Source organism: Balaenoptera ricei, chromosome 15 (assembly GCF_028023285.1).
Source record: "Balaenoptera ricei isolate mBalRic1 chromosome 15, mBalRic1.hap2, whole genome shotgun sequence".
NCBI lineage: Eukaryota > Metazoa > Chordata > Mammalia > Artiodactyla > Balaenopteridae > Balaenoptera > Balaenoptera ricei.
The window spans coordinates 69,477,069-69,549,157 of NC_082653.1; the positions used below are offsets into that span (position 1 = coordinate 69,477,069).

At 37.7% G+C, this 72,089-nt stretch overlaps 1 protein-coding gene across 3 annotated transcripts; it reads left to right on the top strand.

The window, feature by feature from the left end:
* Positions 1-1,497: 1,497 nt before the first annotated feature.
* On the top strand, positions 1,498-33,785 carry RBBP6 (RB binding protein 6, ubiquitin ligase). Of its 3 annotated transcripts, XM_059899042.1 has the most exons (19): positions 1,498-1,784; positions 2,588-2,768; positions 7,344-7,443; positions 9,757-9,793; positions 14,234-14,278; positions 16,382-16,470; positions 16,588-16,684; positions 17,040-17,179; positions 20,206-20,378; positions 21,851-21,954; positions 22,073-22,410; positions 24,370-24,466; positions 24,573-24,651; positions 24,762-24,816; positions 26,145-26,213; positions 28,206-28,568; positions 28,851-28,952; positions 29,790-31,547; positions 31,836-33,785. In XM_059899042.1, exons 2-19 carry the CDS (start codon positions 2,603-2,605, stop codon positions 33,415-33,417), a joined length of 5,394 nt encoding a protein of 1,797 aa, XP_059755025.1. In that variant the 5' UTR covers positions 1,498-1,784; positions 2,588-2,602; the 3' UTR covers positions 33,418-33,785. The 3 variants fall into 3 exon arrangements, with proteins under 3 accessions (XP_059755025.1, XP_059755024.1, XP_059755026.1); XM_059899041.1 differs by having other exon boundaries at positions 1,498-2,768; XM_059899043.1 differs by lacking the exon at positions 28,851-28,952 and having other exon boundaries at positions 1,498-2,768.
* Positions 33,786-72,089: the final 38,304 nt, after the last annotated feature.

Genomic DNA, 72,089 nt, shown 5'->3' on the forward strand with positions numbered 1-72,089 from the left:
AAATTTTAGTGAGTTACCAAAGATAAAGGAGAAATTTGTTACATGTGAAAAGCACTGATGATGATGTGGTTGAATTAAATTGTATTTGTGTCTCTGGGACTGCCCTTGATTTGCCAAAATCTTATCGCCATGGTATTTCTATAGGTCACATAAAAATGTATTTAGTTATTCAACAGATATTTCTTGAGTGCCTACTATGTCCAAGCAGTGTTCTAAGAGCTGGGTATACAGTATAAGCAAAAGAGACAAAAGTCCCTTTTCTCAGCTGAAGGGGAGACAGATGATTTAAAAGTAAACATACACCCTGTAAGTAATGATGAGTGAGTGCTTGGAAGAAAATTAAGAGTAAAGGAATGGAGAATGATGACGGTGCTATTTAGATAAGGTGGCCTCAGGAGACTTTTACAATAAGATAATTGATTTAAACCGAGTTCAGTAAGAATTTGGAGTGTGTATTTAGGAAGTCCCTGGCAAACTTTGCCACGTCTTGGCTGTGTGACCTTGCTCCCAGTGACTAACTTCTCTGAGCCCAGCCTGTAAAATTCAGAGAGGATGCAGAAAATGCATTTGTAAATAATAGTGATTATTGCAGTTTATGAACACAATTTTATTACATTATGAATTTTATGGATGTAATAATAACTTCCCCATGCACCAAGGAAAAAATATTCCAATCCACTGAGGGGGTTCTTGGTACAGTTCCCGGCGTGTATAATTAGCGATGGAATTTCGGACCCCGCCACTGAGCAGACATTCCCCTGATTCTGCGAATTCAGAAAGTGCATGATCGCTCGCTAGCTTCAGTTCCCTCATCTATAAATTGGAGATAACGGTAGTGCTGACCACCTCGGGTTTTTTGTTGATGTTGTTAAACTAACATTTATTGAACCACACTGAACCATGTGCCAGGGACGGTCCTAAACAATGGAAATGTATTCATTAATTTAATCTCTAACAACCCAGTAAGCCAAATACGATTTTTTTTAACGACATTTTATAATATAACCGAGGAAACTGAGGCACAGAGGAGTAAAATCTAGAGTCCCCACAGCTAGGATTCCAACCCAGACAACTAGGCTCCCGAGCGTGGAAATACTGTAAAGCGCTTACCCCCATGCTTAGCCCAATAGTAAGAGCTCAATATATCTTTACAGTAGTGGTTGTTATCAGTTCGAGCCCGGGGCTGCTCCAGAATTTCTCCTTAGGAAGAGCTTTAGGTAACCAGTTTGTTGTAAGAGGAAGCTAGGGGGTGCTTGCATAGCAACCATAGTTTACTGCATTTCAACCATAATGTTTTTTTAAATTGGGGAGAGGAATCGGTGGTTCCCCCCCACCCTTTGACGCAGATGGTTTCTTCCGTTCTCCCGGATGGCTTAGGTTCCGCGCTCAGGAATCACAAAGCGCGGGGTCACGTGGGCGGGCCGGTGCGCTTTGTGACGCCGCAGGCCCCGCCCTTCGGCCCGCCTATGCGCGCACGCCAGGCACGCCCCGCGCGCGCCGCCCGTGCAATCCCTGCTTAAGAGACCCCGGAGTGGGGCGCTCGCCCGAAGCCAGGCCGCGTCCGCCATAGTGCCTGGCTTGAGGTGTCGCCGGCGCCTGGCGAGGGCCTGAGAGCGGCAGGGGGGCGAAACAAAAAGGGAGACGGCGGAGCCCTCACCGTTGCCCGGCGGTTTCCGGGCCTAATCTTGCGGTACTGGGCCGAAAGGCGACGGGAGCGAAAGGCGAGAGAAGCGCGGAGCACTCGGCGAGAGGAAGCGTCAGGGAGCCTCGGCGGCGTCGCCAGGGTCAGCCGAAGCCCCCCGGCCGCTGGCTGGGGCCCGGGGTGGTGAGGAGGCGCTGCGAGGCCTAGCCGAGGCCTAGTACCGGCTTTGTGTCTGAGGCGGCGTTGGCGGCGGCGGCGGCGGCGGGGGGGAGGTGGAGCTGGGGGCGGCCTGCGGGAAGGCCTCTCCTCCGCCGACCGCGCGTTTCGGCCTAGGCCGCGGGGCCGCCCGTGGCCTCCGGGGAGCAGGCGAAAGGGGTCTGTGTGTGGTGGGGGCCTGGGCCTGGGGCAGTCGACGCCGGTCGTCCGGAAGCCAGGAGGAGGCGAGAGGCCGCTCGTGGACTCCGGGCCTAGGCCCTCTCCCCTCAACCTTCTCCCGGGGCCTGGGTCACCCCCGTCCACGGAGAGAGAGACCAACCGGGAGGTGCGGCCGCGCTATGGACCCCTGACCCCGCGGGGTCGTTCGGACTTTAACGTGTGGACTGACCGCTACTGACTGCACCGCCTGCCCCCGTCTCCTGCCGGCCCTTAGCATGAGCGAGGGGGACCCAGCGGGGTGACATTGTGCCCGTTGGCGGATTCTCGCTTGCCCCCTGCCCCGTCCTCGTCCGCCTCCTCCCACATGAAGCGATTCTGAATATCCGGGGGGGGGGGGTGTTTCTGGATTATTGTTTTTACGAACCCCCGCTTGTGGTTGGGGGGGTTATTTAATCTGAGGCCTTAGGGTCCTTCGGTGTCTCTGAGTGTTCTGTGTGTGTACATATTTTGCTCTTAAGTTTATAAATATACATATATTGAGCGTGTCCACGTCTCCTCGCTGAACCTTAGGAATCCTTTGGCACCATGTCCTGTGTGCATTATAAATTTTCCTCTAAACTCAACTATGATACCGTCACCTTTGATGGGCTCCACATCTCCCTCTGCGACTTAAAGAAGCAGATTATGGGGAGAGAGAAGCTGAAAGCTGCCGACTGCGACCTGCAGATCACCAACGCGCAGACGAAAGAAGGTAAGAGCCACAGGGGCTCCAGATCCTCGCTGGTGGAAGAGAGATGCTGGTGGCGAGGTGCCTGGCAGGAGACTAACCGCCATGATGTCTCTTGTGGGACTGTTCGTTCAAACGCTTTGGGGACGACTTTCATTGATAGCCAAGGGTTGCAGCAATCGGCCCTGGAGTTTGACTTATTTGATTTCTGCGTACTTGGATCATCTGGAACAGGCTGATCCCCAGTCGTGCGAGTCTGATGATTCCTCCCGAATGGTTTTTTAAAACGAGGATTTCCGTGGCACAGGATGGGGGTGTCGTCCAGGTTCTCTGAGTGCTTGCCCTGGGGCGTTTTCTAACCTGTTTTTCATCGGAAGGAGGGGAGGAGCGCATAAGCCAGGCTGCTTATTTGTTAAAGCAGCACTAGAGATACTTTTCTAACTTTCTAACCTAACCACATTTGGGGGTTTAATGGCAAATTCTGTGTTCTCTTCTCCCTCCCCTGATTTATTTAGTTAGTTTTAATTTTTGGAGTTGCCTGCGTTGTGGCGAAAGATCCTCACTTTAATGTTTTAGAGGATTTAATCCAGCCGGTCTTTAATGTTGGAATTGCTTTTGGAACTTGGTATATTCCGGTGTGACCACTTTTGTCTTGTGTGTAAATTCCAGAATTAGTAATGCAGTAATTAGGTAGTTGAACTCTTAGTTCATCACATTACTCTTAAACTTTAGCAATTTTGTAAAGATCAAAAGTACAGGTTTTTCTTTTTTTTAAAATAGTAATTGCTAGACTTTACATGATTATGTTGATACTAGGTAGGATACTGAAAAATAGTCGGCTGCTACCATATGAATAGCTTATTTGTAGAAGCCACTCTTTGGAATCTTTAAGTTCTTTCTCCTTTTTAAAAGCATTTTATATAATATTGAGAATGTAGCATAGGTATGAGAATGAGACAAAATGGCCTTTCAGACTGTGGCTTTGAACTTGTTTTGGTTTCTTTTTCGCATTACTGTAATGCTGATGTGTAGTTTTTAGTAGGTCAGTCTTTTGAGTTTTACTGATGGGATGAGAAGTAAAGTGAAGTGCTAGTTAGAGTATTTCATTGATCACTAAATTTGGCTTAAGGTGGAACATGGGTTCTTTTCGTTGAAATTTGGGGGGGCCCCCACGTCTGGCATATAGTTTGGTAGGTAGAGTAACTCTTGTCATGTACAAGAGCTGTTTTCCATTTATCAGTACATCCAGACATAACTATAATTGTGTTATGTTAAGAAACAGTACTACTGGCATATCACAACTCAAAAATACTCAATAAGGAAGAACTTTATATACTCACTTGATAACATGTGAAAGAATCGTCTCCACTTCCCCCCCTTTTTTCAGTGTATCAGACCTAAGGGACACTTCATGTGAGGCTTTGGTAATTGTAGTTACGTGGGAAAATTATTGGTGATCATGAACAGTTGAGAAACAGCTTTTAAAAATATTATTCAAGAAAATACCTTAAAGAAGATATTCTTTAAGGCCACAAAAGCATCCCTTAAGCATTATAGTCACGCTTAACAGAACAGATGGATTTATACGAATTTTAGGCCATCTTGATATGTGACATTTAATGAATGAGAGGAAAGAAAATATAAATGAAATTAGAGAATATTAAGGCAATTTTAATCACATACTATGCAATTTCATATTTTATTGGGGTATAACAGGATTTAATCATTTAAGGCTAGACTTTGTCCATCTTTTCCACCTAGTAATTGATAACAACTTTGTTAAACTGGAGTAAATTATTGTTGATGGAATTCCTGTCCATGAATCTAAGAGTTTTGTCATGTGTTGGTTTTTTTTTCCTAAGCCAGGAAATTATATGATACATTATTTTTACAAACGCTGAAAGCAGGGAAGTGCTTTGCCCAGCAGCATATTTTTTATGTATTTGTGAACTGTCATTATTGGAGAAAGCTTTGCTATTAGATTGGTTAAGAGAAGAGAAAATTTGTATCTTATGCAGTCCTCAAATTAGGAGAGAAAAAGATATCTAGGCACTTAATGAGTTTTATGAGAAATAGCATCCAGTGTCACAAGGCAGCTGAGTAAGAATGCCACTTGGTTTTAGCACCGTCCAGTGAATTAAAGAGGACGGAATAAATATTTATAGCTTCATAGTTAGGAGATTCCCTAGGAAAGAATGCTGAACTGGATCACTTTCGTTTGTTTGAATTAATATTTCTGTCATGTTTCTATAAAACATTATTTACAGTTTTGGAAATCTGTCCATGTTTAGGACTCTTACATCTTAATTAGACTAAAATGCTTGGATCAGAATTTCATGTTTTAGATTTAAGAATTCTTCTTTACTTCTAGACTGTATTTCAAAATGAATCTCAGATTATCTTTTTTAATGTTTTTCCTGAATAAACTTGTTTTCCTAATTTTCTGCTTATTTGCAATCCCCCTCCAAAAAAAAAAACCACACACACACACAACAAAACAACCTTTATCCTGAACTTAGTGTGAAAGATTTGGAAGCTGAGGATGAAGTATTTTCAAGACTGTTTCTCCATTTCTTAAATTCATCTTGTTTTTCATTTCATCCATAGTCTTCATGTTTTTGGATCCGAAATGACAGTGTTGCATAGAAAGGGTCTTTTGAAGCTAACAGGCTACTTATTAAGGAGGTATTTAAAGGGTAAGAAATCATCAGTGTAATTCAGGTACTTTAAAAGTTCAATTAGAAAGCATGTGGCATCAGGGCACCAGACTTTAAGCTTGACAGAGCACTGTGTTGATCAAATGAATAAGTTTTCTTGGAGAGCTCATGAACATATTTGCTATTTGTTCCCACAGTGAACTCTTTTGAGGGTTGTTACATAGGCAGAAGCTTAACTGTCCTGTGTTTGACACCAGGTTTTGGTTCCAGAATTTTTAAAAGATACCCCATCTCCCCTGCTCCCAGTTTTTCTTACTCAGAGCTTGCTTGGAATTTGGGACTATCCTGAACTATCCAAAAGATAATGATGGTAGTCTTACATTGGTATGCGAAATCTAGGAAATTGCATCACTCTAATTGGATACTTGTGAAGATACAGCTTACTACCTGAAATATATTGAAAAGAGCCCTTTCCTGAACAATTTAGTTTATAACAGGAAATAGTAATAGTGTGATTAAAAATAATAGAGCTGATACATATATAAAAACTTAAAATGCTTACATATGTGATAAACTTAAAATAATTAGAACAGTGGTAGTCAGCCCCTAGGTGCTGAGTAACGTTAGTGAATCAGGTAAACTCAGTGATCTTAAAAGAGTGAACCCTGATACCTGATTGTGTGATTAAGGGAGATGGGTACATTTTTACATCTGTCTCCCTGTAGTGGATTATTTTTCTTTTTGGTAATTTTACAAATTCTTTTCACAGCAAATCTTTTTTTTTAACCATAGTTGAATTCATTGGTCCAGCTTCTTTTTTAATTTCATTCTTAGAAAAGTATTGCAAGCAATAGTCCAAAGAGTAGAAAAATTCTTCCTCCCTGTTTGTCTGCTGAGAAAGTGACATCCTTGTTCATCCAGCTGCTTAAGCCAGGAACCCAGGAATTCATGCCTGATTCCTCTTTCACCTTCATCTCTGCCCCCACATCCATCCGAAAGCCTTCATTCTACCTCAAAACACTGACTCTTGGTTTCTCTGTCACACTCCAGAACAGATCATTATTCTCTCTTACCTAAACTACGCAGCAATCTCCTTATTAGTCACCCTGTTTCTATTCTTGTTCCCATGCAGGTTCATTCTCCACTTAGATACCAGAGTTATCTTTGTTTTTAATATTGTTTTTAAAATTGTCATCATTTTTATTTAAAATCCTTCAGTGACTTCCTGTTGTACTTAGAAACAAAATATGAATCAGTATATATAATCTGTACCTTTCTACCTGTATTTCAAGTCATTCTTTCATTTTCATCAGCTCTTCTGGCCTTTTTGTGTCATTTTTTCACATGCTTTTCCCTCTGTCTGAAACATTCTTTGTCCAGTGTTTTTGCACATCTTGCTGCCTTCTTAGTCTCACATGTCATTTCCTCAGAGGGGCCTTCCTTGAATCAACATACTATCCAAAGTTGCATCCACTTTTAATTCTTTATTACAAAGCCCTTTATTCTGTATTTGAAATGTGTCATATTTTAATTTTTACTGTGTCTTCCCCAGTAATCCTGTATTTAGGGCCTAGGAGAGAGAGAATGTTTGCATTCTAAATAACAGCTTTTTCTCATATAGTTCAGATGTTCTGCATTACTGGCTAAATAGAGAATGACTTAGTCTTACTGAGATTTGGGGTTCCACAAAACTAGAGGTGCCAGAGCCAAGAACCTGCTGACACTATTGGGTGTCCTTTTAAGAGAAACCCCTTATGGCTTTGGATATTTGTTCTGACAGTTTCAGTAATCTGGATGCAAGGAGCATGTAGTTATTAATGCTCCTTTATATTTAAGATTATTTCCCGTAACATTTATGTCTGGTTGAAGTTTTCTAATTCTTGAGGACTATGACTTATCCAAATCCCAAATAGAAATTCAAATCTTTATCTTTTATTTACAGAATATACTGATGATAATGCTCTAATTCCTAAGAATTCATCTGTAATTGTTAGAAGAATTCCTATTGGAGGTGTTAAATCTACAAGCAAGACATATGTTATGTAAGTATTTATTAAATCCCATGTTTAAGTTCTCAAAATAGACGTTTTTTGTGAGAAAGAACAAGTATATTTTAGAACTGAACTCATTACTTTACCCTAATGAGTATGTCTTCTTAATCCTTAAAATTATGAGGATGAGTTTGTTTTTTCCTGATTTCTTCCCCCAGCTAACTTAACTTCTAGTTAGGAGTAAGAGCTATTAGAAAGATTTTTTGCTCTGTATAGGTAATATTTACAAAGACAAGAAAACGATGTTCAAATTAGTGAATAAATATTACTGAACCCTTCTTTGGTTTTTATTTGCCTGTACACTTTTTCCTCCTACCATTTTTTTTTTCCCCCCTACCATTTTTTCACTACAGAAATGTACGTTAAGTGTCTTAAGAGATCTGTCCTAACTATTTTGTCAGCATCAAGAGTATTCAGTAATGCTAACATTTGTTCCTAATCAGTACGGGGCTTTTGTTGGGAAGCTGTAGCGCTTAGGATTTACGACCACAGACACTGGAATCAGGCTTAGGTTTGACTCCATTTACTCCGTTTACTGTATTTGGGTAAGTTACCTAAAGTCTGTGACTCAGATTCCTCAAAATAAAATAGGGATATGAGTATTTAACTCCAGGGAGTTGTAGGAATTAAATAGTGCCTGGCACATGGTAAATGCCCTTTATTGGAGTAAGAATGCGGTACTATCTTAGGAGTGGTCTAGAGCTTAAGAAATTCACTAAAGGGGCAGGATTAAAACTTTATATCTAATTTTATCTGCTTTCTTGAAATTTCAATGGTGATAACAATTATAATATGTGAAAAGGGTAGCAACTTGAGCTATTTAAAGTGTAGAGATTTTTACTTAAAGGTGAGGTAGCCTTACTTGAAATTCTGGCAATTTCTGCTTTTGGTCAATGAAACATTCTGGAATTTGCCAGTCCTAGGAAATGGAATGTGTTCTTGGAATTGAGGGAAAATAGTCATTTCCTGGAGCTTTACTTCATGTGGACAAGTTTTCTAAGAATATTCTCATTAGTTTAGTGTAAAGTTATATTCCATATGTTAACGTTTGGAGGTTCTTTTGTGTAATATCTTCTGTATAGCAACAACTTAAAAAGCTGAATACTTTTTTTTTTTCCTGTAAATACCAAGTGAACTATGTGCCTTTAACTTTACATAATTTTGAGACATTGTAAGAGAAGAATTAATTCCTAGAATCTAGTGTGAAGTTATTCCTTAATTTACCAAGTGCTTTTTAAAAATAGCAAACGTTTGATTTCAGTAGATTGTTTTGATATTCAGAGACTTTGGGGAGAGAATAGTTCAAAGTATCAATACTAGGGAAAATAGTTACCCCTTAAAGAATTAAATGTGAATTCACTATGTATATGATTTCCTTTGTAATATACTTGCCTCGTGAAGTGCCTTTGAATTTGTTGAGCAAATACTAGTAAATGAAAACTTCATTTTTATCTCAGGACTTCCAAATCATGCACAAATTTAGAAACTCCATTCATACGCTGTCTGACATTTCTTTGTAGTCAGGATAGCATAAACTTAAAACTAAGCCTTTAAAGGCTGTATTTTAGCAACTTGACCCTTGTCCCCTTTTCTGTGTGGACTTTTAAAGGAGTTTCTCCTTGAGCTTATTTGTGTATGTATTTTAAAAATCAATTTGTTCAGTTCTCCATAACCAACTTATTTAACTTATTCTTTTAACCAAAATACTCTGTCAGACTGTTGATTTTTTTGGAACTTAGAATTCTTATTTAGTCTTTGGTCATTGTCTTGAGACTTTTTTAAAAAATTAAACTGCCAACCTGTCTTTCTGGATTTGAAATTTAGTTTTTGGAGCACAGCAATTTCTCAGGGATCCAAATTAAAAAATGTTAACAGCAGTGGTCTTGCTTTAAGGAAATCCGATGTATGAAAATTCATGTCTGTACCTATTAAGAAACTGAGGAATAATATTATTGTTCAATCTATTAAGAAATAACGACAAAGTTTCTTAAATAACAAAATCCTCATACTACCTTTCAGAAAACATTTATTGTATAAGTGGCAAGATAACACACCTATTCTAGAATTCCCCAGTATGGATTTTTTTTTTTTTTAAACCAGAAATGCATCTTAAACTATTCAAAGGTAGTAAAGATTAATCAAGGTAGTGTGTTTATTACTTCTGAAATTGGCTGATTTTAAATCTTTATGCCAAGGAAAAATTGTGTTCCTAAAAATGTGTGATTAGAGAGATGTTTTTATCACAAAAATTCATTAATAGCTATTCACAGAGAGCTAATGCTGTTTTTCTTTTTGTCGTTTTAGAAGTCGAACTGAACCAGTGATGGGAACTTCAAAAGCAGTATGTAAAAACACAATCTCACACTTTTTCTACACATTGCTTTTACCTTTATAATGGTAGCAGTGAAGTAAATCATTTTAGAACTTAATATCCAACTGATCATAGTACATATTGTAAATAAAATGTATTTGATGACAGCTCAGTTGAATATGGATATATGTGGCATAATTTGCACACTTTATTTTGTAGAAATGGGTAGTTTGTGCCCAAAAAAACACTGTTTCATATTAAATATGATAGCATTCTTCCTGTATGACGTTGTGTTGTACAGTTAATGTATGATCTTTTTTTAGATCATGTAGGTTTTACACTAATGAACATGGTAACATGTTCTACATCTGTCTGTCTATAGTTAGTATTTTGTATGTATGTACAGGCTGTTGTGTGCTTTTTGTTTCTTGCAATAAAAAATGTTTGGAGTGTATATTTTGCCATTTTCACGTTGTATCACTTAGTTTTTTTTTTTTTTTTTTTTGGTTTTTGTTTTTTTTTGGTTTTTGTTTTTTTTTCTGCCTGATTGATGGCTTTGAAAAATGCATTAGCAACATCCAAAGCATATATTTAAGGTTTGATGCTTTCTCCAATTTCAGACACGTCATAGAAAAGAGCTTTCCAGAGACCATTGATGCAGCTTTTATTATTTAGTTTTGCTTTATTTGGCAATTTTGAGCTCCTATTCTTTGTTTATATCTGTACTGTAAAGTGAAACCTGGAATTGGGCCCCCTACAAGTATATCAGTGTCTCGTCGATGATTTTGATGATTTTATACAATTGAGTACATCGTTCTCAAGTTTTAACAGAGGTCTTCTACTTCTCTAGTCTGCTCAGTTGTCCAAATTAAAATATTTCCTCTTTCTCATAAGATATTAAAATGCTGCATTAATTGTAAGCCAGCTGAAAGCTGTAGCTTATCAAAGGTAACTCCCCTTAACCAGGGTAACATCTTAATAACCTTAAGTATGACACCATTTTGACTTTGAGCTTTTAAGTAAAAGGTAGCAGCATTCCTAAGTTGTGGGGTGAAACATCCATTTCAGAACAGAGATCTGTAGTAATTGGGTTCTGTAAAACTTGATGGTTCTCTAAACATTTGACTGCTCAGGCTTGATTTGTACACAATACAAGATGTCTGAAATCTTCACGTAGAATTTAAGGGTATTGCTTGCTGTTTCAACTTTATCCTTTTAAAATGCTACTGATCTTTTAATTGTGTATCAGGCATTTCACTAACCTTGGATCATTGGATCTTAAACATGATAACGTAGAATATCTGAACTTTGGACTTGTTCTCTAAAGTATATGGCCTTTAGTTCTCATGGAACTAAATATAGTGATTCAAAAATCACAACTCTTAGTGTTTTGGTTTTTTTTTTTTTCCCCTCTTTGGGGTATTTGGGGTTTTTTGGGGGGGTGGTTTTGTTTTTTTTTTTTAAAGCGTAATGCTGTAAAGACTGTCCACAGTTTCTGTTTTGCTGGTGATTGGTTTAAAACTGATTTTTATGTATCCAAATGCTAGCACAAATCAGATTGACTATACTGGTGACTGTAGTAGTTAATGTAACACATTTTGTATAAAGTACAGTTTATATAGTATTTTAAACTAATTCAGATGAAGTTTTATTTCTTGAAAGCAATTATTTCCTTTTTGTTTATTAGCATGTGTATAAACACAGATCACATGTTCATAAATAAAGTTAACGTTCTTTTAGCCTTGTGTGTTCCCTGGCATGTCTGTATTACACTTACAAGAAGCAGTTTATTTTATGCTTATTTAGGTTTCTCTTTTCTTTCTTCTTTTTTTAAAAAATAACTTTAAAAGTGGCTTTGATTTTTAGGTAGAATAATTTTAAGTGGAGATATTAGGTAACTTAATATCCCCATCATTTATTTGCTTGGGGTACATTTGCTGACATTTAAGATTTGAGAGAATATATTCATAAAGTGTAATTAGTGCCCATCTTAGGAGACTTACGTGTATTGTGCAAATTCACAAAAGCCAATTAAGACAGAATCACTAAACCAGATTTCTAAATTCTAATTAGTAAAAGTAAATGTATGTACACTTTTGATAATTTAAGCCAGCTCTAATCAAGGATGACTGTTTCTATCTATATTCCACAACTTTTGTTTGTAGTCATCCTTCTATGTTGGTACTCCAAAGCTGCGGGTTCTTCCTGCTTACATTTTGTAAGATCCTTTAATTTCAAGCAAATATAGTTGGCATAAAAGATTTCAGATTCTTGCTTTCAGATGCAAGACCACAAATTAGATGTGAGAATGTGGGTTAATTTTGATGTCTACGGTGTGCATTAATCAGTGTTTTTGGAGACTACTTTTTTTAAGTAGCGTTTTTTTTTAAATCTGAAAGTTATTGTATTTATTGATGCTTAGTACGTATAAATTCCTAGTTTCTAAAGCATTTCTTGTCAGCATTTTACACTTATTTCTTAGTACCTTGCTATATGTAGAAAACAATTGGATGCCTTTCTAAATTTGTGGTAAATTTGACTTGTGTATTATAAGGTATTAAAGTGTTATAGGGATTATTTGGTGGAAAAAAGTGATTTAGATGCTGTTGAATATCTGAAACCACTTTTAACCAGATAAATATACACTACTAATAACAAGTTGGCAGAAATCTAAAAGGAAGGATAGGAAAGCCCAGCATAGTAACAAAAAGACAGCTATATCTTAGGAGTGGGAAGAACAAAAAAATGTTAGTTTTTTAGTTCCAGGAATAAAAAAGGGTGATATAACTGATTGCTTTCTTTCTAAGGAAATGATCAGTGTGCATATTCTAGACAGTAATAGGCTATTTTTAAAGACTATTAATTTCATTGATTGACAGCAGTTTGTTCAGTCCTTGTTTCTTAAAATTCAGGTCATTCCTGGTTGATATATCAATAAAATATTACCCTCTTCAAAATAAATTGAATAGGTCAGAATTTGTTCTGGATAAAAATAGTCTATTTATGTGTTCTTTCAATTTTTCTTTTTTAAATTTACCTCCTGAGATACTCGTTCTTTAAGGAAAGAACACTTCAAAGCTGCACAAGAGTGAGAACCCACTGGTGGGTTATATGGCTAGGATTGTATGTGGGATTAGTGCATTATGGACTCTGTAGTCCCTCAATGTGGAGCTAAGAACCTTTGTTTAAATAAACATCCCAGTAATAATATCCATCAAACTAACTTTTAAAACTCTTAAGATATTTATAAGATGTATTTTAAATTTAGCCAACATCAGTTTTGTTTCCATTTATTGAATTACTGCTGTGGTGGGCATTGGGCTAAGAACTTCATATCGAAACTGATTACATTTCTGTTTGGGGCTCTAAGTCATGCTGCTTTTATTTTAATACTCTTAGTTCTCTGGAATACTTGAAAAATACATGATGAAGACTCACTTTTTTTTCTTTGGTGCAGACATCTTGTTACATTCTCTCCATTTTAAAGAAGAGTTCTGACCAATAATGCATGAGAAATTTGTAACATGTTGAATAAGCAGCCCACTTACTCCATAGGAAGCTAATAATGTTTTCATTTTGGTACACTTGTAGGGAAATCATATCTTTAGACTTACATGCCGAAGGTGTGTGCGTACACACATACATAAACATTTTTTTAAAACTGATATTAACATATTCAGGGGAACAATAATGAAGAAGTTTTAAATGTCACATTTGAATTTTTTTTTTTAAAGCCCTTTTATATCCATGTTTAATACTTGCTCTGTTTGATTAAATTAACTTTCTTTTCTCTGCATATTAAAGTCCATTCTATAACTGCTCTGTTTGCCCTGCCCTGGGGTACCTTTTGTTTCCCTTTATTTGGCTTAACATCTTTGCCCTGATAAAGCTGTGGTTTCTTTGGCGAGATTAGCTATTGTTACTCTTTGTATGGGAGAATAAATGAACTTATTCAGACTGAGCAGTACATACTCAAAGAAGAAAAAAGTAGCAATTATCTGGGACCTGTTTTATTAAAGCAATTATCTGAGCCTTTAAAGAGCTGCTTGTTTTTACAGTGTTATATAATGGCATTACAGGAAAGTTCGAAAGATTTCTTATTCTCTCTTCTAGTATACATTGTCTTGAGCATTATCAAATTTAGAGACCATTGATAGACATGGGACTCTTACTTAGTATTAAACCACCACTCTGAACAGATTTCCTATGTGATATAGTTTTCTTTACCCTGTTTTCTCATTGTAATTGAGTCCCTATCAACGGTTAGCCTTTATTTACTGTATGTGGGATGTGTGGAGAAGGATAAGTGGGGTGAGTTACATTTCAGCTTTAAAACAAGATAACATTCTTTAGAAAACGTCTAAGAAAAATGCCCAGTATTTGAACATTAAGTGGCAGTAGGGACTAAATGATCACTTTCAGATGTTTTCAGTGTGGAACTTGAATGTGTGTTTAATTTTTTGTGAACAGATTGATGACTCTTCTGCGTCTATTTCTCTGGCCCAGCTTACGAAGGTATATATATATATATATATTCTTGAAAATATAAATCTTTTTCTAACATCGTATTTTTTTTTTTTGTTTAATGTGGAACAATGTTTTAAGAGGGGTTGGGGGAGGAGATATTTTGCAGACACATTGTACATACTATTACTATCCTGTAAAGAGTAGTTGCTGTTTTGAGAAGATAGGGGGAGTATTTTGAAATCAGCTTCACCATAATGTTGGAGTATTGTTCATCTTCAAGACAGAAGAAACATATGAAGCTACACTTACTCGCTTTTTTCCCTCATACATTTTGTTTAATTATACATTGGAAACTAACAAATTTCTGGAGGAATTCCCTGGTTTTGGCTGTAAATTATGTGGACTTTACGCAGCCAAAATAGAAGCTTTTCCTTTACATGGACGATTGCGTGGTTATTTCTTGAATATTTGAATTGATCCCTTGAAGGTCAACATTTTAAATGTGATACAATTGTTTCTTTATGCTATAGACTTGTAGTCTGTCTGCATTAGAAAAAGTTTTATTTAAACAACCTAATTTGTTTGAACACAGACTACATGAATTGTGTAAATGTATAAAGTTGTTTGCAGGAATATACCAATGTGTATGTTTGGCAGAGGGGAAAATTGTTACCTCCTGAAATCATTGTATATGCCATGTTTTGCGATAAGATTGCTTGCAATTTTCTGCTCAACAATGTGTACCTTTTGTTTGGGAAAGCACTAGTGATGGATTAATTTTTAAAACAATAGACTTAGTTTGCAAATTGTGCCTTTAGGGGAAAAAAGGCAAATATTACAGATCAGGCAGATTTTTGAGGGCCAAGAAGGAAGTTCTCCAGTTTTCCGAAAATCATTTTTTCCCTGCTATCAGAAATGTAAAACCAAATTGAGCAACCAAGGTTAATGAGTTAGATGAGTTTTCCATTAGTGCTGTCCCTATCTTGTCTTTGGCTTTGTTATAGGTTTTGTCCTTATCCCCTAGAATGTATCCCCCAAAATGTCCTAGTAACAAATACAGCTTTTTAAGCTCCTGTTGTGGGAAAAGTAAACATTAAAGTTGATGATTCTAGAACATGAAGTGGCCTAAAACCAATCTCTATAATTTTTTTAATGCAAAGTGGTTTAGCATAGAGTTAACATCTTTAGCAACTTATAGTTCACTGTTTTAATTCATGTGTACTGTAAGGACCATATTTGAGTTTTGGTCTATTCCTACCATTGTTTCTTTGTGGGAAGCAGTTGCGGAGTTTTGGAGGTTTGGGGGATTTTTTTTTTTTTTTAAACTATTTGTAAGTTACTGTTTGGGTTCAAACAAATTAGTTGTTCAACATCTGTAATCCAGTTTTCTGTAAATGTTGCTGTTGTTCTAAGCTCTGTTAATGTTAAGCATTCTTTGTATATAAAATTACAATAAAGTGTTAAAACTGGTTGCTTGTTTTGTGGATGAATGTAAAGCTAAAACCTAATGAATGGCTGATGTGAGTGCTAGATGCTTGAAGATTCAAGTTATTAGGACTCACTCCCTTAGACCCTGCTTATATCTAGACTATTGTATGTAATACCTTAAAGATAAAGTTCATAAATCTTTGGAGAGTTGGATTTAAAATTTGAATGCTCAGTGCATGTGCTTTGCACTTAGTTTGAAATTTGACACCACTACCTAAAGAGCCTTCTGACTTCTAGTATCTGCTGCATAATATGTTCAATTGTTCTACCCCCAACCCTACCTCCAAGTTATATGCTTGACATTTGATGCTTAATGCTGTGACACTTGAACTATTTTTAAGACTTAGAAACATCAAGTGTTTCTCTCCTAGCTTAATCTCAGTTTTTAACTCTTAGAAGAGTAGTATGCAAATCTTAAATGTAAGGTACAAACAGGGTCTAAGGTTTGAGTGCCCCCAGAAAGACTTTCCTCAGCACCGTAGACACCCAAACATCATGTAATGACCTAACGAACTCCCAGTGCCTCTTCTAGGTTATATTTGTAAATAACTGTTTTTATGCAAGATTAGATACTGCTCTTTACAGGATGAGTGGTGTTGTCTTTGGCTGTGTGGTCTTAAATGTGTTTCTAATGTGTGTGTCAAATAATTACCTGTTAAACAGACTGCCAATCTGGCTGAAGCCAATGCTTCTGAAGAAGATAAAATTAAAGCAATGATGTCGCAATCTGGCCATGAATACGACCCAGTCAAGTAAGTTCATAAATACTTTATACTAATAAGGTACTTTGGGGTGGGGTCTCCTCCCCCCATATCAAAAGCATTTTTTTCAAGTCTTTGTATACATGTAATTTTTTTTTCCCCTTTCAGTTACATGAAGAAACCTCTAGGTCCACCACCTCCATCTTATACTTGTTTCCGTTGCGGTAAACCTGGCCATTATATTAAGAATTGCCCAACAAATGGGGTAAGTTCAAAGTAGAAGCTATGATACACCTTATCTTTCTTAAAATTTTTTCTTAGCCATATTATTTTTCTTGGTAAATACTGCCTTCTCTATTACAATGGCAAATGAGCTTAGCTTTTAGAGCCAAACTGCCAGGCTTCAAATCTTGACACTGCCACTGAATGAGCAAGTTACGTGATTTCTCCAAGCCTGTTATTTCTTCTCTGTGAAATGGAGGTAATAATAGTACTTACCTCACATGGCTGTTGTGAGGATTAAATGAGATCATATATGATGTTAGCACTGCGTGTTAGCTAATATTAAATAAAGGTAACTGCTTTTTCTCTTCCTCCTCTCTCCTTTCCCATACATATAGGATAAGAACTTTGAATCTGGTCCTAGGATTAAAAAGAGCACTGGAATTCCCAGAAGTTTTATGATGGAGGTGAAAGATCCTAACATGAAAGGTGCAATGCTTACCAACACTGGAAAATATGCAATACCAACTATAGATGCGTAAGTATTCAAATTAGGTATGATCTATGGAGACTACAGTCAGTCCAGGTGATAGTGTTTTATTTAATCTTGGGCTTGTAAGTTGGCTACTTGGATTCCTTATGAACGTTGTATACCAAGACTTAGTCTCAACATGTTGCATTTCTGTGTTAAGAATGAGAGGCTGCAGTCTGCTCCATTTAAAGCAAATTTAAAATGGATTTGGGGTTTTTTGCTGCCAGTGAGTGCCACTTCCCTTGTGGTCTTCTAATTTTTCTTTTTCTGTCATTCCCTGCTTTCTTCCTCATTCACATACATACTCCCACATAGTCTTATATGCTGTTTGCATCCTTTAAAAGAACAAGACAAGTATCTTAAACTTTCTGAGAAACAGGAGGCTTAAGAATAAAAGTTCTGCAAGATATCAAGGCAAATTTAAGTGCCAAGATTAAAGGAAATGCTGAGGTATCTTGAATAAGTTTGGATATACTGTGTGAGTCTTAAGATTCTGAAGTGTGGTTTATTTTATAAACCATTAGTTCAGATCAGCTATAGCTCTATAAGCTATACCTTAATGCTTATTTTTAATGTGTTTTCAGATTTTATTTTATGAGCCAATTTTTAATGAAATGAATAGACAGTAAACCTAGAGGCATAGTTCAACTAGATAACTTCCCATTTTATCTGCTTTTATTCATACATTTAATTACCTTTTTGATTACCGTCAACAGTTGTAAACTCTCACAATATAAAACACAATATTAAGTGTTCTTTGGAATATGGTTGGCTAACTTAATCGTGCATAAGAATCTCTTACAAAACTGTGTTAAACAACCTGGGTGCCCTGCCCCGCCCCCAGGGGTTATATGATGAGACTCTGAGTCTGCCTTTTTTAACAAGTCCTCGAGGAGATTATGAGTTTAGGGGATCCTTAGGGCATACCTTGAGAAACATCAATTTAGAGAATAGATGTCCATGGTCTTAGTGACAAAATGTATATTAAGAACAGTTTTCCTCAGCTTTATGCTATATTGTCAGATGTGGTGAGCAGGTAAGGACAATGAAAATGGCTATGCTTACAAAATGATACTGAAAAAAGATTGTGTTTTTGAGTAGGTAAATACATTGTTTTTGAGTAAATACATTGTTTAGTTCACAGATAAGAATTAATGTTTTCCTAAACTCCCAACCCTGCTCACTTTCTCAACTTCACTCCCATCTATTTTTTATCAGTCTACCATCCTGTGTTTTTGTGGTTCATCTTAGAGCAGTTTGTTGTTACGCTGTTTCTAATTCAGACATTTCATACATGCTTCCAAACAGCTTTAGGTTGAAATTGATGACTTTTACAGACACAGTTTAAGAGCAGACGGCTAAGATATGGGAATGTGTGTATATCTGTAGCTGATTCACTTTGTTATAAAGCAGAAACTAACACACCATTGTGAAGCAATTATACTTCAATAAAGATGTTTAAAAAAAAAAAAAAGAGACGGCTACATATTAATATAATATGTAGATATAAAAGTATTTAAATAGAAATTTGTGTTGGAAAAATTAACATCACCTGTGAACCCCTACTAATAATTAACTTCATTGCTTTTGAATACTGAAATACAAAAGCCCATTTGTGCCAAACACAGAGCAAATACTGGGGAAAATGGGAACCCAAATATTTTAAGTGAAACTTTCACCCTCTCCACTAACACCACTGATAAGCAACTTAGACTCTTCTTCTGTTTCTTTTTCTATCCTCTCTTCTCTTCTTTTTTTTTTTTTTTTCTTTTCTTTTCTCTCTTTTGGGCAGTGGGAGACTCCTCTTTCACAAATTGGGAACAATGGGGCATAAGCAAATTGATACATATTTCTGGAATCGTGGTGATGTCTATGGAGCAACTGCAACACAAATAACACACCTAAGGTACCCTGCTCTGTCCAGATGAGATTCTTTCATTTTCAGCATTGAGATGAACACACCCTGTTCCAGAATGAAACAGAAAGGATTTCTCTAGGAATTCCTGTGTTTTACAAATGTGCATGATTACAGAGAAGATGAGGGTGTTGGAAGCAGTGGTGATAAGTCTGAGAATAGAATATTTTGGTTTTTTATTTTTAATATATTTAATACCCAACATTTCTGCAAAGTACATTTCTACGAAAAATGGACCTCCAAATATCTGAGGTGTTCCTTTAAATTTTTTACACATATTCTAAATATTTAAGTCATGAATATTTCTTAATTGACTATAAATAGATTAATCTCTCTTAAAATGTTAAGTATAAGTAGACCACTGTTTTTTTTTTTTTTTTTTTTTTTTAAATATTTATTTATTTATTTGTTTGTTTTGGCTGCACCAGGTCTTAGTTGCGGCAGGCGGGATCTTTCATTGCAGCGTGTGGGATCCAGTTCCCTGACCAGGGATCGAACCTGGGCCCCCTGCATTGGGAGCACGGAGTCTTAACCACTGGCCCACTAGGGAAGTCCCTAGACCACTGTTTTGAAGTCTAATTCTGGCTATTAATTACTGGTGTGATTAGTGTCAGTACCAATTTTAGTTTCCCATATTGTGGTATTCACATTAGTACCTTCACAGGTTTTGGGGACTGTTAGACTATGGAGGAAGAAGAAACAATTTTTTTCCCCCAAGAAACATGGTAGTAGAGAAAATAATGATTAGGGTGTTGTCATAGCTTAAGCTCAAATCCCGTCTCTGCCACCCATATAAATATAACTTTGTGGCACTGATTGTGTCGCTTTACTTCTCTGGCTCTCAGTTCTTAGAGTTACAGATTCGAAGATCCTTCTAGCCACTTTGATAGCATTTTTTTTCTTTTTTGTTATACTTGTTTAGGATTTTGTTTTATATCTTTTTGTTTAGGGGAGGATGTTCGTAACTGCTCGCTTACTTTGGGAGGTACACACTTGTGTAAACTGATTTGACATTGTACTGAATTATAAGTACCCACTGTGGTATAGTAGAATATATAAATTTTTTTGGAAATACTTTGCCTTAACAATGTTAAAACACTAAAACTTCCTTTTACAGAGAAGCATATGCAATTGGGAAAAAAGAAAAACCACCTTTTTTACCAGAGGAACCATCATCATCTTCAGAAGAAGATGATCCTATCCCAGATGAATTGTTGTGTCTCATCTGCAAAGATATTATGACTGATGCTGTTGTCATTCCGTGCTGTGGAAACAGTTATTGTGATGAATGTAAGAAATGTTGAATCTTTGACAGTACATAATTTAGAGTATGTGTATTTCCTTGGAAAGGCTGTTAGCAATATTGTATATTTTAATAATAAAATATGAATTATTGATAAATTAATCAATGAGCATTTAATAACTTTTTGTTGCTACTTTTTTTTAAAAAAAACAACCTCCTTGTCCTTTTAAATATTAGAATTGACCACCTTCTTTACCTTCATCAGGGTGACTTTACTGAGGTTTTATAAAATGTAGGATTTTTATTTCCTCTGTTTTAAATGGTATACAGAAATTTAAAAGCCTTTTGGGCTTTAGATATTCCAGAAGTACTTTTAAATGATATCTAAGTCCCTCTCTAGGAATGTGAAAAATAGCTTATTCTAAAATTCTTAAGTGTGATTGAGAACTACTCTGTAAAGATACTACGCAACATTTGCCAAGGGGTTACTTGTGACTTTTGTCTCGAGTCATTTATATTCTATTAGCACTTGATTTTTTTCTGCTACTTATCTTAAGTTTGTCCCTTCTTACCCAGGTGAAAATGATGTCATCTGAAAATTTCATTGCTCAGTCCTGCTCTGGTCTTTATCATTTCTAAAGATAGTTTGCGGGGACTTCCCTGGCAGTCCAGTGGTTAAGACTCCACACTTCTACTGCAGGGGACACAGGTTTGATCCCTGGTCGCACGGCCACAAAAAAAAGGTAGTTTTGGAATACAAATCTTTCTTATGGGGCCTCTTCAGTGAAGACCAAAGTCAAGAAGAGGTCACTTAAGACTTGTTTCAGAGTGTGTCTTGAATTTAACAGACCGCTTATGATTGGATTTTTTGCAACACTGAAGCATAGTCAGTGCATCTATAATTTAGTATTGGTTCTTACCTGCTGTGCTATAGATGTCTCTGATTTCCTTGACTGAATAATGCTTCTGTTATTTATAATGCCCTTTTCTAGTGATGCTTTTTTTCTTAGCACCACACACCTTGTGGGATCTTAGTTCCCCTACCAGGGATTGAACCCGGGCCCTCGGCAGTGAAAGTGCGGAGTCCTAACCACTGGACCACCAGGGAATTCCCAAGGGATGCTTTTTTAAAAGCCCTATATTAGCCATATAATGTTTTTGTCTCTTTCTAGAGTATCTCTTTATTTCTTTTTTTTTTTTTTCCCGTGTAATATTCCGATTACTAGCTAAACAAAGAGAATGGTATTTGGGAAAGAGCATCTTTTCTCTCAGTTTAAATGTTTGTTTAGCTTATATCCGTTACTTCTGTTTTTAAGGTAGAGAGAGGTTAGAGCAGAGGAGTACTATCAGGCGAGAAATTTTACTTTTAAATTTCTTAATCTAAGAATAGAAATGGTTAGTGATGCGTGCTTGGAAAACAGTAATGTAACTGAACACATGTAAACTGTCTTTTTAATTCATTCACTAAAAACTGGGTTCCTAACTATGCTTCTGTTAATATTTAAAATCTTATACATAGGTATAAGGACTGCTCTCTTGGAATCAGATGAACATACATGTCCAACATGTCATCAGAATGATGTCTCTCCTGATGCTTTAATTGCCAATAAGTTCTTACGACAGGTAGCTATATTTGTATCCCTTGTTATGAAAAATTTTTAAAAATCTTTTAATTGATTTAACTGTACTTGAGTAAATACTGCATTACATTTTTCTGCATTTTTATGTTTGGTGTCTGTAGGCTGTTAATAACTTCAAAAATGAAACTGGTTATACGAAAAGACTAAGAAAACAGTTACCTCCACCCCCACCCCCAATACCACCTCCAAGACCACTCATTCAGCGGAACCTACAACCTCTGATGAGATCTCCAATATCAAGACAACAAGATCCTCTGATGATTCCAGTGACATCTTCATCAGCTCACCCGGCTCCATCTATATCTTCATTAACCTCTAATCAGTCTTCCTTGGCCCCTCCTGTGCCTGGAAATCCATCTTCTACCCCATCCCCTGTACCTGATATAACTGCAACAGTCTCCATATCAGTCCACTCAGAAAAATCAGATGGGCCTTTTCGGTAAGTCTATGTATATTTCTCACTGTTAGGAAACAAGTGAGATCAGTGATGTAGTTTTTTTTATTGTATATTGCTTTAACAGTTGTTTTAGTGACCTTCAGTCTGTTGCATCCCACTGTGCTCAGTAAGGTGGATGACTTGTAAGAAATGACCTAGTCTTTGGGAATTCCCTGGCTGTGGTTAGGACTTGGCGCTTGCACAGCTGGGACCCAGGTTCGATCCCTGGTCGGGGAGCTAAGATCCCACAAGCCACACGATGCAGCCAAATTAAAAAAAAAAAAGAAAGAAATGGCTAAGTTTTACTGGAGGAACAGACAAATGAAGGAGATTCATTTGCAAATTATTAAGCATCCCAAGGTCAAAAACTATACACATTGCCAGCAACTCATATTAAATGTTGAATAATATCCCATAACAGCTCTGCAGTTCACAAGACGGAGAGGTCACTTATGGTCACCTCTTATGGTGGTATTAGAAAACAGTAGATTTGAGCAGAACTAAGAACAATTTGGATAAATAGAGAAAGAGGGGATGAAATACTGGTAGAAGTAGAGAGGTCAGAAATAATTGTTTTGGAGCATAATTATGTAGGAGAGTAGTGAAAACTCACTTAAATCCTACCACTCCTGAAATGAAAGGGACCTTTATAATCCAGTGGTTCATAAAGTCTTAAAAAATCAACCAGCTTTTAAAAAATAGATGCCAGGGGTTTGTTCCCAGAAACAAAATCTTTAGGAGTAGGACCTTTACAAGTATATTTAAGAAATCCCTGTAAAGTATTATATATAGGATGGATAAACAAGGTCCTGCTGTATAGCACAGGGGACTATATATTCAATATCGTGTAATAAACCATAATGGAAATGAATGTGAAAAAGAATGTATATATATATGTATAACTGAATCATTTTGCTGTACAGCAGAAATTAACAGAACATTATAAATCAACTATACTTGAATAAAATAAAATTTTTTTTAAAATCCCACTTACCTAGTTCAGCCTTTTATTTGATTAATAGTGGGAATAAGGCCCAGAGAGTTCATTGACTTATCTAAGGTTACCCTTTTGATTTAGTGGTAGAGGTTTGGAAGTAGAATTTACTCTTAATCCTTTATTTATTTATTTTGTCTCTCAAGTTTTTTTTTTTTAGGTTTACTAGTCTTAAAACTGAACCAGTTTCTATCATATCTATCATAGATTGTACTTTTTAATGAGGCTCCTTCATTTTACATTTCACTTACATATGAAGAACTCTTCAAAAGTCCAGTTCTCTCTTACTTTCCCCAGAAGTTTTCATCATCTTTGATGTAACTCATCTTAATGCAAGTGTGATGGATAAACAGTTAGTAACAAGATGTGATTTTTACTCTTTTTTTTTCCTTTGATAATTTTTACTCATTACATGTAAAAGTAAACTTTATAATCCTATTATCACAGATTATGTATTCCCGAAATAAGAATATTTGTGTAATGCAGACATTTCCTTCAGGTCTATTATTTTTCAAACTTTGTGAGTATTATATATAGAGGCCTCTTAAATATGACGCAAATCTTTGTAACATGGAATTTATTCTTCAAAAATATGGAAAATATTGCCTTTTTTTTTCCAGTTTTATTGAGAAATAATTGACATACATCACTATAAGTTTAAGGCATACAGTACAGTGATTTGACTTACATATATTTTGAAATAATTACCACAGTAGGTTCAGCTAACATCCATCTTCTCATGTAAATACAATAAAAAGGAAAAAAAATTTTTTTCCCTTGTGATGAGAACTCAGGATCTGTGCTCTCTTAACAGCTTTCCTATATACCATACAGCTGTGTTAGCTATAGTCATCATGTTGTACATTACGTCCCAAGTACTTATTTATCTTATATAAGTGGAAGTTTGTAGCTTTAATCCTCCATTTCTGGTAACTTGTTAATGTATTGTAAATTATATTATTATCTAGGGATTCTGATAATAAAATACTGCCAGCTGCAGCGCTTGCATCTGAACATTCAAAGGGAGCCTCTTCAATTGCAATTACTGCACTTATGGAAGAGAAGGTAAGTTTCACTGGCTTTTAAATTTGGAGATTTTTTTTATTATTATTACAGTAGAGTTTTTTGTTTCGTTTTTTAAACTATACCTTTTTGTGTTTTTTTCCTAAAGGGTTACCAGGTGCCTGTACTTGGAACCCCATCTTTGCTTGGACAGTCATTATTGCATGGACAATTGATCCCCACAACTGGTGAGTAAAATCATTTTGGTTTGAACTTTTTTCCTTAAAAAATAATTTTAACTTTATTTAACCTGTAATTTTATATTTACTTATTGTTTTTGTTTATTTTTGTTTCCAAGGTCCAGTAAGAATAAACACTGCTCGTCCAGGTGGTGGTCGACCAGGTTGGGAACAGTAAGTATATGTCTCAAATAATCTTCAGATGATTGCTTTCAAACCGGATAATGGAAATTACAGTCTAAGCAGTGTGTGCTGAGTGTCTTTTATTGTAAACTCTTTTATATGCCATGTTAACACAGTTTTTATGTAAAATGTCACAAATTCAAGACTATATGAAGAATTTTTCTAAAAAAATGAGTAATTCTTTTCTGTAATAATAAGATGTAAACTCATGTAAATTCTTTTTACTTTTATGACTTAACAAATGGTGATCTTGGCAGAATCTCAGTTAATGAACAGATAAGAATTACTTGAAAGAATATTTTAAATACTGAATCAGTTATTATGCTAGTAGATTAAACTTTTTCCTCTTTAATTTGGATGTTTTTGATTTGAGTAAATAAACACATACTAAGATTAAAGTCTTTCAAACACAGAATTTCTCATTTTGACTAGCTATGTTAATGAAATTTTATTGCATATTAAAATCTGTAGGGTGTGGGACACACTGCTTTTTGAATGATCCCTGGTGTTCTCCTTACTTGCTGCAAGTAATAAATCCTTCCATCTCCCAGAAGAAAAAACAAAAAATTATTTAGGGTATGATTTTCTACCCTGAAGTACTAAGAACTTTGATCTTCTATAGGATGTTCTATGGCATTAAAAATCAGATTTATTTATTGTTTTTATATAATTATTTCTGTTTATGTAACCCATATAAATGGGCTCATATATTTATGTAAACTGGCTTATATTCTAAAACTTTAATCTTTTTGTTTGAAAGATAAATCAAACTTCTTATAGAAAAAGTATGTTAGAAAAAGTATGTTAGTTGAGAGACTAGCAGAATATATCAGTAGAAAGAACGCAGGATTTGGAGACAGACCTGGGTTTGAGTCCCAGCTCCTGCATTTGCTAGCTATATGACATTGACAATGGGTGTGTGATTCTACTTCTCAGCCTCCATTGCCTCATCTGTAGAATTGTAATGGTGCTACTTACCTCACATGTCAAATGCCTCTGCATAGTGCCCAGCAGATAAAAGGGCTCTTTTCCTTTTCTATAACAATAAGTTCATAGAGTAACTTATAGAATGCTAATTATAATACAGTATTACATAAAATATATATTGAAGCTTAATTGTTTATAATATGTTAATCAGAAAGAATATTTAATTTTAAGTAAATATACCACTTGCTCATATCTCTATCTGAAACAAGTTTAAGAATCAGGATCAGAGAGTAAGGAAAAGTTTTCAGAATAGTTAAAATAGGTATATTAAAGTCTACATACGAAAAGGTGTGTATAATACTCAAGCCTATTTTATCCTTCTTTCCACACAGTTCCAACAAGCTTGGATATCTGGTTTCTCCACCACAGCAAATTAGAAGAGGGGAGAGAAGCTGCTACAGGTAGGCTTGCTAAAAATCTTCAAAAACAGTAATCTGATGACACACTGAAAAATATAACACAAATTAAAGCACAGTAGTGGTAGGGGGAGTGGGTTCATTTGGTTTATACTTTCCTCGCTTAAATCTTAAGAAGTTGCCCTTAAGAGGCCTATAAAAGAATAGGTTCCATTTAGTATTTTCTTAATATATATAAATTTATTTATTTTTGTCTGCGTTGGGTCTTCATTGCTGCATGCAGGCTTTTTCTAGCTGCGGCGAGCAGGGGCTACTCTTCGTTGCCATGCGCGGGCTTCTCATTGCTGTGGCTTCTCTTGTTGCGGAGCACAGGCTCTAGGCACACGGGCTCAGTAGTTGTGGCACATGGGCTCTAGAGCGCAGGCTCAGTAGTTGTGGCGCACGGGCTTAGTTGCTCCGCAGCATGTGGGATCTTCCCGGACCAGAGCTTGAATCCATGTCCCCTGCATTGGCAGGCGGATTCTTAACCAGTGTGCCACCAGGGAAGTCCCTACATTTAGTGTTTTAAATGTTGGTTTTTTAAGGCTGCATCTTTACTACTCCTTCCCAAGGACTACTTTCTCCCTGTCAACACACAGCAGAATACTGGCTTACATTTACCCTGTTGAGTGTAGAGGGCGGTCAGTAAGGCCCAGACAAACTAAGGTGTCGATTTAATTTAAGATGGATGTTAACCAGCTCAGCTCCCAAGTGCGAAGAAGACTTGCATTTATTTCTCCCCTAGACTCAGTTATCCCCATCTTCTACCATCTTCTCTTCCAAAAGGAGAGGCAGATTGTTAGGGGCCCTTGCCCAAAAGATGCACAAGCAGTGTTAATCTAAGAAGTAAGCCATATAGTTCTTACTATCTGGGTCATACTTAAAGGGTATCTTCTAGTGCTTCAAAGAGAATTGCTAAGCTTATGAAAGATAACTACTGTTTTGTTGCTAGATCACATATTTAATAAGAAGATAATATTTACTAAATCAGACTCTCTGAAAAGAGGCCTGAAATCTAAATCCCAGCTGCTGCTATTGTATACCAGTTACCTATAATTTAAAGATCCTTTTAGCTTAACAGAAATAAGCTCACTTTTTTAAAGAAGCCACTGTTTCTTTGATGAGGCAGAATTTAGAAACTTTGGCCAGCACTGTTAATTTTAACCTAACCCTTTGAGAGAAAAAGTGAGATTTTCAGTTGTTAATTACAAATGTTAAAACTAGTATTTATTCTACTTTGTTTTTAAATAAGTTTATTTGTTAGTTTTTGGCTGTGTTGGGTCTTTGTTGCTGCACGCGGGCTTTCTCTAGTTGAGGTGAGCAGGGGCTACTCTTCGTTGTGGTGCGCAGGCTTCTTATTGCGGTGACTTCTCTTGTTGCGGAACCCGGGCTCTAGGCGCGCGGGCTTCAGTAGTTGTGGCATGCAGGCTCAGTAGTTGTGGCGCACGGGCTTAGTCGCTCCACGGCATGTGGGGTCTTCCCAGGCCAGCGATCAAACCCGTGTCCCCTGCACTGGCAGATGGATTCTTAACCACCATGCCGCCAGGGAAGTCCCATGTTTATTCTACTTTGAAGGGTCTTATTTCCTCAAAAAGATTATAGGAAGTGGGTTTTCTTCATTTAAACTTTTGGTCTTGGAAGGCATTTTGGGGAGAAATAGGTCACAGAGACATTAACCTGTCAGTTCCTTTAATTGACAGTTTAAGAAGTAATGAGATCATTGTGGAGTGATAATTTGGACTTCAGGAAAGAGAACTTTTTAGTATGGCATCTCCATATAAAGAAGGCCTTGTAAACTTATCTCAGTCCCTAACTGGCCTTAAAAGTTGTTTTTAACATATAAATTATGTTACTTTTACATATAAACAATATCAGTGTCCCTGTGCTTATTTGAATAGTTGATTCTTTTCCATTGTTTGTGGATTGAAAAGATTATGAGTAGAAAAGATAAGCTCACTTGTCACAGATGCTTTAATATCTTGGAATTTATTTTTCCAGAAGTATAAACCGTGGACGACACCACAGCGAAAGATCACAGAGAACTCAAGGCCCATCACTACCAGCAACTCCAGTTTTTGTACCTGTCCCACCCCCTCCCTTGTATCCTCCTCCTCCCCATACGCTTCCTCTCCCTCCAGGTGTTCCTCCTCCACAGTTTTCTCCTCAATTTCCTCCTGGCCAGCCACCACCTGCTGGGTATAGTGTTCCCCCTCCAGGGTTTCCTCCAGCTCCGGCCAATTTATCAGCACCTTGGGTATCATCAGGAGTACAGACAGCTCATTCAAATACCATCCCAACAACACAAGCACCACCTTTGTCCAGGGAAGAATTCTATAGAGAGCAACGACGACTAAAAGAAGAGTAAGTGTTTGAATTTGAAATTACTCTACACTTTCATTTTCTGATGTAACGTTAAATAGGTATCTTTGGAAGCATTTTCCAGTGTTTCCAGTTAGTGTAAGAAAAATCACCTAAAAACTAAACAAAGCCATACAAACAACTTCCTCAGGGATTCCTAGTTACTTATAAAGTGGAAAACTAATGGCAATTTCATTCATTTCATTCATGATCTAATTACATTTGTCTTGTTAGTTTTCTTAAATGGTTTTTGTTAACTTTCGCTCTTTAACTTTATTTTACTAGGGAAAAGAAAAAGTCCAAGCTAGATGAGTTTACAAATGATTTTGCTAAGGAATTGATGGAATACAAAAAGATTCAAAAGGAGCGTAGGCGCTCATTTTCCAGGTTAGTGTTTTGCAAGCCTTCACAACAGAATTACAAATGGGACTTTGAATATCCAGGGATTAGCTATGGATATAAATAACATTGCAGTGATGGAATTTTTCTGATTCGGTCTAGGTTTATAAAAATGGAAATGTAGCTTATTTCCCAATATCTGTTTATTGAAATATCTCACTGTAAATGCTATTGTGTAGAACTAGCAGTTATGGGGATTAAATTGCCCTTGTCCCTTGAAGTTATTTATAGTGTGAAATAATTGGGAAATGTTTGTGGAAGGAAAGAAATAGGGGACTAGCCAAAGATTACATTTCTGAGGACCCTTTTACCTAAGGCTACAGCTTTCTGCTGGAACATTAACCTGTGTGATTATGAACTAACAGTAGAATACAAGTTGCTTTATTGATAGAAAAACTGAATTATAAATATTCCCAGGAAGTTTGTTTAAAAGACTTATTTTTTATGCTTGAGATATTCCTTTTAAAGCCAGACTGTTGGCCACCGTAGGACAAAAAAAGTTACTCCTACTTAATAATCAGATAGGAAGTAATGTTTACATTTAATTGGCATTTTATTTAATGTTAGGTCATATAACTCACAGTACATTAATGCACTTCACTCTAATTGTTAAGATTTCACTTTTGTTTTATAACAAGTGATTGCTCTGATCTTTGTGTACTTTATTCCATTCCAATAGAGGTCACTGTGCCTCTTTAATCATCTAAGATGAAACGATATAAAGAAATAATGAACTGTGAGGAGAACATACTGAAATCTGAGAGTCTGTATTTTATTTTGTATATATTTCTCAACTATCAACTATTGTTTTATTTTTGCTTTTAGGTCCAAATCTCCCTATAGTGGTTCATCCTATTCAAGAAGTTCATATACTTATTCTAAATCAAGATCTGGTTCAACACGATCACGTTCTTATTCTCGATCGTTTAGCCGCTCACATTCTCGTTCCTATTCACGATCACCTCCATACCCCAGAAGAGGCAGAGGAAAGAGTCGAAATTACCGTTCACGGTCTAGATCTCACGGGTATCATCGATCTAGGTCAAGGTCACCCCCATATAGACGGTATCATTCACGATCAAGATCTCCTCAAGCATTTAGGGGACAATCTCCTAATAAACGTAATGTACCTCAAGGAGAAACAGAACGTGAATATTTTAACAGGTACAGAGAAGTTCCACCACCTTATGACATGAAAGCTTATTACGGGAGGAGTGTTGACTTCAGAGACCCATTTGAAAAAGAACGTTATCGAGAATGGGAGAGAAAATATAGAGAGTGGTATGAAAAATATTACAAAGGCTATGCTGCTGGAGCACAGCCTAGACCATCAGCAAATAGAGAGAACTTTTCTCCAGAGAGATTTTTACCACTTAATATCAGGAATTCTCCCTTCACAAGAGGCCGCAGAGAGGAGTACTCTGGTGGACAGAGTCATAGAAGTCGAAACATAGGTGGCAACTATCCAGAAAAGCTTTCCTCAAGAGACAGTCACAATCAGAAGGATAATACAAAGTCAAAAGAGAAGGAGAGTGAAAATGCTCCAGGAGATGGTAAAGGAAATAAACATAAGAAACACAGAAAAAGAAGAAAGGGGGAAGAAAGTGAAGGCTTTCTAAACCCAGAGTTATTAGAAACTTCTAGGAAATCAAGAGAGCCAACAAGTGGTGAAGAAAATAAAACAGACTCATTGTTTGTTCTCCCAAGTAGAGATGATGCTACACCTGTTAGAGATGAACCAATGGATGCTGAATCCATTACTTTTAAATCAGTGTCTGAAAAAGACAAGAGAGAAAAAGATAAACCTAAAGCAAAAGGTGACAAGACCAAACGGAAAAATGACGGATCTGCTGTGTCCAAAAAAGAAACTGTTGCAAAACCTGCTAAAGGACCTCAAGAAAAACTAGATGGAGAGCGTGAAAAATCTCCTCGATCTGAACCTCCACTTAAAAAAGCCAAAGAGGAGACTCCAAAGACTGACAGTGTGAAATCATCATCTTCCTCTCAAAAAGATGAAAAGATCATTGGTACCCCCAGAAAAGCTCACTCTAAGTCAGTGAAGGAACACCAGGAGACAAAACCAGTCAAAGAGGAAAAAGTGAAGAAGGACTACTCCAAAGACATCAAGTCAGAGAAGCTAACTAGTAAGGAAGAAAAGGCCAAGAAGCCCAATGAGAAAAGTAAACCACTTGATAGCAAGGGAGAAAAAAGAAAAAGAAAAACTGAAGAGAAAGGTGGAGATAAAGATTTTGAGTCATCTTCAATGAAAATCTCTAAATTAGAAGTAACTGAAATAGTGAAACCATCACCAAAGCGCAAAATGGAACTTGATATTGAAAAGCTGGATAGGACGCCTGAAAAAGACAAAATTTCATCATCAACTGCTCCAGCCAAAAAAATCAAGCTTAACAGAGAAACTGGTAAAAAAATTGGAAGTACAGAAAATATATCTAATACAAAAGAACCCTCTGAAAAATTGGAGTCAACATCTGGCAAAGTTAAACAAGAAAAAATCAAAGGAAAGGTCAGGCGAAAAGTGACTGGAACTGAAGGATCCAGCTCAACACTTGTGGATTATACCAGGTATTTGATAATGGGCGGGTGGAAAAAGTGGAATATGTTAATTAAGAATGTATTGATGTTGGGGGTTAGCTGGTTACTCTGAATTGTTAAAAGATAAGTAGATTTTGGGGGTGAGCCACATTTGTTTTTATATAATCATACACTTAAATCTTTATATCTCAGAGCAAAATAAGTGGCTTTTGAAAGTTAAAAGGACATTTATCATGTTTAAGTTGGTCTTTTTATACTTATCAATGTTTAATAACTGTAAGTTCTTCATTAATTAAAAAATATTTTAATTCTTTTTAGTACCAGTTCCACTGGAGGCAGTCCTGTGCGGAAATCTGAAGAAAAAACAGATACAAAGCGAACTGTCATTAAAACAATGGAAGAATATAATAATGATAACACAGCTCCTGCTGAAGATGTTATTATTATGATTCAGGTTCCTCAATCCAAATGGGATAAAGATGACTTTGAATCTGAAGAAGAAGATGTTAAATCCACCACACAGCCTATATCAAGTGTAGGAAAACCTGCCAGTGTTATAAAAAATGTTAGCACTAAACCATCAAATGCAGTCAAATATACTGAAAAAGAAAGTGAGTCATCAGAGAAAATTCAGAAACTCACCAAGGAAGTGAGCCATGAAATTACACAGCATGAGGTCAAAAGTTCAAAAAACTCTGCATCTAGTGAAAAGGGGAAAACCAAAGATCGAGATCATTCAGTGTTGGAAAAGGAAAACCCAGAAAAGAGGAAGAACAGCACTCAGCCAGAGAAAGATAGTAATCTGGACCGTCTGAATGAGCAAGGAAATTTTAAAAGTCTGTCTCAATCTTCCAAAGAGACTAGAACTTCTGGCAAAGAAGATAAGCATGATTCCATTCGAGGTTCCTCAAATAAAGACTTCACTCCCAACAGAGACAAAAAAACTGATTATGACAACAGAGAGTATTCAAGTTCCAAACGTAGAGATGAAAGGAATGAATTAACAAGAAGAAAAGACTCTCCTTCTCGCAGTAAAGACTCTGCAGCTGGACAAAAAACTAAGCCAAGGGAGGAGAGAGATTTGCCTAAAAAAGGAACAGGAGATTCCAAAAAAAGTAACTCTAGTCCCTCAAGAGACAAAAAACCTCATGATCACAAAGCCACTTATGATTCTAAACGTTCAAGTGAAGAGACAAAATCTGTAGATAAAAATCCCTGTAAAGATCGTGAGAAACATGTGTTAGAGGCAAAGAACAATAAAGAGTCAAGTGGCAATAAATCACTTTATATACTTAACCCACCGGACCCACAGATTGAGAAAGAGCAAGTTACTGGGCAAATTGATAAGAACACCATCAAGCCTAAACCCCAGTTAAGTCATTCCTCTCGACTGTCCTCTGACTTAACTAGAGAAACTGATGAAGCTGCTTTTGAACCAGATTATAATGAAAGTGACAGTGAAAGCAATGTATCTGTAAAAGAGGAAGAAACTTCAGGAAAAATTTCTAAGGAACTGAAAGATAAAGTAATGGAGAAAGCAAAAGAGAGCCTGGACATAGCAGCAGTCAGCCAGGTAGGTGTAACCAGGAGCCAGAGTCAAAGCAGCCCTAGTGTCAGTCCAAGTAGAAGTCATAGCCCTTCTGGAAGCCAAACCCGAAGCCACAGTAGCAGTGCTAGCTCTGCAGAAAGTCAGGACAGCAAGAAGAAGAAGAAAAAGAAGGAAAAGAAAAAGCACAAGAAACATAAAAAACATAAGAAGCATAAGAAGCATGCAGGCACTGAAGTAGAATTGGAAAAAAGCCAAAAACACAAACATAAGAAAAAGAAGTCAAAGAAGAGCAAAGATAAAGAAAAGGAGAAGGAGAAGGATGACCAAAAAGTGAAATCTGTCACTGTGTAAAAGGGCAGATTTTAAAAATTGACTTAATTACTAAGTCATCTGTATTAAATTTTGTTATAATGTAAAGAGATTCAAGCCTTGTAAATAATGATATGGAAGACCCTGTGCTGCACTTAAAATATTGCTGCTTGATTATTTGATTTTTACATCAGAGCTTTATAACACGAACTTTTGTACAGAATTGTGAGTTGTGACCATGTAACATGAGAGGTTTTGCTAGGGCCTATTATTTTTAACCACCATTAATTAGTTGGGGTGGAGTTTACTGTGAAATTTTCACATTTGAATTTTTTTAATTGCCTGGCAAAAGCTGATATCAGTTCTAAAATATCAGCAGAATGATTTGCTGAATTCATTACAACTCCGTTATGTCACTTTTTGATTACAATAAAAGTTTTCAGTAAACTTTTCAAATGTTGAATATTTGCCTTATTTGAAGGAAAGTGTGTCATGTCTCTTCCCCCTTCCATTTCCATATTTAAAATATCCTTTGAGACTTTAGTATAAGCTGAATAGTATAAGCTGAACTGTATATATAAAATCCTGAAGTAAACATGGAAAATGTACTTCATTAGTGGGCTGGTAATAGGTGGCCAGAAATAAGAAATCATGGTTAATCGGAGATCTGGTTGAATAAATCTGGAAGGGTCTTAAAATGTAGTAATTAGAAGTTTGGACTTGAATTTTAGAGATGAGGAATTTTGTTTATGGTTATGTATTTTTCTTGAAACCCTGATAAATGAGTATTAAATTCCTTGATAAAGTACTAAATAACACAACAGTCTGTGGCCTACCCAATCTGTCCAGTTGACAGAAGCAAGCAGCAATAGGTCCAGAAGCACTAGGTAAGGCTACAATGGATTTCCTTAATGGCTCTGGTTTAGGAAGTTTATTGTAAGCAATAAAAGCTATTGAAAGTATGTCGGGAGCTAGGATAAGAATGGTACTTTAGAAACATAGCTGTATAAATGGAGATTAAGAAGACAATGGCTGAAAGCAGGAGAAGACCAGTTCTAGTGTGAGGTAGTGGTCCTAAAGTACTTTGGCAGGAGGCATTGGACTGTGGTAGTAGAAGAGGAAAGGGTTTACATTAGCAGCAACTTTTATTAATTTTCTGTCTTCTTGCCTTGATTCATTATTTCCAGAGTGTACCATATTTACAGTACTGTATACCATTGTTGGTACTCGGTTTTAGATGGTATTCAAACATACTTAAATGTGTGTAATGCAGCATTTAATATTTAAGGAAAAACGAATGATTTAAAGAAAAATTGTAAGGGTGATAATAAGAATGCTATTAACCTCATGAAAGCCGTTCAGGACTGAGTTAAGTTTGGGAAACACTGCGTTTAAATGAAACAGACTTGACTTTAAAGGGCTCTGCTTTTGTTGTGATTCTGAAGTCACATTTTTTTATTCCTAGACATCTCCATCACCGGGGATGGGATGCCTGTTCTGCCCACTGCCAGCCTCACCCCACCCTACCCACAACACATACTTGTATTTTCAGATACTCCAGCGAGACTACACTCTTTTTTTTTTCTTTAATTATTTGTTTATTTTTTGGCTGAGATGGGTCTTCATTGCTGCACGCGGGCTTTCTCTAGTTACGGCACGTGGGGGCCACTCTTCGTTGTGGTGCACGGGCTTTTCATCGCGGTGGCTTCTCTTGAGCACAGGCTCTAGGCACGTGGGCTTAGTTGCTCTGCGGCATGTGGGATCTTCCTGGACCAGGGCTCAAACCTGTGTCCCCTGCCTTGGCAGGCGGATTCTTAACCACTGTGCCACCAGGGAAGCCCAAGACTACACTCTTAATACTTAACTAATCTCGACCCCAAATCTATAAACTATCTCCCACATTCACCGAGGATTTTGGCATCTAGAACTCTCTTTTTATCATAAATTCTATCATGTGAAGTCAGTTTCATTACCTAGGTGCATTGTTATTTCAAGCTCAACTCACCTTCACTTTTTTTTTTTTTAATTTATTTATTTATTTTTGGCTGCATTGGGTCTTTGTTGCTGTGCGCGGGCTTTCTCTAGCTGAGGTGAGCGGGGGCTACTCTTCGCTGCAGTGCACAGGCTTTTTATTGTGGTGGCTTCTCGTTGCAGAGCATGGGCTCTAGGCGTGCGGGCTTCAGTAGTTGTGGCATGTGGGCTCGGTAGCCACTTGTGGCTCGTGGGCTCTAGAGCACAGCCTCAGTAGCTGTGGCGCACAGGTTTAGTTGCTCCGTGGCATGTGGGATCTTCCCGGACCAGGGCTCGAACCCGTGTCCCTTGCATTGGCAGGCGGATTCTTAACCACTGCGCCACCAGGGAAGCCCTCACCTTCACTTTAATTGCAGTCCACTCCTGTGACAATTTTCCAGAGTTGTTAATCACCTGTCACCATTCCCATCTTAAATTTAAACTCCAGTATGTCATCTGCAACCTGCTTTTTCAGCTCCATTCTCTATTGGCCTGAGGTTTCAACTCATCCCGTAATCATTCTTTTATTGTCTTTCCTTCTATAGTTGTCTATATCCCATCATTTCAACCACATGCTAACACTCCCAAAACCTGCTGCCCCTTGTCCATCTTGCTGTATCTGAACAGGTTAAACCCCAAATCTAGATACAGGTGCTGCATGCTGCTTAACAAAATTAAAAGGCTTGAAAGAATTTAAGAAATAATTGCCGGGCACTGTGCTAGGTGCAGTACTTGATCCTTAAAAATTCTGATGGCTCATGTTGTCTAATGCTACTTCGAGCAGGCAACTCCACTGCCTATGAAGGTTCAGTCCAGCCTTGGGTACTCTGGCTAGTGCCTAGCTTGTCCACCTCACCCTGCCATTTGGAGTTGGACACATGAAACCTCTCCAAAAAGGCAATGTTATATCTTAACTCAATTGGCTGTTTCACCTGGCTGGAATTTCCTTCCTCTGCCTGTCTTCACAAGTTCCTACCCATTGTTTGAGAGTTAGCTTGATTGTTTTGAGTTCTCTCAGTGCTGTCTGCCTTCCTCAGTATACATACTCAAGATGCAGTAGCATCACTGAATATGCTATAGTAACACCAAAGTGCTTACTAACAGGCTCTGTTTGGTTGTCTCCCTCACTGGATCATGGAAACCAGGAATATGTCAACTTTTTAAAGAGAGGAAAACACTTTTGAGCTACTATAGATTTGGGTGATAGTATCCTTCCAATGACTGGCTGCTTCAGTGTGCCAGGGAAACTCCAAAGCCTTACAATTAGGAATCTAAAAATAACTCCTTTGCTAGCCTCAGCATGCCTAATGAAGAAAGCAAATCCACTCCAAAATGTTTAGGACAGGGATTCAGAGAGGTAGAAAGCTAGTTAATGGTTTATGCATCCTGATTTGTGCAAGTGTCCTCATCTATGTCTTGTCCATTTTTTCCTGCCTTTAATTCCTTTAATGAGCACTGTTCTTATTGTACAGAACTACATAGAACAGAACCTCTGATTTGGAACTTTCTTATGAGTGCTTTTACACTACTGCCATTTACTTAAGCTAGCTTCAGTGGGTCTCTTAACAACAACAAAAGCCTCACTAATACATGTGTATAGTGTACCCTGCTTTTTCTTTTTATGTATCATAATCACATCCTTTTGACATTAACATTTTTCACGTTTTTTAAGAATTGAGAATGATCATGAAAAGAGAACTGAATAAAAGTAAACCATTTAACTCCTTGATAAAGGGTAATGTAGAGCTGCTATAAGTGAATAACAGGCATACAATGTGAAAGAAATGGGGTTAACAGGAATATTCAAAGATTTCACGTGAATTTTTTCAGTAACCTCAAGTATAAACAGTTTATCAAGTCTTTCTTTGTTGCCTTTGAGGTTATTTTAAGATCATGTTAAAAGGACTTTTTTAGGGCTTCCCTGATGGTATAGTGGCTAAGAATCCCCAATGCAGGGGACAAGGGTTCGAGTCCTGGTCCAGGAAGATCACACATGCTGCGGAGCAACTAAGCCCATGCGCCACAACTACTGAGCCCGTGCACCTAGAGCCCGTGCTCCGCAACAAGAGAAGCCACCACAATGAGAAGCCTGTGCACCGCAACAAAGAATAGCCCCCGCTCACCTCAACTAGAGAAAGCCCGCGTGCAGCAACGAATACCCAATGCAGCCAAAAATAAAATAAATTTATTTAAAAAAAAAATTTTTTTTAAAGACTTTTAAAAAATAGCTATTGATAATTTCATTATGCACTTAAAGCTGGAGGGTGAACAGTGATCTTTTATTAAAGCCAGCACCAACATGAATCTTTTCCACTTTGCAATGTGGCTATTTAGTAATTTGCTATGAAGTTGGCTTGGCCAGTATGCATCTTGCTCAATTTAATTGTTAAAGTCTTTAGTAGTAAAAGATACTAATATAAGAGTGGACATACATTTAGGATTTAAAAGAAAATATTCTTTTGTAGAGACATTAGCACCTTAAAATTATAATAATTGCTTATCAATGTTTTTACCTAGGCTTAATGATATATGAATAAAGCTGGTAGACTGATTCTTTTTCATGTCCTAAAAATTAACAAATTTAATGAAAAATGAACATGAGGCAAACTGTATCAGTGCTAGATACCAGGTAAAGCATAGGAGGGGCAGACATAGAAGTATGTAATTTCTGCCACAATACCACATTTTTAAGGTTTTTTGTTCTTGTTTTTTGGGTTTTTTTGGTCACTCAGTGGTGGGTGGCCATCTGGTGATTATTACTGTTGGAAATATGCTAAGAATAAAAATAGCAGTTCATCAGTTAGTAGCAATTATTAAGAAAAGGTTGAAACTGACAATTCATGAAATTTTGAACCCCCTGAATTGAACTGATATTTTGGAAGGATTTTAATTTGACTTCATCAAATTAATTCAGATTCAAAAAGAACCCAATCCAAGATCCAAAGAATCTTGGCTTTACTTGAGTCAGAATCTCAGGCTAAAGAACAGACTTCCCGTCATGCAATCAGTCATTACCTCTTGTAATTACTCTGGGAAATGTTATTTTTCTATATTTAGTGTGTATTTCTTAATAATATATATTTAAATAACAATTATCTTAAATATTAATTGGCTTTGGAAATATAAATTTAATAAATATCAATTTACAAAATCACATTGATGATTAATTTTATTTATTTATATATATATATATATTTTGGCTGCATTGGGTCTTCGTTGCTGCGCGTGGGCTTTCTCTAGTTGTGGCAAGTGGGGGCTACTCTTTGTTGCGGTGCATGGGCTTCTCATTGCAGTGGCTTCTCTTTGTTGCAGAGCACGGGCTCTAGGTGTGCAGGCTTCAGTAGTTGTGGCATGCAGACTCCATAGTTGTGGCTCACGGACTCTAGAGCGCAGGCTTAGTAGTTATGGTGCACGGGCTTAGTTGCTCCACGGCATGTGGGATCTTCCCAGACTAGGGCTCGAACCTGTGTCCCCTGCATTGGCAGACAGATTCTTAACCACTGTGCTACCAGGGAAGTCCCTATCTTGTAATTTTAAATGTTTCTAATATCAAAAAACCTAATTAGCACAACTCTTATTTTATTATATATAACTGACATAACCTGTTTAAGGTGTATAATCTGTTGATTTGATAGATTTATATATTGCAATATGATTGCCAGCGTTGTGTTAGCCAACATCTCTATCACGTCATGTAATTATTATTTATTTTTGTGGTGAGAACAATTAGGATGTAGTCTGTTAGCAACTTTGAAGTTTATAATACAGTATTGTTGGCTATAAAAAAAAAGTAAAATAAACACCTTTAATTCTTTTCCTTGAGAAAGCAGATGGCCTCTTGAGAAGTACAAATAGATCATCACAGGCATTATGAACACCTTGTAAGTTGGAGGGACAGGGTAGGTTGTGGAGCACATGAGGAATATTCCCTTTGAGTCCACTTTTGATATGATGGAAATTGCACTTCAGAGTTCCTTAACCTGGATCTTAGGCTACAGTGTTGATTGGTAAAGGGGACAATTTTATCCAAATATAGATTGCTATACCTGGTCTCATTGCCAGGAAGAAGGCTAGGCCACACAGACCTCATTCCCCTTGCTGTTACAGGTAAGGGGAAAAAACACTTAAAGATATATAATTTTCAAATCATTATGGTATTGGTACTAGCAAGGGCAGACAATTAAGTGGAATTGAATAAAATTCCAGAAATTGATCCAAGTATAAGAGTAGTAACAGCTTCAGCATAAATAAATGTGAGAAGGATAGATTTTTCAGTAAGTGGTTTGAGAGAACTGGATAGCCATTTAAAGTAGCTTTTTTTCACATCTTAAAATTCTAGACAGATTAAATATTTTTTATCCAAAATTTTGTTTCATTGCGTAACTCAAGTGTTGATCAGTTTTCCTCCAGCCTTGTAGAATCACCTTTTCTTTACTAGTTTAGGTCTTTATTTTTCAAATCAGACAGTCAATTGGAAACCCAGGTCCTTCCTCATTATTTCTGATGGTAGTTGTTGAGATCTGGTTTATCTTGGTTTACCCCTTTTTGATTTCCTGATGTCTCTTCTTGGTGCTGATTTTTCTCTTCTAATCTCACTAGGGTCTCAGTCATCATAAGTTTTTATGACATTTCTCCTAGAATAAATTTTCCTCTCGTTTTTCTATGTACAGCATCATCCTTCTTTTCAGTCCTATACCATAGGCTCTTCATCTTTTAAACTGAAATTAATCATTAAGTTATTTTTCTGAACCAAGAAACAATTCTCCTGTGATGAATTATGCCATTAGGGGGCAGAAGAAGCTAGTTCTTTAAAATAGCAACTTTTTTTCCCTTTACAACTTTTAAAAATTACAAACTCAACTATTACTCAGTAATACAAATGGTCAATTAACATCTGAAAAAGATGTCACTGATAATAAAATTCCAATAAAACAAAGTTCCATTGCCCTCAGGTGTTTAGAATTACAAGGCCAAAGCCAACCTGATTCTCCCTTCTCCCCCCCACCTTGACACTTCCACCAGGATTTGTCTATGATGGTTAGTTTTTTCATGAAGTTCACCCAGATCATGATTTACACATTATCAATTGGAAGGCTTTTAAATTTTGTTTTTAACAAAGTTGTACATAGTTTTAAAAGTCACAAATTGCCTCAAGACTTAACATTCAGTCTCCTGCCCTAACGCATTGCACCCTGACTCCAATTCTTCAGAGGCAATTTCAACTCTGCTAGTTCTTTCTTTAAAAACAAAAGCAAAACCCAAAACCCAAAAATAGAGCATACTCCTATTTCTTGATTTTCCAGTTTCAAGTATTAACTATTACTTTAGCTCTTCCTTGTCCCCACCTGCCCCTGCCCCACCACATATACATCCTCTCCCATCCTCCAAATAAAAGTTTCACTGTTTGGGCTAATCGAATGGTGTGTACATTATGATATATTCAGAATCAAGTCATTTGGTATATTAGGATTTCTTTCTTATAACATTTTGTTTTTCCTGGAATTAATAACTGGCTCATTTTAAAAAGTGTTTTGTTTCCTGTGGATTACCAAGAATGTAAACAACCTCTTGGCATATTCAAATAAATCTTGTTCCTTCAGTTTTTTCTTTTTTCTTGTGATAATTCTAGAACCTTCTTTATAGCTATTCCTATTTTTTAAAAATGGGTTCTCTTCTAGGCCTGCTGCACAGCTCTGATCCCACAAGCTTATTTTACTATCCTGGGAATTTTCCTCAGCCTCTCACCTGCACTTTATCTTTGTGTTTTCCATCCTGTGTGCCTCTTTCTAGGTTTGTTTCCTCATTTGGGGTGGAGGGCATGTGCTCTAGTAAATTCCTGAGAGGTAAATTTTTTGAGCTCCTATAATATTAAAAAGTGTTTTTACTCCACCCCACATTTGATTTATGGCTTGACAAGGCATAGAATTCTAGGTTGGAAATTATTTTCACTCGTACTTGGAGGCCTTTCTCATGATACAGCTTGGCATTGCTGATAAGGAGTTCAAATCCCATTCTGACTTCTAATCCATTTATATATATATATATATATATATATATATTTTTTTTTTTTTTTTCCCCCCCCTCTCCCAGGAAACTTTTGGGAACTTTCTCCTATCCTGGGTGCATTAAAAAGCCCAGTGATGTACATTGATGTGAGTTTTTAAAATTTATTTTGCTGAGTGCTCTATGAGCCCTTTCAATCTGGAAATTCATGTCCTTCAGTTCTAGAAAACATTCTTTTATTACTTGTGGGACAATATCCCCCCATTCCAGTTTTCTCCTGGGACTTATTATTTAGGTGTTAGATTTCCTGGACTGATTATCTAATTTTCTTACCCCTTTTCTCTTATTTTCTATCTATGTTTTTTATGGTGAAGACTCCTCAACATTTCCCAATTTTTATTTCTGCTAGCATATTTTTAATTTCTCAGAATTCTTTCTTGTTTTATTCCCTTTTTGTAACATTTTGTTCTTTTTTCATGGATATAATAGGACTTGTGGAGAGATGATAGGTTTTGAGGGTTTTTTTTTTTCTTTTGGTTCTTGTCCCTTGCATTAAAAACTGTGTGTGATGTTTGTCAAGTGGGTTCTATTGTTCTTTTTGGATCATTTCATTAGGGAAGCCCCAGCTGCTAGTACCTCCCAGACATTTTTCTTGGGCTAGTTTCCCCAAAGAGGAATTTTCCACTCTTCAGAATGGGATAGAGGAGGTGCAATATAATTACAAAGCTTGCTACCAGGAACTTTTGGGGAGCCAGGTAGGCTTCATTTGGTATATAGACTTAGAGTTGATCTTCCTATTCTCATTACAGCACCCCTGATGTCCTCACATCCAGAGGCTTTCTGTTCAGTGGTTCTCACAGGGCTGCATATTGAAATTACCTGGGGGGCTTTAAAAATACTGAAAACTGGGTGGATGCTACCCTCCAGAGTTTCTGATTTAATACGTCTCCCAGAGGATTCCAATGTGCAGCCAAGGGTTGGGAACCACTGCTCTCGTTGAGCTAGTCTCCATTCTTCTGCAGGATGAGCTGCTGTGTATTCACCCTTCTGGCCCTACCTGCATTGCTGCCTTCAGTAGTATCTGTCACCTATGTATTCTGATTCTTCCTGGGCTTCTGTGTTATGAATAGCCTCACTTTGGGCTACTTATTTAGACCTCTGATTTTCTGGTCAGTTTCTACTCGTCCATATGAATTTCACCTTCCAAAAATGTGTTGCTATTATTTCTTCTCCTTGTCTTGTTCTTGTTCATTTGTGCCCCTTTTCTCCCTTTATTATCATTATAGTGAATTTTCAGGAAGAATCAGAAAGAAATATATTCAGTCCACTATGTTTAGCTGGAATCCCTCAATCTGACTCTCTATCATCAATAATATTGTTAAACAATGTCAGCTGGAGGACTTTGCCAAGTCCTCCAGCTTAGCAAAACGTGGGCCTGTAAAATGTCAAAGTTTCCCCAAGATTCTATAAATATCTGGACTGCTCATGTTTTCAAGGCCATTCTAGATTTGTGCCTAGAATCCTTGGTCAACTATATCAACCTAAGTTCTTCCTTTAGGTCAGGAACTTTTTCTTCCACTGTTTCCTTATGTCTTCTTCTCTTCCTCCACCTCTTTTATTCTTTTGGTAACTCTGATTCTTTGTAGGGTATAGCTAAGGGATTTGTCTTCCATATACCTTTCCATGAGCTTGTTTTTTAATTAAAAATTTTTATTGAGTTATAATAAAGTATATTAGTTTCAGGTGTATGACATAGTGATTCAATATTTTTATACATTATAAAATGATCACTGCAGTAAGACCAGTTACCATCTGTCACCATGCAAAGTTGTTACAATATTATTAACTATATTGCCTATGTGTACATTACATCCCCATGACTTATTTATCCTAGCTGGAAATTTGTACCTCTTAATCCCCTTCACCTATTTTGTCCATTCCCCCCATCCCCTGCCTGGCAACCATCATTTTTTTTCTCGGTATCTGAGTCTGTTTTTGGTTTTTTTGTTTGTTTCTGTTTTGGTTTTTAGATTCCACATGTAAGCGAAATCATAAGGCATTTATTTTTCTTTGTCTGACTTATTGCAGTTAGCATAATAACCCTCCATGTGTCTATCCATATTGTCACAACTGGCAAGATTTCATTCTTTTTTATGACTGAGTACTATTCCATTGTATATATATACCACATCTTCTTTATCCATTCATCTATTGATGGGCCCTTAGGTTGCTTCCATATCTTGGCTGTTGTAAATAAAGCTGCAGTGCACGTAGGGGTACATATATCTTCTTGAACTAGTGTTTTTGCCTTCTTTGGATAAATACCCAGAAGTGGAATTGCCAGATCGTACAGTAGTTCTATTTTTAATTTTTTGAGGAACTTCCATATTGTTTTCTATAGTGGCTGCACCAATTTACATTCCCACCAACAGTGCATGAGTGTTCTCTTTTCTTCACATCCTCACCAATACTTGTTATTCTTGTCTTTTTGATAATATCCATTCTGATAGATGTGAGGTAGTATCTCATTGTGGTTTTGATTTACATTTCCTTGATGATTAGTGATGTTGAGCACCTTTTCATTTGCATCTTGACCATCTGTATGTCTTCTTTGGAAAAATGTCTATTCAGGTCCTTTGTCCATTTTTTATCAGGTTTTTTTAAAATACTGATTTGTATGAGCTGTTTTTCATTTTGAACATTAGCCCCTTGTTGGTTCACATTGTTGGCAAATATTTTCTCCCAGTCTGTAGGCTGTCTTTTCATTTTGCTAATGGTCTTATTTGCTGTGCAAAAGCTTTTAAGTTTGATTAGGTTCCATTGGCTATACCACTTTTTGTTGATGCCTCAATTGATGGGCATTTGACTTATTGCTCCTTTTTGGCTAGTATGAATAATGCTGCTATTGAACATTCATGTGCAAGTCTTTTGGTGGATGTATATTTTCAATTTTCAGTCTTGTGTATTTGCTGGGTTACATGCCAAATTGTTTTCCAAAACTCAACTCAACTATGGCTTTCCAAAACAGCTGTACCATTTTATGTTCTCACCAAAAATTGGAGAATTCCAATTTCTCTACATTCTCCTCAGCACTTGTTATTGTCCATCTTCTTGTTTATAGCCATCCTGGTGGATGTAAACTGATATTTCATTGTGGTTTGGATTTGCATTTCCCTCATTCCTGATGATATTAAGCATCTTTTCATGTGCTTATTGGCAATTTGCATATCTTTTTGGGAGAAATATCTATTCAGATTCCCTGCCCAACTTTTTCTTGGGCTATTTGTCTTTCCTCTGTTAAGTTGTAAGAGTTCTTTATATAGTCTGGATCCAAGTCCCTTATCAGATATACAGTTTGCAAATATTTTCTCCCAGTCTTTGTGTTGTCTTTTTATTTCTGCTATGGTGTCTTTTGAAGCACAAAAGTTTTAAATTTTGATGATGTACAATTTATCTTATTTTTTCTTTTGTTAATTTATGTGTCACGTCAAAGAAAACTTGCTTAATCTAAGGTCATGAAGATCTACTCCTACATTTTCTTCCAAGAATTTTATTATTTTACCTCTTACACTGAGGTCTATGATGCATTTTGAGTTAATTTTGGCCTGTGGAAGGAGGTAGGGGGTCCAAATTCATTCTCTTGCATCTGGATATTCACTTGTCCTAGCACCATTTGTTGAAAGACTACTCTTTCCCCATTGAATCTTGACATATTCTCCAAATCAATTGCCCATAAATGTGAAGGTTTATATCTGGATTCTTAACTCTATACTATTGATAATATATGCTTATCCTTAAGCCAATACCACATTAAAGTTTTTAAATTGGGAAGTGTGAGTCCTCCCACTTAGTTCTTTTAAAATATAATTTTTTGGTTATTCTGAGTCCCTGACATTTCCGTATGAATTTTAGGATTAGTTTGTCCAGTTCTGCAAAAAAAAGGCAGTTGGAATTTTGATAGGGATTACATTGAATCTCTAGATCTCTCTTGATAGTATTGCCATCTTGATAATATTAAGTCTTCCAGTCCATGAACAGTGGATATCTTTCCATTTATTTATATCTTCTTTAATTTCTTTCAGCAGTGTTTTGTGGTTTTCAGTGTAAAAGCTTTGTGCATCCTTCTTTAAATGTATTCCTAGGTATGTTTTTTCATGCTATTGTAAATGGAATTGCTTTCTTAATTAGATTTTTGGTTGTTCATTATTAGTGTGTAGAACTACAATAGATTTTTATATATTGATCTCGTATAGTACAGTATTCTTGAGTGAACTTTGATCATTTTTGTCTTTCCAGGAATTTGTCTAATTTATCTAAGCTGTAAAATTTATCAACATAAAGTTATCATAATATTCTCCATTATCCTTTTTAATATCCATAAATCTGGAGTGTCATCTCTCTCATTCCTGATATTGGTAATTTGTGTCTTCTCTTTCTTTTTTCCTGATCAGTATGGCTAGAAATTTATTAATTTTATTGATCTTGAAAATATCAGGGTTTTTTCATTGATTTGTCTGTATTTTCAGTTTTCTATTTCATTGATTTCTGTTCTAATCTTTATTATTTCCTTTCTTTTGTTTACTGTGTGTTTCTTTTGCTCCTTTTTCTCTAGTTTCTTAAGGTAATAGCTAAAGTTATTTAGTTGTGATCCTTCTTTTCTAAAATATTCACTTAGTATTACAAGTTTCCATTTAAATATTCCATTAGTTGCATTCAACACATTTTTATATGTTGTGTTTTCATTTTCATTCAGTTCAAAATTCTTTCTAGTTTCCTTTTTGATTTCTCCTTTCACCCATGGGTTATTTGGAAGTGAGTTTTTAAATATTTTTTTCCACATCTTTATTGGAGTATAATTGCTTTACAATGTTGTGTTTGTTTCTGCTGTACAACAAATTGAATCAGCTATATGCATGCATATATCCCCATATCCCCTGCCTCTTGGGCCTCCCTCCACGCTCCTTATCCCACCCCTCTAAGTCGTCACAAAGCATCGAGTTGATCACCTTGTGCTATGCAGCAGCATCCCACTAGCCATCCATTTTACATTTGGTAGTGCATATATGTCAATGCTACTCTCTCACTTCATCCCAGCTTCCCCTTCCCCCACTGTGACCTCAAGCCCATTCTCTATGTCTGTATCTTTATTCCTGCCCTGCCACTAGGTTCATCAGTACCACTTTTTTAGATTCCATATATATGCGTTAGCATACAGTATTTGTTTTTCTCTTTCTGAATTACTTCACTCTGTATGACAGACTCTAGGTTCATCCACCTCATTACAAATAACTCAATTTCATTCATTTTTATGGCTGAGTAATATTCCATTGTATATATGTGCCACATCTTCTTTATCCATTCATCTGTTGATGGACATTTGGTTGCTTCTATGTCCTGGCTATTGTAAATAATGCTGCAGTGAACATTGTGGTGCATGTATATTTTTGAGTTATGGTTTTCTCAGGGTATATGCTCAGTAGTGGGATTGCTGGGTCCTATGGTAATTCTATTTTTAGTTTTTTAAGGAACCTCCATACTGTTCTCCATAGTGGCTAAATCAATTTACATTCCCACCAACAATGCAGGAGGGTTCCCTTTTCTCCACACCCTCTCCAGCATTTATTGTTTTTTTTAAATTAAATTAATTTATTTATTTTTGGCTGCATGGGGTCTTCATTGCTGTGCGCAGGCTTTTTCTGGCGCAGCGAGCGGGGGCTACTTTTTGTTGCAGTGCGCTGGCTTCTCATTGTGGTGTCTTCCCTTGTTGCTGAGCACGGGCTCTAGGTGTGCGGGCTTCAGTAGTTGTGGCATGCAGGCTCAGTAGTTGTGGCTCGTGGGCTCTAGAGTTCAGGTTCAGTAGTTGTGGCGCATGGGCTTAGTTGCTCCACGACATGTGGGATCTTCGCAGACCAGGGATCGAACCCGTGTCCCCTGCATTGGTAGGTGGATTCTTAACCACTGCGCCACCAGGGAAGTCCAGCCAGCATTTATTGTTTCTAGATTTTTTGATGATGGCCATTCTGACCAATGTGAGGTGATACGTCACTGTGGTTTTGATTTGCATTTCTCTAATGATTAGTGATGTTGAGCAGCTTTACATGTGCTTCTTGGCCATCTGTATGTCTTCTTTGGAGAAACGTCTTTTAGGTCTTCTGCCCATTTTTGGGTTGGGTTGTTTGTTTTTTTGATATTGAGCTGCATGAGCTGCTTGTATATTTTGGAGATTAATCCTTTGTCAGTTGCTTAGTTTGCAAATATTTTCTCCCATTCTGAGGGTTGTCTTTTCGTCTTGATTATGGTTTCTTTTGCTGTGCAAAAGCTTTTAAGTTTCATTAGGTCCCATTTGTTTATTTTTGTTTTTATTTCCATTACTCTAGGAGGTGGGTCAAAAAGGATCTTGCTGTGATTTATGTCATAGAGTGTTCTGCCTATGTTTTCCTCTAAGAGTTTGATAGTGTCTGGCCTTCCTTTAGGTCTTTAATCCATTTTGAGTTTATTTTTGTGTATGGTGTTAGGGGGTGTTCTAATTTCATTCTTTTACATGTAGCTGTCCTGTTTTCCCAGCACCACTTATTGAAAAGGCTGTCTTTTCTCCATTGTATATTCTTGCCTCCTTTATCAAAGATAAGGTGACCATATGTGTGTGGGTTTACCTTTGGGCTTTCTATCCTGTTCCATTGATCTATATTTCTGTTTTTGTGCCAGTACCATACTGTCTTGATGACTGTAGCTTTGTAGTATCATCTGAAGTCAGGGATCCTGATTCCTCCAGCTCCATTTTTCTTTCTCAAGATTGCTTTGGCTATTCGGGGTCTTTTGTGTTTCCCTAAAAATTGTAAAATTTCTTGTTCTAGTTCTGTGAAAAATGCCATTGGTAATGTGATAGGGATTGCATTGAATCTGTAGATTGCTTTGGGTAGTATAGTCATTTTCACAATATTGATTCTTCCAATCCAGGAGCATAGTATATCTCTCCATGTGTTTATGTCATCTTTGATTTCTTTCATCAGTGTTTTATAGTTTTCTGACTACAGGTCTTTTGCTTCCTTAGGTAGGTTTACTGCTAGATATTTTATTCTTTTTGTTGCAATGGTAAATGGGATTGTTTTCTTAATTTCTCTTTCTGATTTTTCATCATTAGTGTATAGGAATGCAAGAGATTTCTGTGGATTAATTTTGTGTCCTGCAACCTTACCAAATTCATTGATTAAGTCTAGTAGTTTTCTGGTGGCATCTTTAGGATTTTCTATGTCTAGTATCATGTCATCTGCAAACAGTGACATTTTTACTTCTTCTTTTCCAATTTGTATTCCTTTTATTTCTTTTTCTTCTCTGATTGCTGTGGCTAGGACTTCCAAAACTATGTTGAATAATAGTGGCAAGAGTGGACATCCTTGTCTCATTCCTGATCTTAGAGAAAATGCTTTCAGTTTTTCACCATTGAGAATGGTGTTTGCTGTGGCTTTGCTGTACTTGGCTTTTATTATGTTGAGGTAGGTTCCCTCTATGCCCAGTTTCTGGAGAGTTTTTATCATAAATTGGTGTTGAATTTTGTCAAAAGTGGTGAGCTTGAATTGCTATAAACTTCCCTCTTAGAACTGCTTTTGCTGTGTCCCATAGGTTTTGGATCATCATGTTTTCATTGTCATTTGTTTCTAGGTATTTTTAAAATATCTTCTTTGATTTCTTCAGTGATCTCTTGGTTATTTAGCAGCACACTGTTTAGCCTCCATGTATTTGTGTTTTTTACAGTTTTTTCCCCCTGTAATTGATTTCTCATCTCATAGCATTGTGGTTGGAAAAGATGCTTGATAAGATTTCAATTTTCTTAAATTTTCCAAGGCTTGATTCGTGACCCAAGATGTGATCTATTCTGGAGAATGCTCTGTGTGCACTTGAGAAGAAAGTGTATTCTTCTGCTTTCAGGTGGAGTGTCCTCTAAATATCAATTAAGTCTATCTGGTCTATTGTGTCATTTAAAGTTGTGTTTCCTTATTTATTTTCTGTCTGGATGATGTATTAGTGTGAGTGGGGTGTTGAAGTCCCCCACTGTTATTGTGGTACTGTTGATTTCTCCTTTTATGGCTGTTAGCGTTTGCTTTATGTATTGAGGTGCTCCTATGTTGGGTGCATAAATATTTATAATTGTTATGTTTTCTTCTTGGATTTATCCCTTGATCATTATGTAGTGTCCTTCCTTGTCTCTTGTAACAGTCTTTATTTTAAAGTTTATTTTGTCTGTTATGAGTATTGCTACTCCAGCTTTCTTTTGATTTCCATTTGCATGGAATATCTTCTTCCATCCCCTCACTTTCAGTCTGTATGTGTCCCTAGGTCTGAAGTGGGTTTCTTGTAGACAGCATATATAAGGGTCTTGTTTATGTATCCATTCAGCAAGCCTGTGTCGTTTGGTTGGAGCATTTAATCCATTTATATTCGAGGTGATTATTGATATGTATATTCCTATTACCGTTTTCTTAATTGATTTGAGTTTGTTTTTATGGGTCTTTTTTTTCTCCGGTGTTTGCTGCTTAGAGAAGTTCCTTTAGCATTTGTTGTAAAGCTGGTTTGGTGGTGCTGAATTCTCGTAGCTTTTGCTTGTCTGTAAAGAGCTTTTGATTTGTCTGTCGAATCTGAATGAGATCTTTGCTGGGTAGAGTAATCTTGGTTGTAGGTTTTTCCCTTTCATCACTTTAAATATATCCTGCCACTCCTTTCTGGCCTGTAGAGCTTCTGCTGAGAAATCAGCTGATAACCTTATGGGGATTCCCTTGTATGTTATTTTTTGCTTTTCCCTTGCTGCTTTTAATATTTTTTCTTTGAATTTAATTTTTGTTAGTTTGATTAATACGTGCTTTGGTGTGTTTCTCCTAGGGTTTATCCTGTATGGGACTCTCTGCACTTCCTGGACTTGAGTGGTTATTTCCTTTCCCATGTTAGGGAAGTTTTCATCTATAATCCCTTCAGATATTTTCTCAGACCCTTTCTCTTTCTCTTCTTCTTCTAGGACCCCTATAATTCGAATGTTGGTGTGTTTAATATTGTCCCAGAGGTGTCTGAGACTGTCTTTAATTCTTTTTTCTTTATTCTACTCTGTGGCAGTTATTTCCACCATTTTATCTTCCAGCTCACTTATTCATTCTTCTGCGTCAGTTATTCTGCTATTTATTCCTTCTAGAGTATTTTTAATTTCAGTTATTGTGTTTTTCATCACTGTTTGTTTGCTCTTTAGTTCTTCTAGGTCCTTGTTAAACATTTCTTGTATTTTCTCCATTCTGTTTCTGAGATTTTGGATCATCTTTACTGTCGTCACTCTGAATTCTTTTTCAGGTAGGTTGCCTGTTTCATCTTCACTTATTTGGTCTTGTGGGTTTTTACCTTGCTCCTTCATCTGTAACATATTTTTGTTTGTTTGTTTGTTTGTTTTTTTGATGGGCAAGACTGAATTCCTGTCTTATTTGTTGTTTGGCCTGAGGCATCCAGCACTGAAGTTTGCAGGCAGTTGGGTAGAGCCAGGTATTGGTGCCAAGATGAGGACCTCTGGGAGGCCTCACTCCAGTTAATATTCCCTGGGGTCTGAGGTTCTCTGTTAGTACAGTGGTTTAGACTCGGCGCTCCCACTGGAGGAGCTCAGACCTGACCCCCAGCCTGGGAATCAAGATCCTGCAAGCCGTGTGGCGAGGCAAAAGAAAAGAAAAAAAGAAGCAGTACAATAACAAAGAATAAAAAATAAAACTAGAAAGATAAGAAATATATTAGGAAAAATAAAAATATAAGTGAAACAACTGCAACAAGGTAAAAGGAAACCACAGCAGAAAAAAGGAAAAAAAAAAGGAACAAGTCAAAAGGAGCAGAACAATAACAAAGTATAAAGAATAAAATAAAATTAGAAAAATAAAAGATTTATTAGAAAAAGTAAAAATATAAGTGAATCAACAACAACAAGGTAATACAGAGGCCCAACCTAAAAGAAGAAAAAAGAAAAAAAAAGGCCCGAAAAGGCCTTGACTAGGGGGGTGCAGAGCCTAGACGAGGGTGTGGAACTTAGGCAGGGGTTGGGTTTAGGGTAGGGTGGGGCCTAGGCTGGGGAGTGCAGTTTAAGCATGGAGTGGGGCCTAGGCTTAGCACCTGTGCAGAAGGGGAGAGGTGGCACATCCAGAGGGGGGCCTCTGAAGTGTGGAGTTCTGGAGTTTGGAGGTAAGTCCCTGGGTGAGGGTTTGTGGGTGCAGTTTAGGCCCAGGGCAGTTGGAGGGGGTCTCAGAGTGCCACCTGTAGAGGTAGGGCTCTGGGTGGGAGTGTAAGGGCGGCGCTTGGGCTCTGCACAGGAGGAGGGAGACTCTAAGGGCAGAAGATTAGGCCCAGGAGTCCAACAGGCTCCCTGGTGCCCAAGTGGACAGGGAAAATGCTGGCTGCGGTCCCTTCCGTTCCTCCACCCCCTCCCCCTCCAGAGTCTCCTCCATTGCCTCTGGACCCCTAACTGTGGGTGGGTCCCGCCAGGTGTAGGAACTCCTCCACTCCCCCAGCCACCCCTCAGGGGTGCCAGTCCCAGAGGTCCGGCCTTTACTTTTGCTCCCCCTTCCCTCCCTCTCACTCCCTCAGGACCCGCGTGGCTGGAGGGGGACTCAGTGTGCAGAGGGTCAGGCCTGGGATCTCAGCAGGTTCCTGGGGGCCCAAGTGGACCAGCTAAACGCTGGCCATGCTCCCTTTTGGTCCTCTGCCCTCCCAATGGTCCCCCCCATTTCCCCTCCAGGCATGGGATACCTTTCACTCCCCCAGCCGCCCCTCAGGGGTGCCGGTCCAGTCCAGCCTCCACTTCTCCTCTCCCCTCACTACTCCCCACATCCTACCCAGTTTCTGGGGGTTCCTCCCATCCCCTTAGGTGTCCGTGGTCCCCCACCAGTGCCTGGTAGGTGCCCTAGTTGTGCAGAGACACGAATTCCTCATCCTCCTAGTCCGCCATCTTGACTCTGCCTCTAGAAGTGTGTTTTTTAGTTTCCAACTCTTGGGGGCTTTTTCAGATTTATTTCTGTTATTGATTTCCAATTTAATTCCATTTTGGTCAGAGAAGGTACTTCATATAATTTTAATCCATTTTCTTGAGATCTGTTTTATGACAGAGACCATGGTTTATCCTGGTAAATGTTTTATGTACACTGGAAAAGAATGTGTACTCTGCTGCTGTTATGTGGAATGTTCTATAAATGTCAATTAGGTCAAGTTGGTTAAAATATTGGGTCTTTTATACCCTTACTTATTTCCTGTCTAGTTTTTCTATGAATTATTAAAAGAGAGATGTTGAAATATCTGCCTATAATTGTGGATTTATCTGTTTCTCCTTAGTGATTTATCCATATCTATATGCAGTTGTGCTCCTCTTAGCTTATTAGCTATGACTCTTAATTATGTTATTTTAGTGGTTGCTTTAGGGTTTACAGTATGCATCTTTAACTTACCACATTCTACTTTCAAGTGATATTTCACTTCACATATAGTTAATATAAGAATCTTACAACAGTATATTTCCATCTCCCCCTCCTGATCTTTATGCTATTTTCACCATCCATTTTACTTCTATTTATTTTGTATACCCACGGTACATTGTTATTACTTTTGCTTTAAACATTATTTTCAAAGAGATTTAAATAATAAGACACAGAGTCTTTATATTTACCTGCATAGTTACTATATCTTGTGTTTGTCATTCCTTTATGTAGATCCAGATTTCCATCTAGAATTATTTCCCTCTGTCTGAAGGATTTCCTTGAACAATTCCTATAGTGTGGGTCTGCTGGTGATTAATTCTTTCAGCTTTCATATGAATTAAAATGTTTTTAATATGATTTCAGTTTTGACAGATTTTTTTGTGGTATAAAATTCTAAGTTGATTTTTTTCCTTTCAGTACTTTGAAGATGTTGTTACTGTCTTCTCACTTGCATTTTTCCAACAAAAATTTTGTTCTCATTCTTATCTCTGTTTCCTCTATATGTAAAATGTCTTTTCCTCCCTCTCATTGCTTTTTAATTTTTTGTAACAATTTTATCAAAATATAATTCACATCCTATATGATTCACACATTTAAAGTATACAATTCAGTGGTTTTTAGTATATTCACAGAGTTGGCAGCAATTGCCACAGTCAATTTTAGAACATTTTCATCACCCCAAAAAGAAACCCTGTACCCTTTAGCTATTACTTTCCAATATCCTCATCTCCTTCAGCCCTAATCTCCTTTCTGTCTCTACAGATATGTCTATACTGGATATTTCATATAAAGAGAATCATAATATGTGGTTCTTTTGGTGACTGGTTTCTTTCACTTAGCATAATGTCTTCAAGGTTCATCCATGTTGTAGCATGTATCAGTATTTAATTTATTTTTATGGCCAAATGATATTCCATTGTGCTTATCCATTCATCAGTTGATAGATATTTGGGTTGTTTCCACCTTTTGGCTATTGTGATTAATACTACTATGAACACGCATATACCAGTTTTTATGTGAACATATGTTTTAATTTCTCTTGGTTATATACTTAGGATTAGAATTGTTGGATCAAATGGTATTCTTAAATTTTTGAGGAAATACAAGACTGTTTTCCAAAGTGGCTGTACCATTTTACATTCTCAAAAGTGCAGTGTATGCGGGTTCCAATTTCTCCACATCTTGGCCTACACAGATGATATTATCTTTTTAAAAAATTATTGAAGTATAGTTGATCTACAATGTTGTATTAGTTTCAGGTGTATAGCAAAGTGATTCAGCTATACATAAATGGAGAGATAGATAGATAGACATTTATTCTTTTTCAGATTCTTTTCCATTATAGGTTATTACAAGATATTGAATATAGTTCCCTGTGCTATACAGTAGGTCCTTGTTGTTTATCTATTTTATATATAGTAGTGTGTATCTATTAATCCCAAACTCCTAATTTATCCCTCTCATGCCTTTCCCCTTGGATAACCATAAGTTTGTTTTCTATGTCTGTGAGTCTATTTCTGTTTTGTAAATAAGTTCATTTGCATCATTTTTTTAGATTCCATATATGTGATATCATGTGATATTTGTCTTTGACTTACTTCACTTAGTATAATAATCTCTAGGTCCATCTATGTTGCTGCAAATGGCATTATTTTATTCTTTTTCTGGCTGAGTAATGTTCCATTGTATATATATACTACATCTTCTTTATCCATTCCTCTGTTGATGGACATTTAGGTTGCATCCATGTCTTGGCTATTGTAAACAGTGCTGCTATGAAAATTGGGGTGGATGTATCGTTTTGATTTAGAGTTTTCTCTGGATATATGCCCAAGAATGGGATTGTTGGGACATATGTTAGCTCTATTTTTAGTTTTTTTAAGGAACCTCTACACTGTTCTCCATAGTGGCTGCACCAATTTACATTCCCACCAACAGTGTACCAGGGTTCCCTTTTCTCCACACCCTCTCCAGCATCTTTTATTTGTAGGCTTTTTGATGATGGCCATTCTGACCATTGTGAGGTGTTACCTCATTGTAGTTTTGATTTGCCTTTCTCTAATAATTAGCGATGTTGAGCATCTTTTCATGTGCCTGTTGGCCATCTGTATGTCTTCTTTGGAGAAATGTCTATTTAGGTATTCTGCCCAATTTTTTTTTTTTTTTTTTTTTTGGCCATGTGATGCGGCGTGCAGGATCTCAGGGACTGAACCCTTGCCCACTGCAGTGGAAGCGTGGAGTCTTAACCACTGGACCTCCAGGTAAGTCCCATCTGCCCATTTTTTGATTGGGTTGTTTGTTTTTTTGATACTGATCTGAATCAGCTGTTTGTATATTTGGAAATTAATCCCTTGTCAGTTGCATTGTTTGCAAATATTTCCTTCCATTCCGTAGGTTGTCTTTTCATTTTGTTTATGATTTCCTTTGCTGTGCAAAAGCTTTTAAGTTTAATTAAGTCCCATTTGTTTATTTTTGCCTTTATTTCCATTACTCTAGGAGATGGATGCAAAAAAATATTGCTGCAATTTATGTCAAAAAGTGTCCTGCTTATGTTTTCCTCTAGGAGTTCTATACTATCTGATCTAACATTTAGATCTGTAATCCATTTTGAGTTTTATTTTTGTATATGATGTTAGAGAATGTTCTAATTTCATTCTTTTACATGTAGCTGTCCAGTTTTCCCAGCACCACTTATTGAAGAGACTGTCGGGACTTCCCTGGTGGTCCAGTGGTTAAGACTCCATGCTCCCAATGCAGGGGGCCCAGGAACTAGATCCCACATACTGCAACTAAGAGTTCACATGCTGTAACTAAAGATCCCGCATGCCACAAGTAAGCCCTGGCGCAGCCAGATAAAAAAATAAATATAAACCAAACAAAAACAAAGTACCATTATTATAAGAAAAAAAAAAAACGAAACACTCTTTTCTCCATTTTATATTCTTGCCTCCTTTGTCATAGATTAATTGACCATAAGTGCATGTGTTTATTTCTGGGCTCTCTATCCTGTTCCATTGATCTATATATCTGATTTTGTGCCAGTACCATACTGTTTTTTAAATTTTATTTATTTATTTATTTTTGACTGTGTTGGGTCTTCGTTTTCTATGCGAGGGCTTCCTCCAGTTGTGGCGGGCAGGGGCCACTTTTCATCGCGGTGCGTGAGCCTCTCACTGTCGCAGCCTCTCTTGTGGTGGAGCACAAGCTCCAGATGCGCAGGCTCAGTAGCTGTGGCTCACAGGCCTAGTTGCTCTGCAGCATGTGGGATCTTCCTAGACCAGGGCTCGAACCCGTGTCCCCTGCATTGGCAGGCAGACTCTCAACCACTGTGCCACCAGGGAAGCCCACCATACTGTTTTTATTACTGTAGCTTTGTAGTATAGTCTGAAGTCACAGAGTGTGATTCCACCAGCTCCATTCTCCTTCGTCAAGATTGTTTTGGCTATTTGGGGTGTTTTGTATTTCCATACAAATTTTTAAATTATTTGTTCTACTTTTGTGAAAAATGTCATTGGTAATTTGATAGGGATTGCTTTGAATCTGTAGATTGCCTTGGGTAGTATAGTCATTTTAACTATATTGATTCTTCCAATCCAAGAGCATGGTATATCTTTCCACCTGTTTGTGTCGTCTTCAATTTCTTTCATCAGTGCCTTATAGTTTTCAGAGTACAGGTCTTTTGCCTCCTTAGGTAGGTTTATTCCTAGGTATTTTATTCCTTTTGATGCGATGGTAAATGGGATTATTTCCTTAATTTCTCTTTCTGATATTTTGTTGTTAGTGTATAGAAATGCAACAGATTTCTGAATATTAATTTTGCATCCTGGAACTTTACTGAATTCACTGATGAGCTCTAGTAATTTTCTGGTGGCATCTTTAGGATTTTCTATGTATAGTATCATATCATCCACAAAACATCTTCTTTTATTATAGCAATCCTAGCAGATATGAAGTGACCCCTGACAGCTATTAATACTTTCTCTCTATCATTGGTTTTTAAAAATTTCATTATGATATTCTTTGGTGTTGTTTTCTTTATGTTTCTTGTGTTTGGTGTTTGTTTAGCTTTTTGGAACTGTGTGTTTATAGTTTTCATCCATTTAGAAAAATTTCAGCCATGATTTCTTAAAATATTTTTTCTATCCCCCTCCTTTCAGGGTCTCCAAGTACATGTATACTAGGCCACTTGAAGTTTTTCTAAAGCTCACAATAGTCTGTTCGTTTCTTTCAATCTTTTTTTTCTCTATGCACTTCACTTTGGATTATTTCTATTGTTACGTATTTAGGTTCACTAATATTCTATTTTACAAGTATAATCTGCTTTTAATCTTATGTATTATAATTTTCCTCTCAGTCATTATAGTTTTCATATCTAAAAGCTTGATTTTGGTATCTTCATGCTTCTACTCAACATATTTCATCTTTCCTCTAGGCTTTTATACATATGGAGCATAATTATTATAACTGCTTGAATTTTCTTACATACTAATTCCATTTTGTGTCATTTCTAGGTCAGTTTTGATTGATTTTTTTCCACTCTGTTATATTTTTCTGTTTCTTTGCATGTTTGATAATATTCAAGATTGGATGGTAGAATTGTGAACTTTATTTTGACATGTGCTGGATGTTTTTGTATTTCTTTAAATATTGTTAACTTTGATATGAGGTAGAGTTAAGTTACTCAGAAATATACTGATTCTTTCAAGGCTTGCTTTAAAGATTGTTTGGCTGAACTAGAGTTGTGTTTAGTCTGGGGATAATTTGGTCCCACCACTGAGGCAAGACACTTCTTAGTACTCTACCCAATACCCTGTAAATTACAAAGTTTTCCGTTCTAGGGTGGTGAGCAGGAATTATTTCTGGCCCTGTGTGTGCCCCAGGAATTGGTCTCTCTAATCCTTTTGGGTGGTTCTTTCAGTTGTCTTGGGTAGTTTTATCACATGTGTGTGATGATCTGTACTCAGCTAGAGACTTGAAGGGCACCCCTGCCAATCTCTGGAGGTCATTCTCCGTGAGGCTGTCTCCTCTCCAGTACCCTGCCTTGCAAACTATAACTGCCTTGGCCTCCCTGGCCTCTCAGCTCTGTCTCCTCAACTCAGGGAGACTGCCAGCCTCAGTCTGAGTCCCACCTCTCTCACTGCAGCCTGAAGACTCTTTCTAGACAAGTAATATGGGGCAATAATAAGGCTCATCTCATTTGTTTCCTTTGTCCTTTGTTATCTAATGTTCTATGTCTTGAAAACTGTTGTTTTATATATTTTATCTTTTAAGTTGTTTCACACAGAAGGGTACATCCAAATCCTGTTGTTCCATCTTATTTGAAATCAAGAGGCAGTATCTCTTTTTAAAAAGTTAAGCATAAAGTTTTTTAAAATAGTCTCCATCTAACTGTTTTATTGTATGAAATTTAGAGGGATCTAATACTGCTCTTTGTTCTGTCTACTAGTGCTTTATATGTTATAACTGGTGTTTTATCATTTTGGATTATGAACTCATCTGCTGTGGGAACTTAATCTGTGGGAAGTCTGTGGAGCCTGGGTTTAGGGAACTTGCCTCTGGGTCAGTTTTATGTTTGCCTCTCCAAGGCTCCTCTCTTTATGTGTTATTTTTTATTTTGGGTATTCCTGGGTCATAAAAGTAGTGTATATTCAAACATCAAAGTACATGAGCCAGGCCTTGGTTATTAATTATCAGAGGAGTCATTTTCCCCTTGACCCAGAATTCAGGTCAAATCACACAAGCTTCCATGCTTTCTTGGACTTAAATGTAGACCTTTTTCTGTTGCACCTTTTCAGTGAGAATACAGCACTTTAAGGGTCCTAAGTTGTCGAAATTTCAGTTCCAATTCCCCAGACTTTGTCTTCTACACTGCTCGAGGTTACAACCCAATCCTCTAAGGCTGCCATGTCCCCATTAAGCACCAGCTCCCCAAGGTTGACACAGTGTTACCTCATGAGCTTAGCTCTCTGCTTTTCTTTTTCTCCTTCCCTCTCAGAGTACTCAACTATGCACTTAAAAGAAATGTGTTATATTTTATCCAGATTTTTTTCTATGCTTATTTGGTCCTCTGTATTGTCAGGAACAGAATTTTCCAATTTACTTCTTTTTTTTTTTTTTTTTAAATTTTATAACTACTTTATTTATTTATTTTTTGGCTGTGTTGGGTCTTCGGTTCGTGCGAGGGCTTTCTCCAGTTGCGGCAAGCGGGGGCCACTCTTCATCGCGGTGCGGGGACCGCTCTTCATTGCGGTGCGCGGGCCTTTCACTATCGCGGCCCCTCCCGTTGCGGGGCACAGGCTCCAGACGCGCAGGCTCAGTAGTTGTGGCTCACGGGCCCAGCTACTCCGTGGCATGTGGGATCTTCCCAGACCAGGGCTCGAACCCGTGTCCCCTGCATTAGCAGGCAGATTCTCAACCACTGCGCCACGAGGGAAGCCCCCAATTTACTTCTTGACTCACTATCATCAGACTTCCACCTCCACAACTTCACCAGTGCTATTCTTCCAAGGCCATTGATAACCAGGAGGCAACTGCCAAATTCAGTGGATGCTATGTCAGGATATGTTCCAAACACAAGTGATAAAATACCTGGATAAAAGTGTCTTAAACCATAAAGGTGCTTAATTTTTCTAAGAGAGGTGGACTCAGGGTCAGTTTGGCAACTCAGTTTCATTAAAGACCTGTGTTTTTTCTGTCCTTCCTCTTTGCCATCCTTAGTATTATGACAATGATTTTTTTTTAACCTCATTGTCACATGATGGCTGCCTCCCATGACCACATCCAAGTAACAAAAGGTGGCAAGCAAGAAGAGAACTTTTTCCTCATGAGTGTGTCTCTTATCAAGTAGGAAAATCTTTCCAGAATCTCCAAGAAGTTGACCCTTTTGCCCTTATGGCAAGAACTGTCACATGTCCATCCTTGGAGCAATCACTGGCAAAGGAGAATGGAGTCATCCCCGGGGCTGGAAACATTGCTGTTGGAACCATAATGGGGTTTTGTTGACAAAGAATAAGAGTTGTAGAAACACGTAAGGCAAGATCTCTGTCCTTGAGGCACATGTTGTCAGTGGAAGGCAGAAGAAACTCAAACACAGCAAACCCAAATTTCATGGTCACAGAAACTCAGGAGTGCAAAAACATAAGTGCTCTAATTGTCTACTCCTAAGCCTAATTTCTACCCTCAGCCCTCATTCTGCCCCACACAGGAAACTTAATCTATCACATCATGTAAACTCAGCCATTTGTGCCTACCACAGACACCCTTTCTGCTCTTATTATATAGGACGGAATAGAACAAAACTTCTGATTCAGAACAGGATCTTTTCTCTCATAGGCATTTTACACTGCTGCCCATCTGGTCTTAAAATGTAATCTTCCTTTGCTCAAACAGCCCCCAGATTGTAAAGTAACGGTCATACTATCTCCTTCCAAGGAAAGTGGTCCGTACAGTTTGTTTACCTGTTTATTTATTTGAGCGAGTGTCAGAGTTTAGTATCAACCCTAGTATGCAGAGTGATAAGAGAACAGAAATTTAATTTGACTTTAAATCCGAAGCAGAGAAAAATCACCCAGACAAATTTATTCGGAAGTGATTAGATTAAATCTCCTATATTGGGCAGAATGGGGGCGGGGGGCTGGAGGGAGAGGTGAGGTTGGGGTGTAGACAAATAGAGGATTCACGTTTTTGCATGCCTGAGTTTGTGTGACTCTGAAATTTACGTCTACTACATCTGTTGATGTTTCTGTTGCCCCTAACAAACAACGTGCGCCTCCAGGATGGAGATCTTGTTTTACGCATTTCTTTAACATCTCTTCCCTTCCTTTCTCCTTTCTCAATGCCTAGCACAAGATCCACAACGCAGTAGGTACTCGACAAAACTGAGTTTCTTTAATAAAAGATTGTTTGAGTGAAGGAACAAGTGAGACAAGGAGGTTACTGCAATGGGAGGAAACAAGCCTAATGGATTTTTAAACCAGATCTACTTAACTGAATCCTGATTAAGGAGGGAAACGAAGGAATGCTTGTGGGCACAGAAAGAGAGAGAGAGAGCGCTGCAGACAGAGCCGAGCTACAATCACTAAGAGGAGACAGCCTAATCAGAGCCAGACGGGCCCCACCTGACTCCTACTGCAGCTAGAAAAAAAAAAGACTAGAAGGTTCGGCAGGAGCGGCTCCCCTTCTCCTGCAGCTCCAGCGTCTCCCACCTCCGCCCCACTCCCACTGCTCTGTGAGGAGGCATGGAAGCTGTGGGAAGGGCAGGCAGGCGAACGGGGCTTTCCAGGACGAGGCAGGATGGTGTGAGCTCAAACGCTCTGCAATTGCTGGAGCAACGGTGGCGACACTTGAGTTATTCACAAAGGCTGGAATTCAAATGAGGCTGGCACTGCACCAAGTCACGGTAGCTTAGGAGGAGGGCGAAAGGCATATTACTATTCATCAAGACCCGAGCATCGCGTGGGCTCTGAGGTTCTCCATCTGCATCCCTCTCTCTATCACTGACTTCCTGGGGAAGGGGAGGCTCCTCCAGAAGCACTTGATCTGCCAGTCTGTGAGCTGGAGGTGGGGGCGGGGGTCTGAAGTTAGGCAGATTTGTCTCATCACATGATGGGGGACCTGTATCACGTGATGACTCCGGTGATGTTGCAGGCAGCATGTGACTCCCAGGGCTACGTGGGCTCAAAAACAATTTAAATCCAAAAACACAAGCAGGTTCCCCTCCTCTCCTTTGCCTTTTGGTCTGGCTCTCCCTCCCTTTGGGTTGGTGCCTGACTGAATGGAAAACCCGTCGTCTTGCAGCCACTAACCCGTGAGCGCCGGGTACCTGGAGGCCAGGCCCCTCTGCAGGGGGTCCCCCCCACCCCGCCCCGGGAGCTGTGCCCCATCTTTCTGCAGCCCGGTAAGTTCCTGAACACTTGGAGCAATTGTGTGTGAAGCCGTCCTAGACTGCCTCATTAGCATGCACAGGCACCCTGGCTGGGCGCGCTGGAAGGAACGTGCCTGCCGGCTCTGGGGAGCTGCGGCTCTGGCCCCGCCAAACAGACGCAGGCTTCCTGGGATCAGTGCTGCGCGGCTGTGCCGGGGTGGCATGTGTACCCCATCTCTCTTCTTCCTGCCTTCCCGGGCTCCTCTTCCGTCATCTCTCTCCTCTCTCAGCTTGCTCGTCTGAGTCTCTCTCTTCTCAGCCTCTCTTAGTTCGCACCTCCTGCCTCTCCACCCCCTCTTATTTTCTCTTTTCATTCACCCACACCTTCTGTTTTTCTCTCTCCCACGCCTTGTCTTAGGAGTTCCTCTCCCCTCGCCTTGAAACATTTTTTGGGGGGTGGGGTACCTAGGTTTTATGTTCTTTCTGTCCAGAACCTGAAGGCCCAGCTTCTGAGGACTTGGTGGTTGGAAAACTACTAACGGTCCCTCTGGAGATGATTTTCTTACTAAGACAATGCAGAGGGCCCAGTTCCTGTCATGCATGTGTGTGCGTGTGCGTGTGTGTTAAGGGTGATGGATGTATTTCCCATCAGAACTGTTTCTTGAGTGGTTGTTTGCGGCTCCAGATCCCTGCTCAGCCAGGGGATCATCAAGAGACAGGAGGGGCAGTTACAGCAGTTAGGAGACCACGTCCTCTGACCCCAGATGTCTGACTCTCTGTGCAAGAAGTCGGGTCTTAAAGCAGGAGTCAAAATCCTGTGTTCATAGGGGCTCGCTCAGTTGTCAGAAGGCACCCCACAGAGACGGCTTCGAGTTTGAGGCTGCACCTTGGTGGAACGAGCAGAGCATTAGCTGAGAAACTAGCCACAGGGAAGACAAATGTAAATTTAATCATGGCAGTGTCTGTAGCCTCATAGGAAGAAGATGTTGGCAGTGTCAGAAGCTCCTGGTTCACTGTTCTCCAGGTATGCTGACACCTGAATTACTGAGCGTAATCCATCCAACAGTTCAATGAAGAAGTGCTATTTGTATCCCCATTCTAGAGATGGGAAAACTGAGGCACAAAGGAGTTAGTTGTCACTCAGTTCGTAAGTGATGGAGCTAGGATGTGAGCCCAGGCAGCTTTTCTCCAGAGCCTGCACTGTTAACCACTATGATAAACTGCCTCAAAAAATATCTATCCACATCCCTATGTGACAGGTGGTATGCAAGGTTTGGGGCTACATTTGTGAACAAACAGAGACATCCTGTTCTCATGAAGTTTGCAATCCAGTGGAAAAGGCAGCTAATAAACATACCATCACACAAGACAATATATCATTTCAAATTAAGGTATTTGCTAAGAAGAAAAATAATAGGGTAGCATGAGAATATATAAATGGAGACATACTTCAGTTGGGGGGCAAAGGGGAAGAGTTGGTCAAAGTGGTCAAAGAAGTCCTCTCTGCTGATGTACAATAATATTTAAGTTATGACTTGAAAGAGGAGCAGGAGTCAACCAGGTAAAGAGCCAGAAAGAGCATTCCAGGTAGAAGGAATGGCATGTGTAAGGGCCTCGGTGCAGGAAGGAACTGGGACCACTTCAAGAGCAGCAAGAAGGAGTGGGACAATAGGAGGTGAAGCCGTCAGGTAATGTGGGTCACAGTAGGCCTTGCTGAAAAGACTTGGGTTTCATCCCAGGATCAATGAACAACCATTAATGCATTTTAAGTAGGGAAGTAGCATAATTGGATTTGCAGCATGAAAAGACTCCTTCCAGAGGTGTATCGGTTAGTTTTTGCTGTGTTACAAAGCACCCCATAACTTAACAGCTTAAAACAACAATCATTTATAGGTCATTATGCTGCAAGTTGACAGCTGCAAGTTGGCAGCTGGGATCATCTGGACAGGAATTCTGTTCTTGGGTGGGTTCACTCATATAGCTAGTTAGCTGGCAGTCTGGCTGGCGGTGGTTGATATTAGACGTTCTCTCTCACATGTCTGCTAATCGGCGGAGGCAATTGAAACTGACCAGGCCATGTGTCGCCATATCTAACAAGCTAGCTAGCTCAGTTGTCTTCATATGATGGCTGAGTTCCAAATTCAGCAAGAGAGGGTGAGCCCCAATGCACAAGCACTTTTCAAACATCTGCTTGCATTGTGTTTGCTAATGCTCCATTGGCCTAGACAGGTTACATCCCAGATTCAAGGGCTGAAGAAATATACCTCTTGACAAGAAGAGTTATAAAATACTGTGTCTGTTTGTTTCCAGCCTACTACATGAATTCAAAATGGTAAGCTGGATACTCTCTTCCTCTACTATGGGAAGAACTGAAAGCCAAGAGGAAATTTGGAGCCAGTTTTGCTATGATTAGAGATGAACTTAGACCTGGTCATATATCAGACTTTATTATCTGCTTAGAACAAGCAGGGGTCTGAGCATCTCTTTTGGACGTGAATCATGAGAGGGTATAGAAAGCGGTGTAGAAATGTCGAAATGTCTCCTCTTCTCATGGGGTTATCTGGGAATGACTTGGAGTCCAAGAAGACTTTGTGATTGTTATCCTAGAATGAAATTTGGGCCATATGGAACTCGGAGTGTGTTTCAGTGTTCTAGGCAAGAGAACAGTGTGTGCAAAGGCCCTGAGGCAAGGAAGCAGGTGGCTTGTTTTGGGAAATAGGAGGCATTAGTTTAATGTAATTGCAGTGGAAATGGCATGGGAGTAGACAGATTAGAAAAATATTTAGGAGGTAGAAAGAACAAGCCTTGCCGATGGATTTGATAGGAGTTTAAGAAAAGGGACTTAAACTTGGTAATATCATTTCCTAAGGTGGAAGAATTAGGAGAGGATCAGAATATTTTGGTGGAGGAAAGGGAGCAGGCAGGAAAAAATCAAGCATTCTATTAACTGGGTCAAAAGTTGCTGCGACGTTGAGTAAATTGAGGACAGAAAATTGTCTATTCAAGTTGGTAACATGGAGATAGCTGAAGACTTTGACAAGAGCAATTTTGGTGGATTGGTGATAATGGAAACCAGATTGGAGTGTGTTAAGGAGTGAATAAAAGTAAATAAACTGTGAAAGGGAGCACAGAAATCAAGCACCATTTAGATATGGGTCAGGGTCGGGAATCTATCTTGATTTTATGTTTGCTTTAAAACAACAAAAACAGGAACCTGTAGATTATGTAAACTGTTGGAGTGGTCCAGTTGAAAGGGAGAGAGGGGAATGGGATCCAAAGTGTATGTGAATGAATAGGTGATGATAAATTTTTATTTTTTTAAAGGAGGGAATAACGAGAAAAAAGATGGAGCAGATACATGAAGGCTTCTAGATTTTGGTATTGAGAGGATGAAGAGTTTCCTATCTGCCAACTTTTATTTTCCCAGTGAAAGGAGATTAGTAGAGAGAAAGGAGGTGAGAAGAGGGAGGAGGTAAAGATATAAAATGGTCATTTTGGAAATAAGCATCCTGAAGAGAGAAGTAGGGTTGCTGGGCAAAGCAGAGTGCCTACTGAGAACAGAGAGCATGTATTTAAAATTGTCTCATTTTCTCCAGTAGCATTTAAGTGCTTGGGTTCAAGAACGTGGAGATGGTGGAGTGCAAGTCGGGTTGAAGTTTTGCTGAACAAGTTCCACAGGGGAGAAAAGGGCGAGGATGTTGAAGGGGGTTTCAAGGGAATGATTGTCCAGGTGAGCCGCAGAATCCAAGCTGGACCAGAGTGGGAATGGAACCAGGAAGGAATGATGGAGGATGAGTAAGTGGTAAGCTCAACGGAATAGAGGTTATGATGAGGTGAAAGACTGCATTCTTGGAGGTAGTCCAGCATCAGCATCACATGGGAGCTTCTTAGAAATGTGGAATATCAGGCCCCAACCTAGATATTCTGAATCCAAATCTGCATGTTAACAAGCCTCAGGTGACTTGTATGTACACTGAAGATTTAGAAGCCATGATCTAGATTGTCTTGTGAAAAATAAATGGTGCTGAGAATTCCTGGTGGTCCAGTGGTTAGGACTCCATACTCTCACTGCTGAGGGCCTGGGTTCAATCCCTGGTCGGGGAACTAAAATCCCACAAGCTGCGCGGTACAGCCAAAATAAAATAAACAAAATAAATGGTGCTATTCTGGGCAGAGTGAGAAGGTAATGAACCCCAAAATGTCACACTCACTTCTTTATTTATTTTCCCTTTCAAAACAGATCTTGATTTAGCAGACGTTCTTTTTTAAAATTTTGCCCTGGTTTTCATTTTATTTTAATTTTTATTATGCAACATCTCAAACGTATATATAAATATAGTGAAAACCAGTATACCAACATTAGTTTCAATAATTTTCAACTCATGGCCAATCTTGTTTTCTCTATACTAACCCTCCACCCCACCCACTGCCGCCACCAAACAGGATTATTTTGAATCAAATCTTAGACATGATAAAATTTCATCTGTAAATATTGGAGTGCAAGTCAGGTTGAAGTTTTGCTGAACAAATTCCACAGGAGAGAAAAGGGCGAGGATGTTGAGGGGGATTTCAAGGGAATGATTGTCCCTTAAAAGACAAGGGCCCCCTTTTAAAACATAACCACTGTATCACCGCTTCCCAATAAAATCAAGAATAAATTCTTATTATCATCAGATATCCAGTTAGTGTTCACATATCTGCAGTTGTCATATTTGTAGTAATTTGTTTGTTTGAATTAGCATCCAAACAAGGTCTGTACCTGGCAATTGGTTAATATGTCTCTTACATCTTTTGTAATTTATAGGTTCCTGTTCATCTCTTTTGTTTTTACTTGAAATTTTGTATTGAAGAAACAAGATGATTTGTCCTCTAGATTTTCCCAAAATCTAGACTTTACTGATTGTTTGCTCAAGGTATCATTGAATATGTTCCTCTAAATACCTCTAGGTAATTAGACCTAAAAAGAATTGCTTTCAAAAAAACTTTTATGGTGAAATGTATCACACATGAAACATGTATTATAAATACATACATATATACAGACAGCCTGAAGAATAAAAATGTCCTTGTAACACCTACCTAGTGCCTTAGAAGCCCTCCAGTAACATCTCTCTTCATCTTCCCTAGAGGTAACCTCTATCTTGACTGTTATAATAATAATTTTTCTGCTAGTTTTATTACATATGTGTGCATCCCTAACCAATATATTAGTTTTTCCAACTTTTTGAGTTGTATATAAATGTAATCAGATCATAGATATTCTTCTATGACATTTATTTTACTCAGTATTTTATTTTTGAGATTCATCTGTGTTTGTGTATGTTCATTCATTTTCACGGATGTATAATAATCCACCAAGTGAATGTGCTACAATTTATTCATCCATTTTACTCTTGATGGGCATTTGGTCTTGTACATGTCTTATGGACTTGTACAAGAATTTCTCTAAGCTATGTACCTAGCAGTGAAAGTGCTGGATCATAGAGTATGCATAAGTTCAATTTTACAAGAAAATGCCAAACTATTTTCTGCAAGTTAATTTTTTTCCTTTCCAATCCTTACACCTTTTAATTTTTGTTGTCATTGCCTCATTGTACCAGCTAAGGCTTCTAATACAATATAATAGAAATAGTGAAAGCAATTATCCTTGTCTCATTCTGATCTCAAAGGGAAAGCATTCAACATTACACAATTAAGTAACTGATCTTTTTTTTTTTGGTTGAATGGGGTTTTTTAGAATTTTATCTCTTATCAGATTAAGAAAATTCCTATTTTTCTTTGCTTGGAGTTTTTAAATATGAATTGTTTTTTGAATTTTATCAAATACTTTTTCTGTGTCTTCTTAGATGATAAAATGATTTTCCTACTTTATCCTTATAGTGTAGTGAATTGTATTGATGAATTCTCCCTTTTTTTCCAGCTTTATTGACATATATATACGTTTGTTTAAGGTATACAATGTGATGATTTGATACACACATATATATATATACTGTGAAATGATTACTACAATATGCTTAGTTAACACCTTCATTCTTCCACGTAATTACCTTTTTGTGTGTGTAGTGATAACATTTAAGATCTACTCTCTTAACAACTTTCAAGAATATAATACAGTATTGTTAAGTCTAGTTACCAAAACTTATGCATCTTATAGCTGGAAGTTTGCACCCTTTGACCAACATCTCCCCCATTCCCCCCAAGCCCCAGCCCCTGTCAACCATCATTCTACTATTTTTTTAAAATAAATATTTATTTATATATTCATTTTTGGCTGCGTTGGTCTTTGTTGCTGCACGCGGGCTTTCTCTAATTGCGGTGAGCGGGGGCTACTCTTCGTTGTGGTGCGCAGGCTTCTCATTGCGGTGGCTTCTCTTGTTGCGAAGCATGGGCTCTAGGCGTGCAGGCTTCAGTAGTTGTGGTGCACGGTCTTAGTTGCTCTGTGGCATGTGGGATCTTCCCGGACCAGGGATAGAACCCATGTCCCCTGCATTGGCAGGCATATTCTTAACCACTGTGCCACCAGGGAATCCCCATCATTCTACTATTTTTATGAGTTTGAATTTTTTAGATTCCACATATAAGTGAGAACGTGTAGTATTTGTCTTTCTCTGTCTGACTTCTTTCACTTAGTATAATGCCCTTAGGGTCCATCCATGTGTTACAAAAGGCAGGATTTCCTTCTTTTTTATGGCTGAATAATATTCCAGTGTGTGTGTGTGTGTGTGTGTGTGTGTGTGTGTGTGTATCACATTTTCTTTTTCCTTTCGTACATTGATGGACACTTAGGTTGTTTCCATGTCTTGGCTATTGTGAATAATGCTGCAATGAACATGAGGGTGAAGATATCTCTTTGAGACAGTGATTTCATTTCTATTAGATATATATTCAGATGTGGGATTGCTGGATGATATGATAGTTCTATTTTTAATTTTTTGAGGCATCTCCATACTGTTTTCCATAGTGGCTCCACCAGTTTACATTCCCACAAACAGTGCCCCAGGGTTTCCTTTTCTCCACAGCCATACCAACACTTGTTGTCTCTTGTCTTTTTGTTAATAGCCATTCTAACAGGTGTGAGGTGATATCTCACTGTAGTTTTTATTTGCATTCCCCTGATGATTAGTGATGTTGAGCATCTTTTTATGTACCTGTTGGTCATTGTGTGCCTTCTTTGGAAAAATGTCTATTTAAGTCCTTAGTCCTTAGATTTTTAAATCAGGTTATTTGTTATTTTGATATTGAGTTATACAAGTTCCTTATATATTTTAGATATTAATCTCTGATCAGATAGATGGTTAGCATAGTTGGGAAAAGAATTTGAAAAAGAATAGGTACATGTATATGTATAACTGAATCAATCTGCTATGCACCTGAAATTAACAAAACGTTGTTAACTGTATGCCAATGTAAAATAAAAAAATTTTTAAAGATAGTTAGGTGGCTTCCCTGGTGGCGCAGTGGTTGAGAGTCTGCCTGCCAATGCGGGGGACATGGGTTTGAGCCCTGGTCTGGAAGGATCCCACATGCCGCGGAGCAACTGGGCCCATGAGCCACAATTACTGAGCCTGCGCGTCTGGAGCCTGTGCTCCTTAACAAGAGAGGCCGCGATAATGAGAGGCCCGCACACTGCGATGAGGAGTGGCCCCCACTTGCCGCAACTAGAGAAAGCCCTTGCACAGAAACGAAGACCCAACACAGCCATAAATAAATAAATAAATAAATAAATAAATAAATAAATAAATAAATAAATAAATAAAAAGATAGTTAGCAAATACTTCCCCCCATTCTGGAGGTTGCCTTTTCATTTTGCTGATTGTTGCTTTTGCTGTGCAGAAATTTTCAGTTTGATCTAGTCCGCCCTGTTGATTTTTGCTTTTGTTGCCTGTGCTTTTGTTGTCATATACTAAAAATTGTTGCTAAGACCAATGTCAAGGAGCTATTTCCCTGTGCTTTCTTCTTGTAGTTTTAAAGTTTTGGATCTTCTATTTGAATCTTTAATCCGTTTCCAGATAATTTTTGTGGGTTATATAAGATAGGAGTCTAATTTTATTATTTTGCATGTGAATATCCAGTTTTCCCAACACCATTTATTGAAGAGAGACTGTCCTTTCCCTATTGAGTATTCTTGGCTCTCTTGTAAAATATTAGTTGACTGTATATGCATGGGTTTGTTTCTAGAATAAATAATCAAGAGATTCTTTTTCATTGATCTGTGTGTCTGTCATTATGCCAGTACCAAACTGTTTTATTACTATAGCTTTGTAATAAATCAGTAAGTGTAATGCCTCCAGCTTTGTTCTTCCTTCTCAGAATTGCTTTGGCTCTTCAGGGTCTTTGTGGTTCCATACACATTTTAGGATTGCTTTTTCTATTTTTGTGGAAAATGCATTGGGATTTTGATAGGGATTGCATTGAATCTACAAATGCCTTTGGGTAGAATGAACTTTTAACAATATTAATTCTTTTGATCCACAAACACAGGATATCTTTCCATTATTTGTGTCTTCCTCAGTTTCTTTCATCAATGCTTTATAATTTGCAGTGTACAAACCTTTCACATCCTTGGTTAAATTTGTCCCTAAGTATTTTATTATTTGTAATGCTACTGTAAATGGGATTGTTTTCTTTACTTCTTCTTTGGATAGTTAATTTTTGTTGTATAGAAATGCGACTGATTTTTGTAGGTTGGTTTTGTATCTTCAACTTTACTGAATTCATTTATTAGTTCTAACATTTTTTTTTTGGTGGAGTCTTTAGGATTTTCTGTATATAAGATTATATCATCTGCAAACAAAGACGCCTTTACTTCTTCCTTTCTGATTTGTATGCTTTTTATTTCTTTTTCTTGCCTAACTGTTCTGTCTAGGACTTCTAGGACTCTGTTGAATAAAAATGTTGAGAGGGGACACCTTGTTTTGTTCTTAATCTTATTGGGAAAGCTTTCAAACTTTTACTGTTGAGGATGATGTTAGCTGTGGGTTTGTCATGTATGGCCTTTATTATGTTGAGGTACATTCCTTCTATACCCAATTTGTTGAGATTTTTTATCATGAAAGGATGTTGAATTTTGTCAAGTATTTTTCTGCATCTATTGAGATGATCATATGATTTTTATCTTTCATTCTATTAATGTGGTGTATCACATTTATTGATTTGCATATGTTGAACCATCCTTGCATCCCAGACATAAATCCCACTTGATCATGTTGTATGATCCTTTTAATGTGCTGCTGAATTCAGTTTGTGAGTATTTTGTTGAGAATATTTGTATCTATATTCATCAGTGAAACTGGCCTTTGGTTTTCTTTTCTTGTAGCATCCTTATCTGGCTTTGGCATCATGGTCATGCTAGCTTGTGAAATGAATTTAAGAGTGTTCTGTCCTCTTCAATTTTTTGGAAGAGTTTGAGAAAGATTGGTGTTAATTCTTCTTTAAATATTTGTTAGAATTCATCAGGGAAACCATCTGGTCCTGGAATTTTCTGTGTTGGGAGGTTTTTGATTGCTGATACAATCTCCTTACTTGTGATTGGTCTGTTCATATTTTCTATTTCTTCATGGTTCAGTCTTGTTAGTTTGAATGTTTCTAGGAATTTGTCCATTTTTTCTAGATTATCCAGTTTGTTGGCATATAATTGCTCATAGTAGTCTCTTATAATCCTTTGCATTACTGTGGTATCAGCTGTAATGTCTCTTCTTTCATTTCTAATTTCAGTTATTTGGGTCCTCTCTTTTTTTCTTAATTAGTCTAGCTAAAGGTTGGTCAACTTTTTATCTTTAAAAAAAACCCCAGCTCTTAATTGTGTTATCTTTTCTATTGTTTTTCTGGTCTTCATTTCATTTATTTCTGCTCCAATCTTTGTTATTTCCTTCCTTCTGCTAATTTTGGGCTTAGTTTGTTCTTCTTTTTCTCGTTCCTTAAGGTATAAAGTTTTGTAATCTTTCTCTTTTTTGGGGGGGTGGTTCTTGTCATTTTTTAAAATTTAATTTAATTTAATTTTTTTAACATCTGTATTGGAGTATAATTGCTTTACAGTGTACAGTGGTGTGTTAGTTTCTGCTTTATAACAAAGTGAATCAGCTATGCATATACATATATCCCCATATCTCCTCCCTCTTGCCTCTCCCTCCCACCCTCCCTATCCCATCCCTCTAGGTGATCACAAAGCACCTAGCTGATCTCCCTGTGCTATGTGGCTGCTTCCCACTAGTTATCTATTTTACACTTGGTAGTATATATATGTCCATGCCACTCTCTCACATCGTCCCAGCTTACCCTTCCCCCTCGCCATGTCCTCAAGTCCATTCTCTACGTCTGCATCTTTATTCCTGTCCTGCCTCTAGGTTCTTCAG

What these genes read in the sequence shown, in the direction of transcription:
- RBBP6 (XM_059899041.1), top strand. Translation starts at nt 2,603, where the DNA reads ATGTCCTGTGTGCATTATAAATTTTCCTCTAAACTCAACTATGATACC. An exon ending in TGATGGGAACTTCAAAAGCA is followed by an intron (nt 9,794 to 14,233) that starts GTATGTAAAAAC and finishes TTTTGTGAACAG; the next exon opens with ATTGATGACTCTTCTGCGTC. An exon ending in CAACGACGACTAAAAGAAGA is followed by an intron (nt 28,569 to 28,850) that starts GTAAGTGTTTGA and finishes TTATTTTACTAG; the next exon opens with GGAAAAGAAAAAGTCCAAGC.